Here is a 72,089-nt window from a genome sequence, read left to right as displayed (position 1 = left end):
ATGTCAGACAGTGAGGACGAGAGGGAGAGAGCTAGACTGGCAGCTCAACTCTTAGCGGGTGACACAGTTATCCAAAATGACGACCCAAATGCAATATTCATCCGGTCAATATAAGAAAAACCATAACTATAAAATTTATAGAAAATGGAGTATCATCGAGAGGTGGTACAGTTGTATTTGTGGTAGAGGCCCATGAGTGTCGGCAGACAGAGGTATTCTATTCCTGGATAACTTTTCCAGCAGCACATGCTGTGACACGTGAGTTCCATTACTATAAAATAGCAGAATCTCCAGAGGAATACTCTCCGTTCGAGGAAGTTGAAATTCCCCTAACATACCAAGAGCACCTGCTCTTATTTAATGGCGCCCTAAAACATCAAAATCACATTACCAGGCTCGGTCCACTAGGTAGACCAGGAGCCACATGGCCGGTTCTAGCCAGCTACACACCATATCCAGACATTGAAACAATGTCAGACAGAGAACTTTTGGTTCAGCTAAAACAATTAACTAAAATTCATAGACAATTGGTCCAATATGTCATGCGGACTTCAACAGTCCAACCTACAATTAAAGTTCCACAAAACACCCCTCATCAGGGGAACACAAATACAATTACACCACATAATATAAAATCGTGTCTTGGAAAAACAACCGCAAAACGCGAACAAATTCCATTCTGGTTAGCTCAAAAAATCACTCAGATAGAGGCAGTATTTCCTGATACTACCCCTCACGAAAAACACAGAATTCTGACTATCTGTCTCCCAATGGGGATCGCACCACATGTGGAGGACTGTGGCACTTGGGGCACGGTCTTTGCTTTTATCTACACAAAATCACATGGTGTTCTGTCCATGGCGGTTATACCTGATGTACTAAGACAGATTAAAAAAGAATACGGTCCAGAACCTGCTTTAACTCTGGGTATAAAATTACTAAAAGACTTTAAGCAGGTCTCGGCTATATTATTAGCCAACATAAAAGGAGAAGCAGCATGTGTGGCAATCCGCCAAAAATTGAAGGAGACAGATATAACAGACCAACCATTTGAGCTTGCTAAAATGATTGAAAAATCCTATGAAGAATTAGGAAGAGATAGTTTGGGTGGTAAACCAGTAAAACCCCAACTAATTGAAAAAAAAAACCTTTATTAAAACAATCTCAATTCTCAAAAGAAGAAGTGGGAGGGTAATAAACAATGAAGGACTAGCTTAGTTGTGTTTTGGGAGACTCAGTGTGTACGTATGTCGACAAACCAGTTGGTTTGATTGTGAAGCCCTCACCCACCAACCTAGTTGATGCAGTGGAGTGAATTATGGGCTCCCACGTCCTATGTGGTCTACATGTTTCAGCCAGGCCTTTTATGTCACTGCAGCAGGACGATAGTTTCAAGGAGCACGCAGATCGGCAATTCCGGTCTTCTCCCCCTGCCAGGTGACCCAGGAAGCTTTAACAGCAAACAGCAAGTTAAAGCAGAGGGAATCCCCCTCTATACACGTATAGCACCTTAGCGAGTGCGACACTTTTATAAACAACACCTATCACTTAATATGATTTATTTTTTCACCCATACACACTCATTGGTCCTGAGGAAAGCCAGATGTAAATAAAAGGCCTGGCTGAAACATGTAGACCACGTAGGACGTGGGAGTCCATAATTCACTCCACTGCGTCCGCTTGCCTTTTTATCTGCTAGCAGGGGCCCAGACATTAAAGTTATCCATATACCCTCGGGAACTGGCACCCACTGCATAGCTTTTAAATCACTTTCACACCCCCAACACAGCACACTCAGCAAGTATACCAGCTCCTCAGTAATCTGGAGTCGAAGCACACCCGGGACACATTCGGTGTCACTGTGGTGGGCCCGATGATGAAGCATGCCACCAACTAGGTTGGTGGGTGAGGGCTTCACAATCAAACCAACTGGTTTGTCGACATACGTACACACTGAGTCTCCCAAAACACAACTAAGCTAGTCCTTTCTTGATACTACATATAAACCAGGGGATCCGGACTGGCTTATCTAGTCCTCTCTCTCCATTTTGATTTGCTGAGGGTAATAAACAAACCACTCCCAGAGAAAAACAATTTCAGTCCAGAGAAAGGTCTCCCCAACGGAGAAATAGATCTCCAAAAGAGGGGGGCAAGTCTTCCCAAAGGGAGCCCTCTGAAAAAAGATACAACCTTAGAAATAGGGATAAATTAAGAAAACCTGACAGATATCAAGATATTGATAAACGTCCCTCTCGATCTTTTCAGACTTCGTCACAGATATCGGAAAGAAGAGGACAGTCAGAACACAAGGAAGAGCACGTCAAGTCCAAGGACAAAGAACCTGCTCATCAAAATAAAAAATCACAATTTCCCAGAAAGAAGGTAGCAAGTATTAAATTAAACATGCCGAGAATCCTGAGGACACAACTGAAAAACGGAGAGTGGGCCCAGACAATGCTAGACAGCGCAGCAGAAGTGACCATAGCTTGCAAGATCCTGATGAATCTTCTGGAGACAGTGGACACAAATGAATACATTCAAGTGGAAACTGCAGACACGCGAGTTAGCGTGCCCCATAAACTATATGAAAAAACATTACATTCCCTATTCGCTCCATACCCTTCCATCCATTTCACAAACAGATATAGAAATCCTGGCTCAAAAAATCAAGTCTGGTTCTCCAGAAGATCCGGTCAAACCAGAGCTATTTAAACTTTTCCAGGACTCCATCATGACGGAAGGACGGGAGCTGATTAACAGATCTTTCCAGTCAGCTACGGTCCCCAAAACTTGGAAACATGCCAAAGTTGTCCCCTTGTTAAAAAAAACACTCTGGACCCTTCTAAGCCAGAAAATTTCCGACCTACCTCCTTGCTCCCGTACTTGGCCAAAGTGGCGGAGAGTCATGTGAATTCCATCTTGCTAGACTTTCTGGAGACTAATGGGATCTTGGAGGAGTCTCAGAATGGATTCCGTGCTAAACATAGCACCGAATCGGCCTTATTGGCCGTTACGGAACAGCTAAGGGAGACACAGGATATGGGCAACACCGCAGCCGTTGTTCTGCTGGATTTGAGTGCGGCGTTTGACACGGTCTCTCATGGGATCCTTCTCAGGAGACTGTGGGAGATGGGTGTCGGGGACAGAGCCTTGGATTGGTTCGTGTCATTTCTATCCGACCACTCCTTCCAGGTTCATGCCCCGCCGTACTCATCCAGCAGTTTTCCCTTAGGCTGCGATGTCCCCCAGGGCTCCGCTCTCAGCCCCACGTTGTTTAACGTATACGTCCGCCCCTTGGCCGTACTGGCCAGGGAACGTAACATCAAATTAATTTCTTACGTGGACGATACGCAATTAATTTTTACTTTTTCTAATGACACCGTGGGTGACCGAGCCAAATTCCAGCAAGACATCCTGGCCATCTCTAGTTGGCTTACAGAGAATCGCCTCAAGTTGAACTCATCTAAAACGGAGGTTCTCCTTATTGGAAGTGACACTCAGAAGTGGGATGAGCAGTGGTGGCCCCCTACATTGGGCCCGCCTTCTATTCCTAAGAAAGAAGTGAAAAATCTAGGCGTTATTGTGGATGATTCACTTACTTTTGAATCCCGTGGGAAAAGAGTGGCTGGCACTTGTTATGGCCGCCTCCGATCCCTTAAACCCATCCTAGGGTTTTTTTAACCTCCCATACGTCAGACAATTGTCCAGGCTATGGTTTTGTTCCACCTGGACTATTGCAATGTTCTCATGCTTGGTTCTAATCTGACAGTCACCAACAGGCTGCAAAGGGCTCAGAATGCCACTGCTCGTACTCTGTTCGGACTGCCAAAACGTTGCCATTCTTCCCAAGTTCTACGCAGGCTGCATTAGCTGCCCGTCAAACAACGCATACATTTCAAAACCCTCTGCTTAATTCATAAAATACTTTATCGCCTTGATCCCCAAATTTTACAGGGCCTATGTTCCTTCTACATTCCAGCGCGGGCTCTTCATTCTGCGGACCTCTCTCTGGCATGTAACATCAAGATTCGGAGGTGCAGAGCAGGTGGCCGGTCCTTCAGGCATCTTGCCCTAAAACTTATGAATTCTATTCCCCTAAACATACGTACTATCTCCAACCATCTTGTCTTCCGAAAACACATCAAAACCTGGTTGTTTTCTTCTGTTTAGGATTTCCTGGTGATTTGGCACCTACACTTCCATTTGGCCGTATTATAATTAGGTAGGTCCACAAGCGCTGGGACGCCCTGTTGCTGGGGTTGCCATGCGCGATATAAATAAACATAACATAACATAACGTATAGAGGGAGATAAAACTAGGAAAATAAAAGGTCTCTTTCGGGAGAATCTTTCTAAAGGCTATGATATCCTTCTAGCAGAGAAATACTGGCCACCAGAGTTTGTCAGGGAGTGCCCACATGGCGAAGAAATTATTACGCCTGCCTTCTCAAATCATATCCCAATTCATAAAACATACACATTTGCAAGAAAATGGGCAGTGGCCCAAGCCCCTGCTTTATATAAAAATCATGTAGGATGGGATGAGGATTCTCGTCCCCACAAATTCTAGTTAAAAAATCAACCTACTGCACAAAGGCAGTACCCAGTTAAACAAGAAGCTAAAAAACAAGTAAAAGAAATTTTAGATCAACTTGAATATCAAGGGGTGATTGAAACATGCACCTCACAAATGAACAATCCTTTGTTTCCTGTCTCCAAGCTAGACGACTCATATCGTCTAGTTTTGGACTACAGACATCTAAACTCCTGCTGTAAAACGTTTGCAGTTCAAAACTCACACAGTGCAGCACTAATGAATAACATCGTGCACAAAAAAAATAAAACAACATTAGATATCTCTAATGGATTCTTCTGTCAAAACATTGCACCTGAAAGCAGGTATTTGACCGCTTTCTTAATAATGGGGTCGCTAAACAATTCTGTCGACTCCCACAGGGATTCAAGAATATCCCAGGATTATTCCCAGCAAGGGTAACAGAATTACTACAAATGTATGATGATGAGGCATTATCCTATGTCGATGCCATCTATCTTACAGACGATGACCTGGAGACGCACTTGAAAAGAGTGAACACCATAATACTTGGGTTCTCATCGGGTGGTTACAAATTCAACTTTAATAAGTCAAGAATAGCCCATCTAACTGTCCTATTTTTAGGATATGAATTATCAAGTGAAGGCAAAAGCCTAGCAGACAATTTCTTAGAGAAATGTGAAGTACTCCAAGCACCTAAAACGCTGAAGAATTTACAATCAATACTAGGTTTCCTGAATTTCGGAAGAACATACATTCTAAATTATGCAGAGATTTACGAATAAATAAAACCTGATTTCAAACCAATTAATTGGACTCAAAAACACACAGAAATTTTGAGATCATTACAGACAGATATGTCAACTAAAACAAAACTGCAAACATGCGAAACGAACGCAACCTTGTAATCCGAGTCATCCCAGGAAGATGCGGATTCACATACCTGACCTCTAATGAGGGAGAAACGGTACCAATAACTTACAAATCACATTTGTTCACGCAAGCTGAAATTAAATTCAGTTCAACTGAAAAAATTCTGACAGCGGTTCAAACTGCTGTAGCAAAAGAAAGAGCCCTCGCACATAGTAAACGTATAATAATAGTTACACCTGTACCTGCTTTAGAAGCAGTAACAAGAGCAAGCATTCCAAATGCTAAGGCACTACATCCAAGATGGATACAGTGGATTAATTCTCTTGCTGTACCAGACGAAGTATACAAATTTGATCCTAATTTAAAAACACAAGAATTTCTGCAATATGAATATGAATGTCCTCTGCCGACCGAAATCCTGCCTCTAGAACATTACGGCTGTATGATATATACAGACGGATCAGCACAACCCGCAGTTGGGGGTAAACAAGCATATAGTGCTACGTGCGCGATTGTTAAAGGTCGTTGGCACGAAGGAAAATTTAGACCACTGGTCACTAAAACTCAATCTCTAGGAGATTGTACAGCTCAGCGAGCTGAACTATTGGCTTTTAAGATGGCGCTTGAAAATACTGATCGCGAATTCCCCACACTAATATTGTGCGATTCATATTACTGCGTCCAGTCTTACAATGAATACTTGCAGAACTAGGTTCAAAATGGTTTCAAAGATGCAAAAGGTGGCACAATCAAGCATAAAACGCTTTGGGAACCAGTAGTTCTTTTACAGAAAGAACTATCAATCAATCAAAGACATTTGTAGAGCGCACTACTTACCCGGAGGGTCTCAAGGCGCTTGGGGGGGGGTGCTGCTACTGCTCGAACAGCCAGGTCTTGAGCTTCTTCCTGAAGGAGAGGTAGTCTTGGGTCAGGCGCAGGTCGGTCGGGAGGAAGTTCCAGGTCTTGGCGGCCAGGTAGGAGAAGGACCTTCCTCCTGTTGTCGCTCTTCGGATGCGGGGGACGGCGGCGAGGGCGTGGTTGGTCGATCGGAGGTGGCGTTTGGGAGTGTAGAAGTTGAGGCGGTTGTTGAGGTAGCTCGGGCCTTGGTCGTGTAGGGCTTTGTGTGCGTGGGTAAGGAGACGGAAGGTGATTCTCTTGTTGACGGGGAGCCAGTGCAGGTCTCTCAGATGTCCGGAGATGTGGCTGCATCGGGGGATGTCGAGGATGAGTCTGGCTGAGGCGTTCTGGATCCGCTGGAGTCTCTTCTGGAGCTTGGCGGTGGTTCCGGCGTAGAGGGCGTTGCCGTAGTCCAGACGGCTGGTGACGAGGGCCTGGGTGACCGTCTTCCTGGTCTCGGTGGGGATCCACCGGAAGATCTTCCGTAGCATGCGCAGGATGTTAAAACAGGACGCGGAGACAGCGTTGACTTGTCTGGTCATGGAGAGGGAGGAGTCCAGGATGAAGCCCAGGTTGCGTGCGTGGTCTGTCGGTTTGGGTGCGGTGCCCAGGGCGGGGGGCCACCAGGAGTCGTCCCAGGCGGAGGGCGAGGAGCCCAGGATGAGGACTTCTGTCTTGTCTGAGTTCAGTTTCAGGCGGCTGGTCGTCATCCACTCGGCTACGTCTTTCATCCCTTTGTGAAGGTTGGCTCTGGCGGCGGCGGGGTCGTTGGTCAGGGAGAGGATCAGCTGGGTGTCGCCAGCATAGGAGATGATGTTGAGGTTGTGTTGGCGTGCGATGGCCGCGAGGGGGCTCATGTAGACGTTGAAGAGGGTGGGGCTTAGCGAGGATCCTTGAGGGACGGCGCAGATGACTTCGGTGGCCTCTGACTTGTACGGTGGTAGGCGGACTCTCTGTGTTCTACCGTCGAGGAAGGAGATGATCCATTCCAGTGCCTTCTCCTGGATTCCGACATTGCTGAGGCGCTGCACTAGGGTGCGGTGGCAGACAGTGTCGAATGCCGCTGAGAGGTCTAGGAGGATGAGGGCCGCTGTTTCTCCGTTGTCCATCAGGGCTCGGATGTCATCGGTGGCAGCGATGAGGGCGGTCTCGGTGCTGTGGTTGGCTCGGAAGCCAGACTGTGAGGGGTCGAGGGATCCATTCGTCTCGAGGAAGGCGGCCAGCTGTTTGTTGACGGTCTTCTCGATGACTTTGGCTGGAAACGGGAGGAGCGAGATGGGGCGGTAATTCTTGAGTTCGGTGGGGTCCGCTGTAGGTTTCTTGAGTAGGGCGCTGAGTTCGGCGTGTTTCCAGCTCTCCGGGAAGGTGGCGGTGTCGAAGGATGTGTTGATGATGTTCCGCAGGTAGGGTGCGATGACAGCGTCGGCTTTGTTGAAGACGTGGTGAGGGCAGGGGTCGGTTGGAGATCCGGAGTGGATGGAGTTCATCCCGCGGACGGTGTCTTCAGTGCTGATCGGAGTCCAGGCGCGGAGGGTGGTGGTGGGGGGCGGTGGTTCGGTCGTGGCGTGCGTCGGTTGTATGCTGAAGCTGTTGTGTATGTCTGCGATCTTGTTGTGGAAGTAGGAGGCGAGGGAGTTGCAGAGGTCTTGCGATGGGGTGATGTCGTTGTTTCCGGCGTTGGGGTTGGAGAGCTCTTTCACGATGTTGAAGAGTTCCTTGCAGTTGTGTGCGTTGTTGTCCAGCCGGTCCTTGAATGCTGTTTTCTTGGTGGCGCGGATCAGTTGGTGGTGCTTCCGGGTGGCAAGCTTGAGGGTGGTCATGTTGTCCGGTGTTGGTTCCCTTCTCCAGGCTTTCTCGAGGGCTCGGCAGTTCTTCTTGGAGCTCTTGAGTTCGTCGGTGAACCATGGGGCCTTCTTGCTGCCGGGTCTGCTGGGCGGGGTCCTCAGTGGGGCGAGTTCGTCCGCGCAGTTGCTGATCCACTTCGTGAGGTTGTCAGCGGCCTGGCTGGGGTTCGCTGAGCTGGCGGGAGGGTGCTGGCTCAGGGAAGCGGCGAGCTGGTCGGCTGTGATCTTGTTCCAGCTTCTTCGAGCAACCTGTTGCTGGTGGTGGTGGATCGTCGTTCTTTTGAAGGTGAAGTGGACGCAGCTGTGGTCCGTCCAGTGGAGTCCGGTGGCGTGGCTGAAGGCGATGTCCTTGCTGGATGAGAAGACGGCGTTGAGTGTGTGTCCGGCGAGGTGGGTGGGGGTGGACACCAGCTGCTTGAGACCGAGGTTGGCGAGGTTGTCGAGCAGGGTGATGGTGTTGCGGTCGTTGTTGTTGTCCAGGTGGAAGTTGATGTCTCCCAGGAGGATGTAGTCAGCGGAGGGGAGGGCATGCGGGCTGATGAAGTCGGCGATGTCCTCGCTGAATTGAGTGCGTGGTCCCGGGGGTCGGTAGATCAGGGTGCCTCTGAGGGTGGTTTTGGGGTCCGTGTGGATCTGGAAGTGCAGGTGTTCGGCGGTTGTCAGGGTGTCGACGGTGTTGGTCGTGATGCGGATGGTGTCCCTGTAGATGATGGCGATGCCTCCTCCTGTGTTGTTGATGCGGTCAAAAGACTCACGTGATACATACACTGAGTCATCAACGTGATGGCGTTCACGTTGCAGGGAATTCATTGGCTGATGAAGCAGTGAAGGCAGCGGTGCAAACGGCTTCCGTAGCTGCTATCACACGGTCAAAAACAAAAATAGACAGCGATATAATGCAAGCTGTCAGTAAAAAATTATAGAAAAACACTCCAGAAAGGCTTTCCAGTAAAGTACTCATACATAACTGATGCAAATAATTTTCCTTTTGCTCGAATCCCTGGAGTAGGGGATAGGGAAATTCCAAACATGGAACACAGGTTAGGACTAATTTTAGCGGCACACCAAGGACTCGCTTCTGCACACGCTGGTGTTTCCGCCACAGTATCATTATTAAAACAGAGATATTGGTGGCCACGCATGAGAAAACAAACTAGGAATTATGTTCTAGAATGTGAAATATGCCAAAGAATGAAAGCATCAACAGTAATACGACCAGCACAGACACCCCTTCTAATCCCAGCTAAACCATTAGCATGTGTTTACCTGGACCACTGTGGTCCATTACAAAGGGATGGCAACTATAAATATATCATGGTCGCAGTGGATTCCTGCACGAGATTAATTTGGTTGTGGCCCCAGTGCTCGGCTGACGCCAGAACTGTTATAAAAGATTTGCAAGTCTTTATCGGCACATACGCAATTGGCAAGCTACATTCTGACCAGGGTCCTGCGTTTAGCTCTCGAGCTTACAAAGAGGCCATGACAAGAATGGGCATTGCATTGCGGTACTCTTCTCCCTTCCATCCTGAGGGAAATGCGGTTGTGGAAAGAAAAAAACGTGACATAAAGCAATCTATAACAGCGAAGGTATTAGGTTCGGGTGATGGGTGGGTCAAACATCTAACAAGTGTCCAACGTAGTCTTAACAATCTGCCAAGAAATTCTCTAAAGGGTTTCACTCCATACAAACTATTGTTCGGCACTAGAATGAAAATGCAGGATTTAGATTGTCAAACTTCAGTGGTGGAAGAAAAAACCTTTGATATCAAAGATCGTTTGGCTGTTTTACAAGAAAAAGTCTAAGTAATATAAAGTCTAAGCCAACAACCACTGAAGAACCACCTGTCCCAGCAAGACCTGTCTGGATTCCAAAGATTGGGGATCTGGTCAGAGAAAAGATCGCGGTGAAGAAGGAATTTGGGTCTTCTTACAGAAAAGCAGTACCTGTCTTAGCTGTCAGCGGAACAAGATCAGTGGTACTACCGTCACTTGCTGGTAAAACGGAGAACAGAGTTGTATCCATCGACCTGGTGAAACCACAATCATGTGGACAATAATAAGCAGTAGGCCCAGTGGACTAGTAGTAGAAGTAGCAGAAGACCAAATCTTGCTACAATCCAAGAGGTTCAAACTGAGAGACTAATCACTTTCGATAAACCTTCAGTGAATAAAAAAGGACTTTGCAACAAATCCATTGAACTTGTGCCTCTTGAAACCCAAATTGCAACAGTTCATGAAGAAACACCAGTCTACAACGATGTAGCCTCGGACTATACAAATGTAACAAAAGAAAATGCAAAGATCAATGGAAATCCGGAAGCAATCCCACCAATTGACAGAACTGCATCTGGCTACTTTATCAATTTTGATGACTTTTCCGATGATCCGAGTGAACATGGAGACAAGCCAGCAGCAAAAACTTTGAAAAAGAAAATAACAGAGCTCTTTCATCAACTCAAAGAAACATATCTGATTTCCCCTTGGATTGAACTATGGATTGTGTTAGGTGTACTTTTCCTACTACTTTGGCTCATCTTAGTTTTAGTTTTAGGTAAATTTATTACAGTACAATGGACACAGCAAGTCAGAACATCAACTTCGTCCTGAAACCACACAGATCCTCTCACATAGAGAAAAGAGAACTATCATCAGTGAACATCACAGCAAAGCCTATACCTGGTGGTATAGCATGGGACAGAACTGACTATGAACTCTATGGCCCGGTAGAGCTCTTGAAATATCCACACCAATTCAAGATTTCATTAAGTGACTTTTGACATCAAGTTCTTTCTCTGATGATTGGGACTTTGAAAATATTAATAATATGATGTCAGATTTAGAAATGTCAGCAAAATTTACAGAACATGATTATTTACAGGGTTCATCGAATTATGAAGAAATGTATTGTTACAACCACTATGGTCATCATTATCTGCATACGTCTGCAAATCCTAGAAATGTTTTTACTTATAACCAATGGGAACATTGTCCAACTCCACCAATAGGCAGTTCAAAAACATTTTATGAAAAATTCCCATACTTTTCAGGGTTTAATTACACTGATCCAGAAACGTTTTATTTCAAAATGTTAAATAAGACAGGAATGAAAAACATGTTGACAAATACTAAATTGATTTATTCTGAAAAATGTTATGATAAAATGTCTACATTTGGTTTTGAGTTTTGGAAAAACAACATTGAAACAAAAACCATCTGGGGTACAAAAGAATGGCAGGTACAAGGTCTAGAAGCATTATTCAGAGCCTGCATGATCCCAGAACAAATACTATTCCTGAATGATACCATTCAACAAACAACCTGTCTTGGTTTAGCCAAGATAAAAGATTTAAACAACCCGTCTATACCAAAGCCAATGCCTGATAGAAACACCACTACAGAAGAGGGGTTAGACGTGGCCTATATTTTAAAACAAAACAGAACACTTCCTGATTGGAACAAATGGTTGATCTGGCCCACAGACACTAATAACTGTCATGATAGATTCCTGAACAAAATACAGGGGTTCAAACAGAACAGGCCAGACCCAAAATATTCCCAGAGACAACATCCAGGGATATTTAAAACATATAGTGTAGGAAAACAATGCCTTGACTGGCTACAGAAATCCACACTTCCAGAAATTAAGCAACACTTAACTTTACTTAAAGAAGGTGCTGACTTGCGAGATTTCATAATGGGACCTCGCAAACAGCGTCAAAACGTTTCATATACGCCGGTATATACGCAGCTTACAATGAAGCTTGGAAATTAAAACATATTGAAATTACAGAAAAAATACGAGAAATTGATCGTATTAATTTTAGAGAAATCACTTTCTGTAGTGGACAATGGGTTAACGACTCTGTCCTCCAGAATCTATTCATTAGACAGCATTGTATCATCTGCTATTGATATAATAGAGCAGGACATGCTAATGTTACAACATGGCCAGTCCCAATTACGTTCTATTGTACAACGAGGCTGGACGTTGCAAAACCTGCGTTCAGGCTATGTGCCATGGCGCTTAATCAACACAACGTCATTATTTTCTATCTTTAACCTTACTGATAAACAAATCAGTTTGGCACAAAAATGAGCAGACTATACGATACTGAGCATTGAAAAACTTGAGAGATTACCATTGACAATGTCAGAAAGACCTGTCATTGAATGGATAATACATGGCACCATTACAATCCAGATATTAACTTTTCAGTTTCAATACTGCCAAAAATATATACCAGCAGGACTGTATGAAAGGTTGGGTAAAGGATATATCAAATCGACCTGGAATTTACCTTATACACACAAATGTTACAGTGAAGGGAAAAAATAGGTATTTCTTAGTGGTAATAATTGTAAAAAATCACTGAGCAGTACTCTCCTGTGTCAAGGTATTAACTTGCATGGGGCCTGCGAAGGTTCATCAAACAACCTTTCATGTCATCTGCAGGGCACCCCTACTACACAGATAGAGCCATTTTTCAGACAACTATCCAACGGTAGCTACGTTCTAATAAGTGACCACAACTGCTGTGGAATGGTGCCAGGAAAACCCTATCTCGTAACTGTAACGCCTAGGGTCATTTGCTGTATGCAAGTATTGTATCCAAACAGCAATACAGAAATGGAGGCGGCAATATGGCCTTATGTGAATATCTCTTCTATTCGAATTGATATTTTAAGCAGAATGAAGTCTATTCTTTTACAGACAACTGTGCCTTTAACCTCGTCCAAAGAGACGTATGACCTGCAAGTTGCAAGGACAGCGGCAGAGATACATACCCTATTATCGACAAATTGCCCCGTGCATTTCGTAGAAATGTTAAGTCAAATCTTAAACATGTCAGATACCAGTGGCATCGCACATGTATTTAAGACAATTTTTTCGGGACTGCTAACACCCTTCGAAGCAGCTCTTGGCATCTTCCCGAATTTTGTGCATTCGCTCTTCGGTGGCCTGCCTCTTATTTTGGGACTCGTAGCAGGAATTTTATTTTTGTTCCTTCTTCTCCGATATGGCAAGCCAAGCCACAGACAAACCTCTGGCTACGATGGAAGAAACGATCCTAGCAATACGATAATGAGAACGTATCACTAAAGTCCTCGGATTGGCCCGGCTAAGAGATCTGAATTCTACCTGGTTTCTTTCATTCAGACCAATTTGGCAAAATTGCATCTTACCTGTGCTTCGATGTCTGCTAGGTGGAGATGAATGCGTGTTGGACGTTTGTCTTACACTACTATCACCAGTACCAATGGATATCAATGCTTTGCTTTGTCCTGTAACGACTCATGCAACGTGTTGTCCCCAGCGGCTACCTATTCTGATGATGGCATTAGTTGAGACTTCACCATTACGATTAGGTGGCGGTGAGGTACGAGATGAAATAGGCACCACACAGGTACAACCTTCCGTGAACATTGCTGATCCTAACATAGATGATGGCAATGCATCGCACATATGCACTATTTCCACCTTTTCGGAGTTAGCCCAACTTTCACCTACTGTTGTAGACACATTTTTTGCCGGCCTATCATAAGTAATGTTCTCCCCTAACAACGAGAATAATATTTGAAAAAGCAAGCTCACAGCGTTCCCTGAACTCTGAATTCGGCCTTCAGTTTTTGATAAACAGAACTCCAAAAATAAAAACAGTGGAACTACTTTTTTTCTCCCTTCCCGAGAGCGAAATAATTTTTCCCAAATTTCCAAAATATTTACCATTTTTTTGGCACATGGTACTCTGCTTAAAGTAGAACTATTCTTAGAGAACAGAACTTCTATTTTTAGAGACTCTAGAGACAATGTTTTGAATCAGCCTCTAGCATATGTAGAATCTTGTATAACTATGTGATGAAATGGTCTCGACCTTATTTCTGTATTCAGAGCCATTTCATAAATGTAATTTTTGCAATTCATTCAGCCAATATTTATATTTGCATTTCCTGAATGATATCTCTGCTTGAAAGCGTACAGTATAATACTCATTTTCGTGTGTCTATACCATTTCAAATGCAATCATTGTATTTTGGGGTGGGTTGGAAAACACATGCTATATGTTTCTATATTGCTTAGTATTTAGTAATGATGGACATTATACGTGGAGTGGGTGTTGTGAATGTATCTAGGACCCTAATGAAATACTTCAGATTTATGTCCTTATATGGTTATAATAAATCATGTCCTTTTAAAGGCATAAGAGTCATACCCATATTTAGTCATAGCCCATGCAGCCCAAATACAGCAAGGCTACTTCCTTAGACTCCTAGAGAGCACAACGAGTTCTTTCAACAAACCAAATCTCCAGCAACCTGGGAATTCCCCATGCCTTTGTTTTGATTTGTCAGTCAGTCAATAAGCTTTATTCGGTTGAAACAAAGCAACCATAGAAGCACAATACAGTTATTAAAATACATTCATATCAATACATAATAAAAAGGAGATACCATGCCAAAGAGCAAATAAGTTCATACGTACAATAAGTTTACCACAATATTACAAACGATTTTTGAGTGGTACGAAAAAAGTGCAGAGTGCATTAACAAGGGAATTCATTCCTTTTAAGAAGGGGGAGACAACCCTCGCTCAGTCGACATGTAACATGTAACCAGTCTAATCATAGTAACTTTCCCACACATAATGCCACCTCCCCTGCAATTATCCTGGAGTAGCAATGACAATGGTAATAAGCAACCCCAGGCATTAGAATTTTATTGTCAGACTATTCAAGAATCGGGTTGTCAGGTCAATATAGCCAATCTGTATCTGAGTGTACAGAAAAGTAATTGCGAGTGAGTAGCTTGTAGTTGCTGAGTGTATGGCCATTATTGCCCCTACAGTGATTCCTCCCAGACTTAAATCTTACTGGGGGCATGTATACGGCTCCGGGGTAAAAATCTCTCAGTTCCCTTAAAACTATTGGGCCGTCACCCCTTTGGGGCTGCCAGCCCAGAAGATAAGGGACAACACGAGGATCCCTAAAGTTTACAAGAATCAGATCACCCGCTATGTCTTTAGTTAGAGGACCCAACCATTTCACCCTTCTGACATTTAACATTTTTCCGTCGATGTTTGGTGGAAGGGGCCTGTTCTTTGTTAGCCAAAAAGTTACCTTGTTTGCCAACTCGGTTTGTCCCTCAATCTTTTCAGTACTTAATTCGGGCACGCCTGATAAAATGCATACAAATGGAGCTGCCTCCGGCGGAAGATCAATTTGATTAATTTTTCTTTGCTTATTTCCATTTTTGGAGAAAGACCCCTCTAAGGGCGTTGGATCTTTAGATGACCCTTCTCTTTTATCAACGCTCTGTGATGTTACCATTTTTGGTGTTGTCTGCCGAGTATTAGTTGGCAGTGGCTTTTTAGATTTTTTAGGTGCAGATGACTGGGTTGGGGGAGTACTGCTATGTGTCAGAAATATTGGGAGATCGGCAGTGACTGCGGGTTCTACTTTGTTAGCTCTTACCAGGCTTTCTAAAAGGATAGCGTTAGCCTTCATTGTCTCCTCTATATAGGTAACTTTTTCCCCTATTACCATAATTTTTTTTAACCAATGGGGATATTAAAGATTTAACTATATGTTCAATCAAGGCCAATGGGTCAGTTGGTGTGCAAGATAGGGGAGAATCAGAGGTTGAGCATGCCCTAAATGATTGCGCAGAATTGCTAGAGGCCAAGGGGGAACTTGCATGCCGCTTTCTTTTAGTAGGGGTAATCTGGGGGTAAGTTGTTGTAAGAATGCTATCTTTAACTGTAGTTAGAGAGAGGCTTCCCAAGTAGGTTACTTTGGGGTTGGGTGGTGTATTATGCTTAGGACTTATATTTATTGGGGCACCTGTTTGTTCATTTCCCTCTTGGATCCAGGTGTGATTGGTTTTACAAAGCGCATTAAGTTCTTCCAATAAGGATAGTGGTTGGCAGTAGTTAGTTATCGCCAAGGGGGATTCACACCTGAAAAGTAAATTATCCAAACTACCGTTCCCATGCCCCCCACGGGAGTTATTATTTATGGCCCCTTTACCGGCCATAATGTAGATAGCTTTTGTATATTAAAATAATGTGATAACAACAGCAAACACCAGTGCTGGGCCAGTGTACAATGTCAGTAATCCTTTTCTATTGGCCAAGTGTGGATCAAGGCAGTCACAGCTATGAGTCAATATAGTTGACCTCATTTGTCCAGTGGAATGTAGAAAAGAAGTAAATGGGATGGCCCTGCCCTGCTTCCTCGTGCCTCTGAGGGCCACAGAGGGCCCGCCCTTTGCCCGGGCTTCGCCCCGCGCGCGATCCCGTGACGCGGGGACTGGTGTCCTTAAATTAAGCCTCCTTGGGCGGAAATCCGCTGTTGCGCCGCTAGGGCGCCTGGGGGATGTAGTCTTTTGGCCCCTCACGGCCGGTGGTGCTGGTTTGCTGGTTTGCGGCGTCCGTGGGCAGGTGAGAGGGTAGTTTGACCCCCTGTGCAGCAAGACGCTGTCCGCAGAGTATGCCCCCGAGTGTTTGGTGAGCCCCCATTTGTCATAGAACTCCTGCGAGCACTAAAAGAACGGCCCGTTCTTAGTGACATCTTTTATTGACGTCTTATGTCCAACCTTACGTCAAACACGGCATCTTCCAGGTATAAATATACCAACACTTGCCTTAAGCAACACACGGAGGTGTGGAGCAGAGCGGCTATCTACTTATCCGAAGACCTGCTGATGCGAGAGTCGAAGGAAGCCGTCCCTCCCTTTGACACACCGGGAAAGAAGCTGCCTTTTCTCACGCCGAGAAATCCAGCTCCGGTATTTCCAGTCACTCTTGCGGGTTACTGGGAGATCGAGTCCTGAGAAACGAGATACAAGACCTCCTTCATTCTATAACCAAGGTCTGGAGCTGATTCAAACCTTAAAGAGAATTCTTGATTCAGATTCTTGGCAAAAACCCAACTTAACTTAAAACTGCAACTTACTTACTCCTTCCCACGTTTTAGGCTTAGGTCAGGTACACCGGGGTAGGCGTATCTTAGAGGCACCAGTTGAGTTTGTTAGTCAATGTTTTTATGTATGTAAATATTTTATCCGTTTTAAAGTATCATATGGCTAAGAAACCATATCAATGCTTTTGAAGTATTATTTCATAATACTCCTTTTACTGTACGCACTTTACTCAATAAAATAACACCTTTTATTGAAAACGCCAGTCCCTCTATTTCTCTGCACCCTGGTGAAATTAAGCTTGCACGATTGACTGAGTGAAATAGCTGTCTATTGTTTTCACACGACTCTGGAGATCTACTTCTTATTCTCGGGGAGCAAAGTTGTCATGTTATATGGTTGTCAGAAGCTAATCCCTTCTTGTCCAAATCAGGGAAGTTAACCCCTCCCTATTTATTCGAGAAAGTTTCTAGTGACCTCTGAGCTAGCTGGCAAAACTAATTAAGTCTAACATAGTCAGTGGAGACCTAGATGTGCTCAGTCCTACGTCTACACTGCTGTTTATGTTATTCCAATGCGCATTGGGAATATGGGAACTACACTACAGTACATTTCATAGAAACCATTGTTGACAAACCCCCTGTTAAGCACCCTGCACCCACTTTGATTGCCTTGTTCGAAAACTGCATAAAGCCACATTGATTCAACTTTTTACCCGCTCACCAGGTCTCCTGGAAGCAAATGATTACATAACCTCCCAGATCTTTGCATGATCGACTGCCGTTTGCAGATGTTCAAACCCATGTACGTTCTAAGAGAATAAACCTAAGTTAGCTGCTGAGCCCTTTACCTAGTACACTTGCCCTGCCCAAAATAAGTCACTCCACCAAGATGCACTTAAACAGGAGTATCTTAACGGGAGGGGGATCCCTGCTCTTAAAAAGTTTTGTTTTTTAACGTCCAAATTCTTTATTTCCACTTGCGGTACTAACCCCAAGCCAATTTCCTTAAGCTCAAGTTCGGCATTCAACATTCAATTAACAACACGGGAGAGCAAAACGTCCCTTTCGTGACATTCCTGACGCTTACTGTTTTCCACTAGGCAACTTGCTCAATATCTCTGGAATCTATCTCACCCAATGTGTTGCTATTTCCAAATACCCTCAGCATTGCCCTATTCAGGGGGTTTCATGTATTCCCTTTTTTCGCCATCCTATTCACATCCCAAAAAATATATGTTATTTTAGGAGCCCCTCTTTGGAAGTTTAGTAATTTCTTTTTGAGATCTTCTTCCACATAATTACAATTTGTGGCAAGGCTAGGGTGCCAATGGTGTAATCTATCTGACTGTGGCAGAGATTCGGCCTGTTTTTTCTACGAAGTAAAATACCATCCCTCGTAACCTCCTTTTTCACCTTTTTACTTTGAGAATTGAGACATCTTAGACTCACCACTCTTACCTTTGATACTAAGCTTATTAGCCACCAAATCCTGCCCACCCCGTGGTTTATTCTCATTGCGCATTTCCTTTACTCCTTTATTTCCCCACCACCTTTTCAGTCATACTGTCTGCCATGTACGTTGAACCAAAGAAGTTCATCTTCCTAGGCCCATGTGCCAGGATTTTCAGAACCTCTTTTCAATGTTGCATGCTTCAACCCCTACAAGGTAGTAAGTGCTACTTCCCCACACGTCCTTGAGACCAGCTATTTACTAACATTGGTAGTCTGGACACATATACCGGTCCATTTCCCCCAGCCTCCCTAGATTTGTCTAACCCCTACCCCAGGGGCTCGGGATCTGGGTGGGACACCGATTTTAATAGCAAGGGCATACACACATTTATTGACTTTAGCTCGAGTAAAATCTCCTTTAAAAGACCCGCATCTGATTTCAAGTTCTCATTTGTCATAATTGTAGATTCTAGGAGCTCATATAGGGTCTTTTGAATTAGAAGGAGAACATCCAACACCGGGGAGGGTCCAGTGACTAAAGAATACACATTTGATGCAGACATATTTGGGTATTGTTGAGACCCCATATGGGGATTCTATCCTCTTGAAAAAAAAAATGAACTTTATACTCACTTTGAAGAAATGACAGTATTATTTAAGGGTGTTTCCCACTCAGCTTCACTCAGCTTCACTCTCCACTTTCCCCCAGTCACTGATCTGATCTCATCCTCAAGGGACAAAGCTTAGTAGAGAAGGGCAAGAAAAACATGGTGATGAGGATAAACGTGGATCCATCATGACAATATCTTCTAACAATTCAAACTCCTCCATCTTCTGCATGACCTGCTCCTTCACTTGTCAATTTAAAGGCAAAGCCGCAAAATCCTGCAACAGTGGACTCCTGTGTCTTTATAGTCCTTAAATGCTTCCTCATGAAATCCTTTATAGAAGAGGCTAGAGCCATTGCAGGACTACGTGCCGCAGTGGGTAAATTAACAGAAGTAGGCTCAAACGGTGGAGAGATCAGAGGGTTATCACTCAGGGAAAGTAGGTACTCCATCCCATTAGAATCCTTATTAGCAACTTCAGTCCCATTTACTCTGGCTGCTCCTTTGACTCCCTTACAGTGTACATGTGGCTTAGCTGCTTTTTTCCATTGGGTAGGCATCACTCTGTGCTTACCCATCGAGGACATTGGCCAACACCACCTCTGCCCTGACATCGCCACCACCATCCCCAATGGATATAAGATCCAAAGAAAGGACCGCCTCCACCGCCCAGGAGGAGGACTCGCCATCGCACACAAGAGTCCCCTCCGACTCTCCGCCTCCAGCACGATCGAACCCCTCTCCAACACAGCACCTCCACTTCCACATCCAAACCAGCCCCAGAACCATGCTGCGCAGGACCCTCGTCTACAGACCCCCTGGACCACGCGCCACCATCATTGCCGACCTCGCCGCACCCCACGCCATCCCCTCCACGGACTACATTCTCATCCGAGACCTGAATTTCCACCTGGACAACCACAGCGGCCCGACTCTACCATCCTCCTTGACAACCTCAACAACCTCGGACTTATCACCACCCCCACCCACAGTGCCTGACACACCCTGGACCTCATCTCCGCAGGAGGGACAAACATCCATTTCAGTCACACCACGCAGCCCCTCTGGACATACTACCACTGTGTACACTTCACCTTCAACACTGCCACCGTACCCAAACCCACTTGCGCCCGTCATGAAGGAACTGGAACAAGACCACAGAGGAACACCTCAACACCACCCTCCTCCATGACCCCCGTCCGCCACAACCGATGCCAACTCCGCAGCCAAAGAACGACACCACTGGATCGCCGGCTGCACTGACAAGCTCACACCCCTCCGCCATCCCGTCAAACAACAACCCCTGAAGGCCGCCTGGTTCACCACCGACCTCCAAGGAGCCAGGCTCTGCTGCAGGCGCCGCGAGAAACTCTGGCAAAACAGGAAAACCACAGAAGACCAGAACAACTACAGGAACGTCATGAATGAATACCACCAGCGCATTATAGCCACCAAACGGACCTTTATCAAGAACAAAATCCACTCCAACACAAGCAACGCATAAGAACTCTTCAACATCATACAGCAGTTCACCAAACCCCCCAGTGAAGCCACAGACGTCACACCTTCTCAGGACCTCTACAACAAGGTCAGCTTCTACTTCCACCTGAAAATCAAGACCCTCTAAGTCAACTTCAGCGAACAGACCCCGGACACCACGCCCCTCTCCACCACCGACAACCAGCCTTCAATCATCACCTGGAAGCCTGCACCACTGAAGACACCACCATGAAGAACACTCACTCAGGAGCCCCCACGGACCCCAGTCCACCGCACATCTACCACAGAGCTGCCACCGCCATAGCACCCGAACTAAGCCAGACCATCAACGCCTCCCTCGATTCCAGCATCTTCCCTGAAGATTGGAAGCAGGCATAGGTCAAGCTCCTCCTCAAGAAACCCTTGGCCGACCGGGCGGACCTCGAAAAACTACTGGCCCATCTCTCTCCTTCCCTCCGCAGCCAAAGTTGCAGAGAGATTCATTAATGCCCAACTGACCACCTTCATAGAAGAGAATGCCATCCTTAACCCATCCCAGTCTGGAATTCGGAACAACCACAGAACTGAGACTGCCCTCCTTGCTGCCACTGCATGCTACTCGACCAGGGCCACACTGCGGCCCTCATCCTACTAGACCTTTCCGTAGCCTTTAACACCGTCTCCCATCGCACTCTTGCAGCCAGACTCCATGACGCTGGTATACAGGCAACCACCCTCGACTGGATCCGCTACTTTCTCTCTGGCAGAACCCAAAGGATCAGACTCCCTCCCTTTCTCTCCGAACCTACTGTGATCAATTGCGGAGTAACCCAAGGATCCTCGCTCAGCCCCACGCTCTTCAACATCTACATGGCCCCCCTCGCCACCATCGTCAGACAGCATGGGCTCAGCATAGTATCATCCTCTCTCTCATGAAGAACCTCAAAGACACCAGACTCAGCTTCCAAGAAGGAATGAAAGATGTTGCAGCCAGGATGAGCGACAGCTGCATAAAACTGAACTTGGAGAAGACAGAGGTCCTAGTCCTTGGACCCTCCCCCACTGCATGTGACAGCTCCTGGTGGCCCCCTGCCCTCGGAAACACACCTACTCCGACGGACTATGCCCGGAACCTTGGCATAATTTTAGACTCTTCCCTCACCTTGATCCGCCAGATCAACACCGTCGCCTCCACCTGCTTCAACTCCCTCTGCATACTCTGCACAACCTTCAAGTGGATGACCCCCGAATGCAGAAAGACCGTCACCCACGCACTCATAATCAGCAGATTGGAATATGTCAACGCCCTCTATGCTGGAAATTAACAAAACCCTGCTACACAAGCTCCATGCCATCCAGAACACCGCAGCCAGTCTCGTCCTCGGAACCCCATGACACAAACACAAGACCCAGCACCTACAAGACCTCCGCTGGCTGCCCATCGAGAAGAGAGTAACCGTCAAGCTACTCACCGTCGCCCACAAATCCCTCCACAATATCTCACCCACATACCTTAATGAAAGAGTCTCCTTCCACGTACCCAAAAGGAAACTCTGCTCCGCCGACCTTGCCCTGGCAGAGGCATGTATGATGTTACAACGCATGCTTTTACCACGCATGCTGTTACAACGCAGGTTTTACTACGCATACCATTACAACGCATTACACTTTGTGGTGCTGGATAGTGAATAGTTTAATTTACTATTCCAACTCCAATCCCCGTGGACACTAGGGAAGGTGTTGGATAGTAAATTAAACGTATTCCTTATCCTAGAGCGCCCCCTAGTGTAATGCATTGTAATGGTATGCGTAGTAAAACCTGCGTTGTAACAGCACTGCGTGGTAAAAGTTGCATTGTAAAGGATGTTCCCCCTGGCAGAGACCTCAACCATCTAAAGAACCAGAGCAGGTGGAAGAGCCTTCTCCTACGTTGCAGCAAAGACCTGGAACGAGCTCCCAGTCAGCATCCGACGTTCCACGACCCTGCACACCTCCCGAAAGAGCCTCAAAACCTGGCTCTTTGACTGATCCGGAGCAACCACTCCCCCAGCACCTTGAGACCCTCATGGGTGAGTAGGGTGCTTTATAAATACCTTGAGTGATTGATTGATTGATTGATTGAGGACGGCAGCTTCTCCTACCCACCGGCCACAGTGAACCCCGTTGATGAACTTCTAAGAGTGAGATACAACCCTCGGCTCTTACTTGAGCTGACTGAGCAAGTTGTGGGGGAACACACAGGAGTGCACCACAAACATTCAACAGCACTTAGCTCCTCCTTCTGGCTCTCTATGTAACCACAACCGTTAACTGTAGCCTCAGTCTTATCCACAAGTAACATCCACATCTTAATTTTCTCTGTGGGTCAACATCTAATTTGCCCTAGCAAGAGGTAGGTGTGTAAGGTGCTCACTTACACTGCCTAATCATGCTGCTGCGGTTTCCTGGTGAATCCTGGTGGAAGATCCTGCCGGCGTTCTGAGCCTGCCGGCTTTCTGCTGCGGTCAGCAGTGGGGTGGGTGGGCACGAGCACGGAGCACAGAGCTTATGTGCGTCAAGCATTTGATTAAGCGCAGGAGGAGGAGCAGGGCATATTTATCATATCGCAGCCCAGTCCTAAATCTGCATAACTGGAAACAGATTTTGCTAATTTCAGTATTCAAAACAAATCCATGACTTTTTCTAAATGTGGATCCATATTAGAAAAAAAAGCATTTCCTTACAAAACTGCTTATTTCGGAAATTCATGAGATTTATACATTATAAGTTAAAATAAGAGTAAATACTGACTCATTAACTTATTTAAAATGATCAAAAATCCGGTATAGTATATACTGCAATTTTAAAGTACTCCTTGCTTATCTTTCATCTGCAAACGTTTCCCAAACTCTCGAAAATGTAATTACTGCAATATTCCCTAAGGCTAGCAAGTGCATGACAACTTTAAACTTAATCTACAATTGATCTAGAGATTAAGCAGAGGAATATACATTTGTCTTATTTCTATGTTTTTCCTTATATTCAATTAATTTTTATCAATAGGAATTACATACTCAGTGTTCTATGATTCTCAAGATACATGGGTTGAATTTTGCTAATTCTGTAACTTGAAAGCCATTTAAAAAAGTTAAGTAAATAATTCAATGCTATAGATACACAATTATAACTAAATGAATCACAAACAATCCTAAAGCCTGTTATAGACTGTTCCAGCAATATTTTTAGTTTTTTCCAATAAATAAACTATTTATGTTTATGAGCTCCAGTCGTTGAGTAGGTTAAATCAACACATTGCAACTGAAGATAATAATCTGATTATTATATATCATATATACATGGTGTTCTGAAGAGCAGCCAGCAATAAAAGCCCTGAGGGTGAGAGAGATAGTAAAATATCATCTGTTAAAGCTGCCACTGTAGATATAAATGCAGATACCTTTAATGGAGTGTGCAACTCTTTGAGGGCAATACAAATAATCGGGGTAGGGGACATAACTGTCTCCTTATCGACTTAGATTTTCAATATAAATCTGGCGGAGTGCTATCCTCAGTAGGAGCACTGCTCTGCCAGATCACAGGTGACAGGGTGATCCTGTACTAAGGAATAATGGATTTGGTATGATTGGACACAGTTTTACCAGATTCAAGCCTACACTCAGCAAACCCTGAGAACAGTGGACAGGGGCTGGGAGCAGAGTCATAGCCAGACCTCTGCCCGACTTCCTGACGCTACATGGGAGAACGGACAATGCTCCCGCCGCCAGCCCTCAGCCAGCCCTCAGCCTCCCCAGTGGCCTCCCCACTACCACCACCCACATGCTGACCTGGACTTGGATCTACAGCTAACATTTACTACCTGCCCAGGGCTGGTGGTAAATGTCAGTAGAACATGCTCTGGGACTGCTGAGCACATCTTTATTCTACCCACTATTCACTGCTCAGGATAATAGTTCTCTATTCCATGGCTATAACTCGTAGTGGATTCATTTATTAGCAGGGTTGCTGTCTGGAATTTGAGATTCCGCCCCCTCCTCCCAGTCCCTGTACACATAATCCAGTCAACTGTTAATGAGGGCCTTTTAAATAGAATAAACCTTCGCCATCAGCAGCTACTAGTATTTTGCATTGAAAATGCAATCTTTGATATAAACCACCTCCTCACATATTCACAAAATTGCATTTTGATGTCAAGGGGAGTAACTAGAAATGATGTATTTTTCTGAAATCCGCATAATATCATATATTCTGTTAGATGATGCACTTCCCATCTACAAATAGGGTCTCATAATGATTAATCTTGATAACCAACCACCCAATTTAACTGCCAGGACATGTTCAATTATTTTACAACCTTCTATAATTATAAGGGACTTTAAATTTAGGGTAGCATATAGTCTTCTCTGCTATTCTTCTCACTCCAAGTAACTGACTAATATCCACCACTGAAATTACTTCATATTTCACCATATTAATTCACCACTAATCCTTTATAGGCTACCTGAATAGCGTGTGTCAACAAGCGCTATATAAATACAAACTTGGTCCTCCTCTATCCTTCTGCTATAATTCCAAATCAAAATAACTAACTAACCTATCCACCACTTAAAATCTACTTGCATGTTTCACTATACTAATTCAACACTAGTCCTCTATGGGTCCCGAAGTAGCGTGCTACTTGCCGAAAAAGCGCTTCGACGCCTCGTCAGGGGTAGTAAGCGCTATATAAATGCAATTACAATACAATACCTAAGTATCGGTGAGATTTATACATTTTGGAAATTCCCATACAATCCTAGTACTACACTTGGAAAGCTGCAACAATCTCAGCTTTCCAGCAACAGTCACCGTTTTCAGGCATAAAACTGAGAATGTTATATGTCATTTGCTATTTTACTAATGTACACCTAGTAAAATTCTGCATCGTGGAAAGACATCCATTTCTGCAGATGTAATTGTTTGGTACTTTTTCTGTTTTTTTCTCCATGGAGAAAACATTTTTCCCCCGAAAAGAAATCCCTCACTCTCCCTCCACAAAGTATGGGGTGTTATGTTATCTTTCCCACTCTGGAAGGAAACATACTTCAGCCATTTGCTGGAGTAAATAGCAAATCATTGCCATGGTGGTGGGAAAGGGTTGTACAGGAGTTTGTGAATTCGGACAAATTCGTTTGTGGGCTTTCACACACTCTTAAGGGAAGCCGCGTCTTGTTCCACCCACTACCCACCCATTGAATAAGTTTTACCAGTATGTAATTGTATGCAGTTGAAGTGCACAATCATGCAATAGTAAACACATTTATGCCACTAGGGCCCGATGTAGGTATCGAAATACCGGTCGGAAACGGCCGAAAATACCGATTTTCGGCCGTTTCCGACCGGTATTTGGATATTGATATGTAGGGGCATTTCAAAATACAGAATCGGTAATTTTACCGATTCTGTAAAATACCGAATCGGTAAAAATACCGAATCTGTATTTTGAAATGTAGGTAGCACTGAAATCAGTGCTACAGGGGTGTAAGAATTCATAATTTACCACCAACTAGAAGTTGGTGGTAAATAATGAAAACCCTCTAAAAAGCATTTTTTTTGCTTTTTAAACGGTGCCATGTTGCAGACATACATGCCCTTAGGGCATGTATGTCTGCAACATGTGCACCTATACATAATTGAGGGTAGCAACAGGGTGTCAAAGTGACACCCTGTCACCCTTCAATTCTTCCTTAAATTACCCGATCGGTAAATACCGATTCGGTAATTGGCATTCATTCCTATGGGCCTGCAGGCCCATAGGAATGAATGGCAATTACCGAATCGGTATTTACCGATTCGGTAATTACCGAATCATTCCGATTCGGTAAATAATTCGGTAAATATACCTACATCCCGATTGCCAGTTCTTAAATACCGAATCGGTATGATTCGGTATTTAAGAATCGGTAATCTGGGATTACCTACATCGGGCCCTAGGTATCCTTTTGTGGGTACCTGATAGGGAGTGTTTGAAGCCTTTTTCAGCTGTACATTTTCGGCTTTTGGGATCGGGCCCTTAATCTCAAATATGCTCCTGCAGGTTTATTACCATGCATTTGTACAAATTAGTGCATATTTTAAATTCTCATATTTTTTCTCGATTATACCTAGAAACATGTGCCAGTCACAGCTGTCCAGACATAAACCTAAACAAGCATCTGCAATGCAATAGGTCCTGCATTTATGATAGTTTGAGCTATTTGCATTGTAAATGACAATACCTTTTATTTATGTGTTGTTTTTAAAACATATGAATGAAAGGAATTGTCATTTACAATGCCAATAGCTTACACTCTCGCAAATGCAAAACCTATTGCATTGCAAATGCATGCTGTAATTTTTTTTAAAGTGTTAGGAGAGAGCGTGTCCTGCCTGCAACAGCAGGCGGGACAACGCCATTTGAGAAAATAGTGATTGGAGGCTGTTATTAAAGCCTACTGATCAACAACGCAAGTAACAGGGGGTGTTGCCATGGGAGGTTACAAATTGAGACAGGGGGTACTAAGCAGAGGCCACTAAGCTTTTTGTCCAATGAGCAGCCACAATTTACAGTGGACAATGACACAAGCCAGTGAAAAATGTGGACGGAGAGTGAGCGGGGCTTCAAGTCCCTACCTCAATACGGCATGCCTTGTAGAGCAGCTCATGTGCTGCCAGATTCGACCTAAAAAGCTTTGAGAATTCCATTTTCTCAAGCGAAAATTTACACATACATTTTTGCACGAGGAAAAGATCACGTGAAAATGCACTTGTTGACAGTTCCTTTGTCTTCTCCACAGGGAAATATTTTTCAGTGTTGGGTAGATAGTTTCTCCAGTGGTGAGGTCCCTTTTGCTAACACCCGCCTACCCCAATTCTTGGGGTGTTCCCTCTCCCTTCTTGCCCCGTAAAGGAATTTGATCTTGCCCTTGTGAGAAGAAAGTCTCTGTCTATCACCAGACAGGGAGGCTCCTGAATGCCTTTATGGATACTAAAAAATGAGTGTGTTTGTGGGTGCTCACAAATGTCCAGGGCATTCACACCCTGGAGTGCCCAGTACCATCCTACAGAAAGGGATGTACATACTTTACCAGTGCAGTGTTCAAGAGATTGAAGGTGATATGGGTCTGTCTTTCACTAAGATGTCAGCGTGTTGTAATCCAATAGTCTAATTTTGGCAATTGGAGAAATACATTAAAAAAAAGTTGATTGTTAGATATGTTTACAATTGTTCCAGTGCAGTAACTGCACTGTGATAAAGTTGGGTACTATGAAAATATATTTTTCCAATGAGAAAACCTGACAACGTTCTGAGTTACTGGGTTAAAATAAATTGGAGATCATCTGACTTTTCTGCAGGATAAAGTGAGATTAAATACATTACACTTTGAATGTCTTTGCAAATGATAACACAATTATTAACCTCATTAAGGCATTGCAATCTGGGGATTATTCAAGGGTTTTAGTGAATTTGTTTATCTCAGACCTGTTTTCTCAAGGTAGAATTACATAGCAGGGATTTTCGCATTTACCCTTCTTTTTCAATTTGTCTATTAAACAAAATACTAGTGACATAACGTGTATTTGTAAAGCGGACGCTCACCCAGAAGGGCATCTTGGTACTGAATGAGAGATGCTTATTGTTACCCAATTCAATGGTACTTATTTTTTTCGACCTCAGAAGGATGAAAAGGCTGAGTGGACCCGCCAGGATTTAAACCTGTGACCATGAGGTCGAGCACAGGCCCCCCCTTTGGATGCATTAATCCACTGAGCCACCAGACACGTAGCACCCTTTTTGCGGATGCCGTTCAAATAAGTGTCTCTATTCTTAGCAATTAACATGAAATAACGCCCTGAGACTGGACGCTCATGATTAAAGTCATCAGATACATTATAGAACATGATATTGTTCAAATCTATCACTAAGTATGAATGAAGGTGGTCTGCACTCCTTATTCTCCATTTATATTCTTTTACTTGTATTCCATAAATTTAAACCTGTTGCGTGCCACCCGGATTGTGTAAGTCCAATACACCTTTCTGAACCTCAACATGTGGGGAGTGCGCAGATACACACTCCACTCCAAGGTGCACAGCGTTGTGCGGATTTCAAATCCATCCCAATTTTAAACCGTTTAATTTTTATCTGTAAGTTTCTTCAATCTTTTTCAAGTCATTTATCATTGTTCTTCCTTATGCGCCAAGTACACACGTTTTCCATACTGTATTTAGGTAACTTCTCATATTTTTATGTGTCCATCCGGACTTCTTTAAAAATAAGATCCCAATACACCAAGTCGTTCAGAGCAGCATTCATTTATTTCAGGCCCAATGCATTTCAAATCTATCACTAAGCAATTGATACATTAATTTAATGATACAGAAGGTTCACTCTCCTTGATCACATCTGGGCAACATGGAGTCAGACTCAAGTAGGCATCATATTTTAAGGTCCCGGATCATATGTTTCCAGGACTGGTTGGTAAATTGCCTCTTGAAGGCCAACACAGCTTCCAGAATCAGTCAAGCTTTCGGGTATGCAGAGGTTCCTAAACGACTCTCTGGCAGCAACATGATATTTTAGAGTGTGAGTTCATCTAAGGACAAGGCCCATCATTTTCCTCCACCTTGCAGGATCTCAGTCAGTACAGCATAGCTATGCGAATTAAATGGACTGCCTGGGAAACTAATACAGTTTTGAATACGTGAACATTATAAGGTGAACTAAAATAGGAAACTTGTTAGCTGAACACTACTCGCAATATTCATTAGTCGTGAGGGCTTCTTAATTTTTTGAATTGTTGATGGTTAGACTGAGTACTAATATAGCCACTTTAGGTTATAATGTAGCATGATTGTACATAAACCATCTGCTACTAAATTTAATTCCACATTTTGCACCTCCACTTATAACTGAGGCTTGTATAGCTGCTTCGCATTTATAATGTTTCTTTTACACTTTATTCATGTCTGGAGGTGCAAAAAGCAAATGCTTCAGTGCACACAAATGTATTGCCTTTTGTGTACACTTACGCAGGAAGGATGTGTGTCGGGGCATTTAAATAGAATCATGTTGTCTCAAACATATTTGAATATTTACTCAAGTGTAAATTTATTCTTGCATCAAAGTGCAAATATACACATTTCTGCTTTCGCCATTTCCAAGTGTAGATTTACACTCAAGTATAGACTTACATGCCACCACCTACTGCAACTAGGGGGTGAAGAAAACATTTACTGCTAGCAACTTTTCACTTACAGTTGGAGATCTCCACGACCATGGAGGCAATCTATTTATGGCAAAGTTAAGGAAAAATAAACTGTATCAATACTTACAAATATTCAAAATATGCTATTGCAAAATATAAATGTAAATTCAACAAAAATAATTACAATTGAACAAGAACTAATAAAAAAAGTGACAGCACATTAACTCAACGAATTAAATGATCATTAAATAAATTAATAATTAAAATATAATAATTTAACTTATAGGTTTTTAAACAGAATGTATAAAAATCCCACTTTTGATAGCATTTTAATATTTAAGTAATATTTAGTAATCATAAATATAGGTTACGTTTCTAATTCACTTAAAATTATTTAAATGGTGTATTAAAAGTTGATTTTTAAAAAAAAGTTAATTTGTTTTACTATTATAAAATATTTTAATTTAAAAGTAGTATATAACTTTTTTAACAAGAAAAATAATAACATATATATGCATTTTGAAAGTCGAAATAATTAAATTATTTCAACATTTCTTATTGGGTACTTCTTTAAGCCCCTACCTCCATTACATTCTACAGGGGTGTGTTGTATTACCAGCAGTGGCATTGTCTGATACTAGACTTACTCCAAGGCTGGGCTGGACCCCTATGCGTCGTATTGGGCTGAATTAACTTTAGAAGTGTAGTTTGTGGATGACAATAGTCTATAGTACAGCAATAGTTTACAGCTGTAGTCTTTCCCTAACCCCTTTCCCTTAGCCCCCATTAAAACCTACCTATTTTGTAATACATATTCCCCATTTTCCTGACACTCCACCCTGGTTCACCCACATTTACTACTCAGTAGTAAACTTACATGTCAGGATATCTCCTTATGAAAAGATGAGAGAGGTGGATATTTCCACCTGTTTGTAGGAGAATTGCATTTTCCAATAAATAGGTAATACTACTGTAGTACTGGTTTGCGTATTACAAAATGCAGCTTATGAATCGGGCTCTACCTCCGTAACCAGACAACAGGGCCGGCTCTAGGCTCATGGTGGCCCTGGGCAAGGAGCATAGGTAGGGGCCCGGAAGAGGTGGTCCGGGCGGGGCGGCGCACGCAGGCCAGTAAAGAGGGGAGGGGGTCTGGGTGTTTAGTAGTGGAACAGAGCCGCAGGCCGCCAAATCCCTGCCAGGGGCCACCACGCAAATATGTATCCATCCTCAGAGGATTAATATATTAAGGACATATATTGGCGTGGTGGCCCCTGGGGTTTGGTGGGCCTGTGCAGGTGCACAGCTTGCACATGCCTAGAGCCGGCCCTGCAGACAAAGTAACACAGTGATAGGAAGCAGCATCAATCTGAAGGTGAATAAGTGCACATAATGAGTTTGTCTGCACAACCAGGTGCCCCTTTCTGTTTCACACATACCTATAAATAAAATCTGTGAATCATTAGTCATGTGTATATGTGATCAAAGATGAGGTCGAATCATCCTTTAAGTAAGTTGGCCAGTTGAGGAGGAGACTAAATAGTCATGTCCAGCTACTGTTAATTTACTACTTTCAAAAGCGCATGAAGGAAAAATGTTCCTTACTTTTTTGTACGTTGTGTTTATCTGCGAATTGAAACTGGCAACATGTGCTTCCAGCTTGCTAGCCCATGTGGATTCAGCAGAACCAATGTATCGCTGGACCACGTAGTGTGAATTACGAGGGGATAAGCAGATAAAACCACTACGTGTGTCAATTGCCCGATCTTGTTTTATGCCTCAAGTGTCTATTTTCTTTTAAACATCATTTTTAAAATTGTCTATTTGCTGGTTTGAAAAAACAACTTTGTTTTTAAAATTCTGTATGTGCTGAAAAGTCTGTTATTAGAACACGCTTTGCCACACCACTAAGCTCCATCTGCAAGAGCGGGGGTGCAGTGTGTTTCAAGGTCAGCAGCGTTATAGTTGCTCCAGCCGGGGCGCGCTGGGGCGTCTGCACAACGGGGGTGCCGAAGAGGCAAGCCTGTCTGCGCCCATCGGCGCCCAGCGCCAGAACCCCTGGTCGTTTTGGGCCCCACATCCGTAATAGAGCACAGATAATGGCACTCATGAGAGGTGAGCAATGCTCGCTGAAAGTATGTCTCATAGATGAGGATTTTGATACGTTTAAGCGTATTGGCTGTGGCCTCAAGACAGAAGGGAAAGGGGAGCAAGTGCTGCATCTCCTTTTTCAGATCGGATTGATGCAACTGACAGCACTAATTATCTAGCCTGTAAAGGGGGGATGAGGCATGAACCACAGCTCAAATGTATACTGCTTAACACAAGATCCATGGGCAAACATCAGTATCATCTAGAATGCTTGCTCCAGGTCTCTGCACCGGATTTAGTATTCTCGACAGAGAAATGGACCATCCAGGCCTTGGACCCCGACAGGAATAGTGCCCCTCCGACTAGATACTCTGGGGCAAATTTACATGCTCTGGCGCATCTCTGCAAATCAGCAGCGATGCGCCAGAACAGATGGGTCATGCAATCCCCTCCATACGCCACCACAGATGTGCCGCATTTACAATGCGGCGCACCATGGTGCAAGGAAGGGAAGATGCGTGACGCATCTTGTGGCGTATGGGCGGTGCATTGCTCACAAGCGTGACGCAACTACTGCAATGCACAGGGGCCACCCATACTCAACGTGGTGCGTCACTCCTTACGCCTGCTTCAAGCAGGCGTAAGGATTTGACGCAGCAGCATCGTAAAACTGACTCAGTGAAATCTTGTAGATTTCACTGCATCAGTTTTACGGGGCTTACCTGCGAGGGAACATCCAACCTGCAACAGAACGCCCACATGAAACCTGACGCAGGTTTCATGTGGCGCAGGGCTTTACAACGTGATGCATCTGCCTAGATGCGTCACGTTGTAAATAAGTCGCAACGTGGCGCACTGTTTATGGCCGCTGCTGCATCACAAAAGTGACGCAACCGAGGCATAAAAGTATTGCAAGGGGCTTGTAAATTTGCCCCTCTGTGGTTAGCCAAGATAGGGTAGGAAGTAAAGTAGGGGGATAGCGATAATCTCTCGTGACCACCTGAAGGTGCATGTAGAGTCTATAATGCAGTTACCTGAGGAGGCAATGCGCTTTGTGTTGAAAATTAACAATACCTCCACTTTACACGGAATACCTTTCTATAGGCCGCCTGATCCTAGAGCCCCCTTTACACAAGCCTCACAGACTCTGCTTGAATCCTGTACAGATTCCAATTCACTCATTATTATGAGGGATTTTAACTATCAGTTGGAACTCAATAACAACTCCAACACCAGCCCGCTACTTGATAATTTAGCAGGTTATGGCCTTCTTCAAAAAGTGGTGGGACCTACACATTCTGCTGGCAACACACTTGATGGCATTTTTGCCAATATTACTGATGTCATGCTGATTAACACGGCCCATCTTCCTTGGACTGACCATATGGCGATGAAATAAAATCCAAAGATTTGAGTTAGAGCAGGCCCTAAACAGCTGTCCTCCACTATCGGTACCTGACAACAATGAGGCGGCCAGCCGGTTTAATAACTGGATAGCTATGGCAGTAAATAAGGTGGCACACGAGAAAGCCATCAAAGTAAGAAGATTGCAGGCGACATCGCCATGGTAATGCCCTTAGCTGAAAAGACTGAAAGCTAAATGTAGGAAATCTGAACGTGTATGGAGAAAGGAGTATAGTAGAGAGCTCAAGACATCCTATAAAATAGCGCTACAACAATATAAAGAAGCAATCATACAAGCAAAAACTACGTACTAGACCGCAAAAATAGAGGAGGCCAACAACTCCGCAAAGGAGCTTTTTAAAATATCCAAGTGCTATCAAAACCACAACAGAATACTCTAATCAGCCCAGATTCTGCATTTTGTAATAAAATGGCAATTTCTTTTTAGACTAAGGTCCAAACGATCTATGACTACCTATGGAACAATAAGAAGGTAAATGAAAATGGTCTGAGTATGACAAGAGAGGACAATACGCTGCACTGTTATTTTAACACTTTCAGCACGCTTATTCCTAATGAAGTCAACAAAATCCTGCTATTCACTAAGTCAGGGTCCCCAAAGAATCCGTGCCCACCGACTGTTATGCATCTGGTTTCCGGGACATTTAACTCCCATTCTAAATTAAGTAATTAAATCGGGGAGCTATCAGTAGGTCTGGAAAAAGCATACATCAGACCAATCTTGAAAAAGCCAGGTCAAGAACTATCCACCTATCTCGTGTCTGCCGGTTGCTGCCAAAGTTCTTGAAAGGTCGATAAACCAGGAGCTGATGTCATATCTGGACATTAAAAACCTGTTGGATTCAAGTCAGCATGGCTTTTAGTTGTGTAATTCGACAGAGACTGTGCTGGTCATGGCAACAGAGGAGATTCGGAGACAGGAGGATGTAGGGAAGGGCTATCCTCATCCTCTTGGACCTATCAGCAGCATTTGTCACCGTGAATCACACGGTGTTAGTGCGGCGGCTGAAGGCGGTGGAGATTGGGGATGCACCTCTGTCCCTCCTCTCCTCATTTTTATAGGAAAGGGAACAGGCCATACATTGGGCAAATCTACAATCTAAACCCTTCCTACTCCCATGTGGAATGCCACAGGGATCAGCACTTTCACCAACTCTGTTTAACTTTTATGTCACCCCACTCGCCAGTCTCATCAGACAGCATGGTTTCTTGTTTGTGCCATACGCGGACGACTCACAGATTATCATCTCTGTATCTAAACAGTCTGAGCCTCTGGCCGCGAGTTTCCATGCCTGTCTGACTTACATCATGAGCCGGATGAGCAATAACTATCTGAAAATTTAGATGGATAAGACGGAGGAGATGGAGTTTGGTAACGGACCGTCCCTGTGGAATCACACCTGGTGACCAACAGAGGCAGGCGTTTGTCCAGTTCCATCTACTAAAGTTAAGAATTTGATTTTGATGACCAACTCAGCTTCTCGGCCCAGATAAACTGTGTAACCTCCACTTGTTTTTTCATACTGTAGCTTCTTCCGAAGGAGGGTCCTTTAATTCTGCAGGAGCTCAGAAAAACAGTGGTAGTGGCCCTAGTCTTATCAGGCCTAGATTACTGCAATGCACTAGTCATAGGCATTGGCAAGGCGCAGAAGGCCAAATTGCAGTCTATACAAAATGTCGCTACGCTGATATTATTGAATATCCCAAAAGGTCACCCTTCATCCACCGCCATTAAATCATTGCATCGGCTTCCAATACAGCAGCGTTTGGAATTCAAGGCTTTATTCTTGTTTCACAAGACACTATATGGTGGAGGGGCAGCTGACCTCTGTAAATTTTTCCACTGGTACATTCCTACAAGAAGCCTCAGATCCTCAAACACGGGCCGCATCTGCACCATCAAAGTCTGTAGAGACAGATGGGGAGGGAACAGTCTTTCGCACAGTGCAGTTAGGCTATGGAATCAACTGCCTACCACTGTGAGACTCCAATCAAACAGGCTAATGTTCAGGAAGTTGATAAATATGTGGATGTTCCTCAGGGCATAAAATGGCTGGTATAGCTGTTTGCTTTCCCTCTTTTTTTCTCACTTAGCACCAAGACGCCTCGGCATTCGAGCACTCTATAAACTTTAATCCTAATCCTTTAATCCTAATCCTTAATCCTATCTTCTTTGCTGAGCGGCACATCACCGAGCACAACCAGAACATCTTCTGTGTTGAGTGGCACTCCCTGGGCAGAACCGATGCACCGCTACTGCTGTGTGGGTTGGATCCATTGCTAAGAATTACATTGCTGCAGCAGCCTGCATCACCTTTGGAACCTCCGCTCCACATCACATCCTTGCCGTGGGCCCTCGTATCTCTTGTTGATGGCAGCATCAATGATGATGCCAGACTCCATATTGCAGCCTAACAGTTCTTAGGAACCAACGTATCCCCCCGACTGCGCACCGCATCCCGGATGCTGGACTTTACTTCACAAGCCTTGTCGACAGGATCATCGATGAAGAAGTAACAGGATCTTGCACCACAGTCTTGCCAAATCTCGGAAATGCTGATTTCTTCGGCTGAGTGATGCATCTTCGACGCAGGTCCATGCAATGTTCCGCAACCAGGATTTAAGGTACTTTGTTCAGCCGGCCTAACTGGGTCGATATAGGTGACCCGGGTTCCATCACTGTCGGCCTGAACTAGTAATATTGTCCCGGTCCGGCGTGACCACATATCCACAGTTGGCACTCTGTGATCTTAGGTGTTATTTTAACTAAAATCTTTAAAACTGGATATCTCCAGTTCTGCTAATTGGATTTATGTTGTTTTCATCTTGTTGTGTTTATTAAACATTACTCTAGTTTTGTAACTCTGTTGTGGACTCCCTACCATCATGTGTTCTCACTGTTTTACTGTTTGAAGTGTTGTACAAATACTTTACACAATGTATTCAAAATATGACAATTTCAAAAATATAAGTAGGTTTTTATACATAATAATTTTTTATATATATACAAAAATGCAAACAACATAAAGAACAGCATAACATAAATATATAGTAATCAAAGAGTCTGTATAGGACCAATTGAAAGTAAAGTTCCCACAACACAATGAATAACGGCAAAGATAATTAAAAAATAATCATACCAGTTGTATCCTGACACAATCTATGCAATCATTCATACCTGTCCTGTGAAAAATGTCTATGTGTAGAAAATGTGGGAAAAAAACACTACGCCAGAGTTTGCAGGAATAAGACGATCAAAGTGTTAAATGTAGTGCTGAGGAGGAAACGAAAATGGTTTTATATGTAAAAGACAATAGAAAGATGCATAGTAGACCTGTACTCATGTTAGAATATGAAATTATACCTGATGGAAAAGGCATTATTAGATTCAGGTTCGCCAAACAATTGCCAGAGGAAAAGAAAATAGGAAGAACAGTTGGGAAGGAGAACACAGTACCATTATCCCCTGATATTAGTCTGGTGAGATACTGAGCTTTGAAAATAGATGTTCTTGGATATACTCTCATGAGATTCCAATTCCTAGATAGAGAGACAGTGGGGATACTTTATGTAACCAAGGTTCAAGACAACCTGTTAGCTTGGTGTTTCAAGCAGACATGAGATTTGTGTTCAATCGAGCAATCAGAAAAAAGAAAGGTTATATTAGTAGCCAATGTAAATTATGACACCAATAGCTATGAGGAATTTTCAGAGGAGTTAGGTTTGCTAGATAATTTTGAACACACAAACATCCTTAAGAATAATAAAATGCTGTTCCTCGTGTTCATATGGTGAGGAAAGTTCTCTGTATGATGCCTGTGTCACTCAAGGAAGAGCTATAGAGGGTACTTGAGTTGGGGGAGATTGAAAAAATTGAGCCTTCATAGTGGCTCACACCTTTTGCTTTGGCACCCAGGAAGAAGGAAAACAGACTAGAATGTGTGTTGTCATCAGAGATCTGAACCAACATATACCCATTGTACCCATTGTATCCGAGACGCTGACCATGCTCTGAGATACAAAGATGTTCAGAGTTATGGATTTATTGTCTGCCTTTGTTACACAAAGAATTAAGGCATTCAACTTCTTTTATAAATCCTTTAGGGGCATTAAGGTTACTCATAAGGCCTTTTGGTTTGGCATCTGCTGTGGTGCTTGAGGGGATACCAACAGGTTTATTCTCCACATTGCTTTTATGGTATTTGGAAAGATTGGACATATAATTACAAGGTCTTGAAATCAGTGCTGGAGTTATTATTAAAATCTGGACTTACAATGAAGAAGGAGAAGGGAACATTTCAGGTAAACTCAGTGAGGAACTTGGATTGTAGCATATCTGGAGAAGGCATCAGACCCATATCTGAATTAGTTCAGAACATTTTAAAGACCCTCATACCTTTCAACAAGGAACTTTTGAGGTCATTCATGGGACAGACAGAATTTTTATTTAAAATGTATTGCTAATTTTCCTAGTTGGTACCACCGCTAAGATTATTGTTCAGGAAGGGTGTGAAGTTTGAGTGGTTCGATAAGTGCAATGAGGCATTTGAATCTGTTAAAGCATGATTTAGCATTATGCCTGCTTTGATGTTCACAGGCAAACATTATTAACATCGGATGGCAATTCAAAACATTTGTGTGCAGTTTTGTCACAGTGGGTTGATGATGATGAGCGGGTTTTCTATATCTTACTCTTTAGGTGTATTTGTTAAATAACCCCTACCACTGGTCGTGTGAAGTTTGCTCCTTGGCAAGGAACAGTAAAAAGGAGCTATTATCTACATTAAAACATGTAAGCAATAAAATACCTAAAGACTTTTAGTACAGTCAATAAAAAGAGTTGTGTGAGTTAAAGTTTATTTTTAATTTCTTAAAATGTTATCAATGTATCCAATAAGAATTAATCCTTTAAGCGTCAGCATTCTAAATTAATATAATCCAATAGTTAATATTTCAATATAAGGAAGAATGCAATACAGCAAGCGTGTTGCATAAAGGAAGTTCCCTAATCTAAAATAAATTTGAATGGAAATAGAATGAAGTGTCAATTCAGATACCCAATAAAGAGTTCTGATGAAAGATTTAAATGCCATGGCTTAAAGCCTTTGCATATCAATTAAGAACAAATATCAAGCTGGAAGGTATTCTCAGCTATAAATCAGTAGATATTAGAAAATAGAGAAAAAACAAAGGAAATGATGGACGGAGCGTCGACAATACAAGCACTCACCCCCAGTCAACTGATCTGGGTTCAATCCATCACCGTTCTTTAGCCCACTCTGCCACCCCAGTTCAGTCATGGCCATATGCAAATCAGTCTGACCCTGTGCCTCATGGGAACAGTCCAGCCCGAACTGCCAAGCCATGCCTTCCCTGGACCGGAAACAAGCTACCGAAGACTGGTTTCTGGCATGTCAGCCGTCTTCAGCCCGGCTTGCTTGAATCCAGTGGCAAAGTGAGCAAGGGACTCACGTCTGAGCATACCCTGCCAACTTATGGCGAACAAAGAAAAACCAAAGGAAATGATGGACGGAGCGTTGACAATACAAGCACTCACCCCCAGTCAACTGATCTGGGTTTAATCCATCACTGTTCTTTAGCCCACTCTGCCACCCCAGTTCAGACATGGCCATATGCAAATCAGTCTGACCCTGTGCCTCATGGGAACAGTCCAGCCCTAACTGCCAAGCCAGGCCTTCCCTGGACCGGAAACAAGCTACTGAGGACCGGTTTCTGGCATTTCAGCCGTCTTCAGCCCTGCTTGCTTGAATCCAGTGGCAAAGTGAGCAAGGGACTCACGTCTGAGCATACCCTGCCAACTTATGGCGAACATAGGCTAAGCAACCTCACAAGTATAGAGGTATAGTCTCAAAAAACTCAGAGATGAGTATCCAGCAAATGCGACTCAGAGAAGCTTCCCTCTACTCTAGGAACATGCATTAATATAAACACACAATATTGTAGATGGCAACAAGTTTCTTTTCTCCATCCACAACGTCCAATAGGATTTTAACAAATTCTTGGGAATAAGAAAATTCCCCAGTTTTTCACATCTGTACAATGAGCCATACACACGTTCTTGAAAAGATACTTCATCCACATTTTGTGGTTCAGACCGTTTTTCACGTGAATTATCCATCCTGTTGTCACCTCACTTCCCAGTGATAAACTTCACTATCAGTTGTCAAATACACAACACATTCCTAGTCACTAACTAAAAGGAGGCTACTGGGAAATTACAGCATCTGCAGCCAAAGAGAAAAAACATCTCATGCAAAACAACAGCCCAATGTGAACAGCAGGCCTTGCAATGCTAATGTTTTTTTATTAGAAATAATATGTCATTGTCAGTTAAGCTAACTTAAATAAGTAAATTATTATTTCTTTTATGTGCCTATAATGTCTAAGTATGATTACCTACTACAAAATTTGCATTCAAATATAGGTTTTATATTTTTTTGCACTTTTCAATTCAGTGTGTTTCTATTTATGAAAGACACATTTGTGGCAGCAATGGTGAAGAAAGGGTGGTGGCATTTGTTTCATGTTCTCTTAGAGAGGCTGAAGAATGTTATTCAGTGAGAGAAAGGGATGCCTTGGCTTGTTTGTGCATTTTAAATAATTTTTTTGGGGGTTGCCTTTCATAGTAATAACTGACCATCCTCCTCCCATTCATATTTTCACAATCAGAAAATGACAATGTTTGACACCAAGGACTACAAGATGGGTTGAAGGCCCAAGTGAGTTTAACTTCACAGTGGAATATCATCCAGAGATCAGCAACTAGACAGCAGATTATCTACCTAGGCTCCCCATTGAGGATGATAGTGAAGTACAAGATCCTTGTCCAGTGTGGCTATTGGTGAACTCTTGAGAGGAGTTGGACTTGTGCCCTGAGCGAGTTTGGGAGAGAAGTTGATCAATCTGGTCCCTACGAAGGAACCTACCCAAGGTCAGAACAAGAAAGATTTATTCGATCAATAGGTAGGGGGAATACTTTAGGATAGGGATAGGTGGAACCCGCAGAGTTTGCCCTCCACAGAATTCTGAGGAGTTACATGAAATCCATGAAAGATTCCATAAAGTTCAGTGAATGGGCATAAAACCTGTGCTGCTCGTGCTGATTTCTAGCACCGGGAGCTAGCTCTGCGCTAAAAAATCAGCACGAATGGCACCACGTGGCGTGCCAGAGGGCTTTGGTTCTAGAGTTGGTTCTTCTGCAGCCCAAGTAGATTTTCTACTCATCCAGCAGCTTACCCAATGAGAACGGGCGGGCCCACCCTCTTTGGGAAATATTGCCAGGTGCACTCCTAGTGCCCGGAAATTGCACTAGGGATGCCAATTCTTGCTCATGCTCGCCAACTTACCATTGGCAAGCTGAAAGTGAGAAAACACTCCACCATGTTGCGGTTGGCGGATTATGGCCAGAACTCAGCATTACATGCTTAGAGTGGCCAACACTCTGCCACCTCCGCTGGTGGAGTGGAATTTATCACCCACCCCTAGTTAAGGATTGGATTCAGTGTGCAGTTAATAACCAGCCTAGAGTAACACACAAAACTACACTGCCTCTGGTTTAAGTGGCAAAAGAACCATGTATGAAGCTAGGGTTTGACCTGGAAGATCCCATTTAACTGTTGCCTGAATATGAACGGTACTTGTCGATGATGGTGGATTACACTTCTAAATGGGTTCTGACAAAATGTGTGAGATTGGTGAACACCAACGTGGTGATTGATATTTTGAAAGATGAATTTGCTTGTGAAGCAATACCAAAATATTTAGTAACTGGCAGTAGAGTAAAACTTGTTTCTTTAGAAGTACATGACATTTTGAGAAGATTATGTGTGATACATCTGGGAACTCCCATGTATTCACCACAGGCTAATGTTCTGGCCCAGGCACGAACAGGGTTGGTGAATCTTGTGTACAAAGGGCACTCTCCAAAGTGTTCCTCTTAACAATATACTTCATGGGACCTGGCGAGCTCATCATATTACGCCAAAAGAGGTGACTATGAAATTACCTTTTGCTTACTTGAGGGAATGAATTGCCTAAACAAAATGGAGTCAAGTGTGGTTAGTTGCAGAGAACTCATGAAGGGAAGAATTCAATTAGACGATAGTGAGATTGCTCTGAAGAGAAAACAATCTCAAAGGAGGTGCAAACAACATTATGATGGTAAATATTGTGTCACAAATATGGGGTGGAAAGCTGGTGATGTGCTGACAAAAAAAATCCAAAATGGTGAAGAAAGACAGATCAGAATTCACGGGTCTGCACATTGTTTCTAAAGGAAAGTAAAATCGGATGATCCTGGATGCTGAAGATGTGTGGACCATGTCCCAAATTGTGACATGGCGGAATCCCAGGATCATCACTGTGTTTTCAGGTCCACCGAGGTCTTCCAATTCCATCTGAATTGAGTTTCTTCTAAATAAAACAAGAATGCCTGATTGGTGGAAAGAATTTGTTATGAATTGAACAGTTGGCATGTAAACTCTCAGCTGTTCTGTATTACTCCATGTATCTTTCTGCTTCATTGCATTTTTCCCATTTATTTAACTTTTAATCATTCTTTTCTTTCCCCATAGAAGGGGGGGTGAGTTCTGGTATGCACTACTCAAGAGAATGTTGAACTTGAATGTTGAACTTGAACCACCGCGGGAGGGCGGGTTGGCTCGGAAGTGGAACGCCCTTGATTCCTCTGCCTTTCTTTCCTACCTCGCGGAGACTCAGCCCCCACCCAGTAACAATTCAGGCGTCAACACACTGGACGCCAACACTGCCCATTGGCTTACTACCGCTAGTGATAAGTTCGCTCCCCTGTCCTGCTTCCCCGGCTCTCGCCACAGCAAATCTCATAAATGGTTTAACCCAACGCTGAAGTCACAACACCTTGAACTGCGCCAATTGGAGCGCAGATGGAGGCGTAATTATCTCAGCACAGACAGGGAGGTGTATGTGCTCGCACGCAGGGCATATAAAAAAGCCATTATTACAACCAAGGCTGCCTATTTCTCAGATAGAATATCTACAGCTCCCAACCAATCCAAAGAGATATTCAAGGTCCTCGGCGAACTAACATCGGACACCAGGACACTCCTGAACCTGCCCCCTTCCGCAGAGTCTTGTAACGCCTTAAACACCTTTTTTATTGACAAAATTCTGGCAATTAAAAACTCCATTCCTCACTCCTCTCCTTCAGTAACAGCTGCAGCTCCGTCCACCAACACCTTCATTCTGGCCTGTTTTCCTACTCTCGACTCCAATTCCTTAGCCAAGTTGGCCACTCGGGTGAAATCCGGCTCCCCCCAGGACTGCCGCCCCCCCTCTGTGTCCCGTGACATCTGTCACACCTTCCCGCACTGCATCTTACCCCTTCTTAACACTTCCCTTAACTCCGGCACAGTTCCTAAATCTTTCAAGGAGGCTGTACTGGTGCCCCTGCTAAAAAAAACTGGCGCGGACCCAGCTCTCCTCGCTAACTACCAGCCCATCTCTCTCCTGCCCTACCTGTCAAAAATCTTGGAGGCACATGTGACCACCTGCCTCTCGCAATTCATCAAGGAGTCCAACTTCCTAGAAACGAACAAGGCCGGCTTCAGACCAGCCCATTCCACCGAGGCTGTGCTCCTTGCCGTGTTGGACAACCTCATATGTAATGCTGGCAGAGGCCGCCCCCAGGCACTGGTCCTATTGGATTTGTCGGCGGCATTCGACACGGTGGACCATAACATCTTACTCCACCGTGTTGAGTCCGCCGGAGTCCGTGGGCCTGCCTTGTCCTGGGTTAAATCCTTCCTGGAGAGCAGATCTCAAGCAGTCAGTCTGGGCCCCTTTAGCGCCACCAGCGTACCTTCATCTTGCGGGGTCCCTCAGGGTTCTTCCCTTTCCCCCCTCCTTTTTAATTTGTACCTTCAGCCTCTTATCCACTTCCTAGGCAGTTGTGACGTCACCGTATTTAATTACGCGGACGATTTACAAATTATTTTTCCCCTCTCCTCTCCTGACGTCATCACCAACTTCAAGGCGGTCATGATACACATCCAGCAGTGGATGAACCAAAATCAACTAAAGCTCAACCCTGGGAAAACTGAGCTCCTCCTTTCTGGGAGAAGCGCTTCCCATTGGGGCCCGCAATTTTGGCCATCTGAGCTCGGTCCATCTCCTCCCCCTGCTGGCTGTGTCAAGAGTCTCGGCGTCATAATTGACTCTGAGCTCACTCTTAAGGCCCAGGTGAGCGCCCTAACATCTTCCTGTATGTTCCAACTACACAGGATTCGGAAAGCCGCTCACCTACTGACCCCTGAAGCTCTGCTACAAGTTTTAATAGCATTGGTGCTGTCCCGCCTGGATTTTTCTAACTCTTTGTATCTTGGCCTCTCTAAATCCTTGTTGTCTAGGCTACAGATTATTCAAAACCAGGCTGCCAGACTGGCGTTTAAAATCCCCAGATGGCAGTCGGACAAACCTTTATTACATCAATTACACTGGCTACCAGTTAACAAAAGAATTGCCTTTAAGGTCGGCTGCCTGGTTTTCAAAGCCTTGACTGGTCCCTCTCCTGCTTTCTTGAAGTCCCTGGTTACTCCCTACTGCCCCTCCCGAACTCTGAGGTCTACTCACCTCCAGCTCTTAGTCACTCCCCGGTTCAAATTCACTAAATTAGGTGGCCGTAGTTTTTCCCACCTGGCCCCCAAATTATGGAATTCTTTTCCGCTCTCCCTCAAATCCTCACACTCTCTTGTATCATTTAGGAAGCCCCTAAAAACTCTGTTGTTTTCACATCCCCACTAAAATCCCTTCTGTTCAGCTTCAGTGTTCCTATCAGCGCCAGGAAACTCATGGTGACAGCGCGCTCAACAAATGCCCATTAACATAACATAACATAACATAACATGCATCATCTGGTCTCATTAAGAACACTGTGGGTGTCACATATAGGGGATTCACATGAGAAGGTTATATGAGAGGATTCTAGCAGACTCGGTAGAAGACAGCCGCCCTGTGAGATGGGTGGTGAAGTATAGCTTTGGAACAAAATCTCTTGAAATCCTTTCTGGACTTGCATTTCTTCACTGGAAAGAGGCATACAACCGCCACCCAAACACTGCAGAGGCCTAATCAAACTGGTATGTGGAGAAGAAATGAAACAAAGAAAACGATTTCAACTTCACTAGAGTGCACCGTGCCTAATACAAATTACCAGTAGATAACAGCATGTAAAAATGTTCCTATTAAGGTTTTGTACATCTCTCAAGATTGTAAGTTATCCATAAGGATACTCTTAGTGATACTGTGAGGGTGTGGTGGAATGTTTAATTAGAGGATGAGAGGGGAATTATTGGGTATTATGACATGTATTCTCGAATACCCTCTGAAATTAGGAATTACTGGGGGAATTGGAGATGGCAAACTCAATTCCACTGGTATGCTCTCATTTCACCTGCAGAAAGATCTGAGTGAAACTTAACGTACGAGCAGTAAATACACCGATCTCGTCACTGGTGGACCCGATAAATCCCTCTGACGGACCCATCAGAATTCTAGAGGCATTCACGGAGAGGCCTTCAGCTCACCCTGCAGTCTTCAATGTGGGTGTATTTGTGTCACAGGCACAGATGATGGTTGCAAAACAGGCACATGGACTCCATTCGCAAGCTGCCTCCAGTTCACCAGAGCTTCATTGTGTCAGTACAAACATTGATGCTTTTGAACCACAGGCCTCTTGTTTGCCATGAGGGAAGAGCAAAGACTTCCAACAAACACAGCACCACTGTGTGTGTGTGTATGCGCGTGGGTCTGCATCCGGATCTCTTTCATCCTGTTTACCAATGACGACGCAGGAAGCCGCAATAGTTCTAAGACTAATCCTGGCATTGTCTTGCCTCACCTGAAATCTGTGTGACGTCAATATTCTACCCTTTTAATTCACATAATTGTCATTAAATATTATATTGCGTTATTGAAGGAAGCGCTTCCGTTTTCCTAAATATTTTCATGCTCAATTTCCTCATTGAGTCACTGTATTTGTGAGCACGAGGACCGGGGGAGAGTTTATTTTTAAAAGTCTATTATTGGTCGAATTTCCCTATTGGCAGAATATTCTTTTAGATAACTGATTTGACACAGGCAGCTGAAGCAAAATAATAATGGCTGTGACCTGCCTTCAAGTTTAAAAATGCTCCTCTAGTGGTGAATAGTGGAGGTCAAGAGAATAAGGCGAGTTAGCTACTTGTCTCAACTATGTATTAAAGGAGAACCAGTCCTATCTGAAAATATTAAACGATAATATTGCTTGGTTAGAGACATTACCAAGGTTTATCGCAAATGCGATAAAAATCGGCCGCAATGCATGAATATTGCTGAAAAGTCAGCGATATTCATGCATTACCGAGCTAATGCTCTTAGCCATGTTATCCACCTCCCATTGGATAACATGGCTAAGAACTGCTCAGGGCAGGTGTTAGCTTTTGGAGATATTCGCGCTTAGCGCGAATATCTCCAAAAGTTGGTAATAGGAGATAGCAATGTTAGCGACTGTTTCCAGTCGCTAACATCTTGGCACGCCCACTTTGCATGTCATTAGTGATAAATATCACTGACATGCAAAGTGGGGCCCAAGATTGTCGCTATCTCCTACTAGCTGTCGCTAACTGGTGTTAGCGACCGCTAGGTAATAGGGAGATAATTTTATCTCCTCTTTCTTGGCTTTTAAAGCCAAAAAAGCAGAGATAAACCCCCTTGATAATATGCCCCCAGATTCGGTCTGAAACAGGAAGCGGCATCCACTGCTGCATGCATCTGCATCCGGCATTCCGTGCATCAGTGGCGACTGGAGACATATGAAAGTGATTAGGATTAAACATTGGGCATGACTTTTATACAGCGAGCGACGTGAACAGGTTTAATGGACAAACCTGGGATCCAGGGTGGGTCCCTCTCCCGAGAAAGAAATTAAAAGAAAAAGTTGCCAAATGGTACATCTCAAAGCAAATGAATGTAGCGATAAAGCAAGGCATATAAAGCAGTGGGAAAGTATAGTTTTGAAATATTAAACACATTAAAAACTGACACATATCTTGCTGCATTAATATGTTGAGCAGTTAATGCAATGTGTAAATTTTCCAGTGTGACAACTTTTGCACTTTAAAATGTATGCTAGCCCACTGTTTTGCACTGCATGCAGCATTAACTTTGGAAAAAAATGATCTAACCACCAGGCTTCAGGAAGCACCCACAGATGCTGGATGCAACCAGTCATATAGAAATTTGTGCAGACAGGTCTTTAAGTGGGATGAACAAAGTAGGGGCACTCTATATAGGAACATGTCACTTACATTTCTGTGATTCCCATAGTGTGCCAACTGACCAATATTTTGGTTTACTGATTTCTCTCTGAGAAGTAATTGTATCCAGATAAATGACATAACAACTGATCTACACCTAAACCCTTTCACTATGATTGGCTTTGTCAATGGGTGTTAGCTGAGCTGTTTAATACAAATGAGTAACAACAATGATTTGTTGTGAATAATTAACATTAGAAATGTTTCAATTCTGAAAAAGTGAGTCTGTGAATTAAATAGAATTGAGGCCTATGGAAGGAGTTTTGGCTTTCAGTTATGTGTGCTTTATGTTAGATATGTATCCTCTTTTTCTCTGCATATCTTGTCCATTTGCATATCTTCAGCCACCTCTCTTTCCTTTTCAACATCCTCTTTTTACTCTTCTCTGAATGCACTTCTTTGCATCTCTGTCACTTCACTACCCCCAAGCATATACCACACTCCTCCAAATGTAAGCAATTTTCTCTTACCTTTGCCTTGCAGATATGTTGAAATCTGTGTATCCCCATTACACACACACCCACAGAACTTTAGTTGCAAAGGGAATAAATAAACATTGTTCCATGTGCTCTGCAGAGCGGCTAACCCACTGACACACACTTTTGCTTCAGCTTTTGCGCCTGCACGCTCAATCAAAGCCTCTCATAAACACCTGGCATGGCTCAAGTCTCATAGTATGCACAGAAACAAATACAGATAAACAACAACATTGTAATATAGCTAACTCTTGGGTAATGCAATATTAAGTAAAGAATGAGAAATAAGAGATGAATTAAATCAATGAAATGTTTTGCCTCAGCGTTTTTAACATTCATTGTTTGCAAGTCAATCCATGTGTTTGGCATCTGTGTTAACTTAGAGGCATGAAGCCACTGGTAGTTTTAATGTCACACATTGGAGGGGTGCTTGATGTTGTCCTATTCATGGATCAATTCCAGCTCAACTCCCAGGTGCTGATCCGAGGTCCCAGAAACAAAGCCAACAGCTTCCCAGGAGATCCGGGGTTAACACCTGGGAGCTGTGGTGGCACTAATCCAAGAATAGCACAGCAGCAAGACCTGCCCCTCAAGAATGATCAAGCACTGACCTGCGCTTGACCATGCAAGCAACAGCATTCTACAGGAAGTAAAAGATAGTTCGTGACTACAGCTACCAGCATGCATTGGGGAATGAAGGGTTGTCTTGCCAGACCAACGTAAAACCCCTTTTGTTAAAAAATGTCAACAGTAATGGAATACATTGAATTTGCATAAATCTGTCCTGTTTTTATGTGAGCATTATTGATAGAAAAATGCTATATTTAATGTTTCATTTTGTTCTCTGCGGTTTAGAGACTGCAAAACAAATGTATCAAGGTTCAAGGAAATCCACAGGTTACACATTTGACCAGTGAGGGTCGGCAGAATACAAACACATGGTGCATTTGTTAATGAACAGATATGGCACATTGGGCACACCACAGCTGAACAGTACATATTTCCTGGGTAGACTTCCCCCCATTAATTATGTACAGGCCGTGCTTGGCGCACAAGGACCGTGAAGGGACCGGTAGGTTTGAAAGAAACAGGAGTCAAAAACTCCTTCCAAGGGCAGAATAATGATGATGAGTCTTAAAGGGAGAACCTCCATGACGCCCAAAACTAAGACCTATGAAAGCATACTGAATCACTTGAAAACTCTTAGGCACTGGCTGTATTTGAACGCGTGCAACTGTCACTACAACATCAATTTAGTTATAGATACTGCAAAGTGCCAAAGTGTATGTTTGACAAGCAGATGTCTCGATTTCAGTTCCTAACTGTCCACTATAAGCACATATTTCTTACCTTGCTTGAATCGGATATTTGGATCAACTTTGCAAGAGAACAAGAACAAACCCTGCTCGTTATTTGGATCCTTTTGCAGTGGAACAAATGCTGAAACTCCACTTCTAATGGGGTCAGCGAATAGCAGTCAGACCTGGGGTGTCACAGTGGGGGAGGTTAGCGTGATGAGGGATCTCAGCACAATATAAATAACACTACTTTAGCTTGCAAACACTTACCATTACTGAGAACATGGCACCAGATCAGACGTGCTTGCATCCATTCTCACGTATGACGAAAGGTTGGGATCTATGCCTTTGAATGACGGATGTCCGAAGTCACACAAGGATGAATTCTTCCTCGCCGAAACCTTGACACTAATTGCGTCACTGGCCTATAGTGTGCATGCAACCATAGAACCAATGGCAACGAAGGGCTTTAAAACAGAAAGCCCTGTGTCCTGCATCACCATACCGAAAGTTGATTTACTGCCTGGCTTCTGTCTCCTGCTTCAGAGAGAGGTGGAGCAGGCAACCTGAAACACACAGCCCAGCCCTGACGTACATACATCGATTTACTTAGAGATACGATCATATCTCTAAATATACAATCTATTTAATGTGCTGTTATGTAAATGTGTAGGAATTTCAGCGGGAGCAGCCCCACAGCCCTAATGGAGAAACTGCCCCTGCGGTGCATCTAGTGTTCCATGCATCCACTGCGCCATACATCCGCCGCTCCGTGCATCACCTGCTCCATGCATCAAGAGCGCCCTACATCCGCTGCTTCATGTATCAACTTCTGCATGTGTCACCATGTTTATCCACTGCTCTGCATTTCTGAGCAGTGCTGTCTCCAGTTTATAGTCAATTTTACACTTTTACTGAGTTATAACCATGACCTCTGGAATATTTGTAGCGGGGAGCACCAAATTATGCGGCAGGATTGACTAACTTATGTAGCAAGAAAGGGCAAATCATGCATTATAATGAGGCAAATTCTTTTCATAGTATTATTTCATTATTTTGACATTTTTACACAGGGTAATGCTGTCTGGGCAAATATTTTACCTCATTACTACCAGTTTAACTACCAAATACAGAGATAAGCAACTGAAAGATGACCAGATAACCTTTGCGAAGGGACTTCCACTGCGCACAGTCACAAATTGCCACTTTTCTATTAACTTCTGATCCGTTTGCGCTAGAAGCAAGTTTAAAAAACAAATCTGCAGATTATGGATTATGCGGCAAATGCGAAAAATTCATAATTAAGCGAAACAAGTCACGACCGCAGAATCATATAATTCCAATTGACCTGGTTATAACATGAGTACAGAACAGCAACATTTCCTTAAAAAACGTGCACACAGTTTGGTCCTGTGCCTGCCAGGATGTGACCCCTGTTGCGAAAATGACTTATTTATCATACATCCCCAGCCATGCAAATGACTCACTCCTTCTGGGGCCGCATATAAGAAAACGACGTACGCGCAGCCTTTTTAGAAATATGACCCCTAAAAGGCCCATGGGCCTCATTTATGAGGCCGTGCGTCACATTTACGCCGCCGGTGCGTCACTTTTTGTGACGCATCGGCGGCGTAAAACATGCCTCCTGTTGCGCACTATTTACAAAGTGACGCATCTAAGCAGATGCGTTACTTTCTAAACCCCTGCGCTACATTATACCTGCGTCAGGTATAATGTATGCAGAGGGGGCGTTCCCCCGCAAAAAGCCTCGTAATAGTGACGCAGTGAAATCTATGAGATTTCACTGCGTCACTTTTAGGACGCTGTGGCGTCAAAATCTTGCGCCTGCCTCACAGCAGGCGTAAGACTGACGCAAGCCCTTTCACATGGGGCCTTCCCCATGTGAAAGGACGCATTGCTGGAGTTGCGTCACTTTTGTGACACACTCCAGCAATGCGTCACTTTTGCGCTTACAGATATGTCAGAAATATTGATGTATCAGTAATTCCTTGCGCAATGATGCGTCATATTGCAAATATGACGCATCATTGGGGTCGCAATGAAAAGTGACGCATCGCTGTTTTCACGCAGCGATGCGTCACTTTTCATAAATGAGGCCCCATGTACTTTGCACTGTTACTCCTATTTACTTTCATTTGATCTTGGTGCAAAAAAGGGTCCCTGGGATTTGGCATCACTGAAATGGAGTACATTTGCACTGTTGTTGGTATGCAATGTTTAATTTGTAAAATAATATGTGATGATGCCCAAAGTTTTGCTAACAACCCCTTAAGGTGCAGAATACCAAGACTGTACAGTCTTGATTCCACATCATATCTCTTTGATGCACCACCAGGTGCTCCTGCCTCTTTATCTCACTCTTTGAGGTTCCTTTTCATCCCCCCATATCACTTTTTTACCCTCTTTCTCTACCTCATTCTTCCCCCTTGTGTGTTTTATTCTCTCTCTTGCTCTGTATGAAAGTCTGATGAGGAAAAATTTGTGCTGGCCCCCAAAATGAGTGCAGCTGGGCCTCACCTGCAAACACCGGCTTAAATGAAACCCTCTTGGTATGGGAGAGCATGTGATGAGTTCCACATAGACTCTGCCCTACTATGCATGTTTCAGTTGTCTTTCAATGTTCCCTCACCAAAAGTATTTTGGTATTTTTCTTTCATTCACTACAAAAAAAATGTCTGCCTTTATGATGTAGAAGGGGACATTTGCTTTAAGTATTACTGTCTTTGCGGATGTGCAATTTTACTGCAATAAGCACAATGTGTTAATAACAGGGCGAAACAACCCAACATTACCCAACTCTCCACTTGCCTTCTGGTTTTGGGTAGCAACACAATAACATATTTAATAATCCTACTCGCAATGCAGTTGTTGTCCAGGTCTCGCACTAAAGGTGTCAATAATTATATATCTTAACCACAATTTAAGAAGATAGATCCAAATCTCTATCTACATGTAACACTACATTTTCTATACGCAGATCAATAATTATCCTTAAGATAAATTCAATTAATTCACTTTAAAAGTTCAAACATATTTCTTTTATGCTGAAGATGATGTGCCAAGTGCTGGATTCATCTGCATTAAGATCAGCCTTGACCGGGGAGTGGTGCTGTGTGGGCCGTGGACCTGGTTGCCATCGGCCTGCCTGAGTTACAGCGGAGACCAGAAATTGTGCACCTGTGGGGTCCGGTGGCCCATACGAGTGACCAGCCGGTAGATTCTGCTCGGCTGGTGAGTGGATTGGTAGACTGCCATGTCTGGTGTGACCTGGGACTGTGGGCTTGGGGCCTGGTGCAACCCTCCAGACTGCGATGGGGTGCCCCCTGGTGCCTCCCCCTGCACATCAAAGCCTGCACCCTGGGTCTGGTGCAGGCAAGACATGCCGTGTGCATTCCCTGGGCCTGGACACTTTTAGACCCTTCATTAGCAGTAGCTGGGGTGTGGTGTCCTGGGTAAACAGCATTGTGGAGGCCTCCCGGGGATTGGTGGCGATGGCCCCCCACCTTCACACAAGTAAGCGCCGGACCAGCAGGATACCGCTAATTGATGAAAAATAGTTGAGTCTGGTACGCTCGTCGATGTTGGGGGCCTGCCTCAAGATTGAAGACCTAGTCTGTGGCAGCAAGGGCGCGCATGGGAATGCTGTTGGCCATACATGGGTGTTGAGAAGGAGAAGGTGATACCCCAGCAGTCCTTTCATTTCATTGCTGTGGCCAGACATGGTGCCCTGATTCAGGGGAGAGAGGCCTGATCTGCATCCCACATGGTATTGCCCAGAAATGAAGAGGGACTTCGAGTGTGGTGCATTGGGGGGCCTGGCGGGACACCAACGACTCGAATAACCAGATATGAAAACATCATCTGCCCTGAGATGGACCCATTCTATCAGCTCATCATACCGCAGTCCTAGCGTGAGGCCTAGTGCCAGCTACATCCGGCGTGGGACTCCACTAAGGGGCCTTGCTGAGTGTGGACACCTCTGCTTCATAGACGCTCAAGCTAAGTCCTAGTGCTGCTCGCAGTTTAGGTAGCGTGCCGACTGAGGTCTGTGAGCGAAACCTTTTACACCTCTCCCACACTGCAGACTCTTTATTTCCCCCTTTCGAAGCCTATTGCAGAACAAGGTCATTTGCCACCAACTGTCCATGTTGCACCTTGTGTTCACCTATAGGGGGCATGAAGTGTCGGGTGCACCACTGGCGCTGAGTGAGAACCCCAGTAGTGCGGCAGGAATTGCCAGCCAACATGGCAGATGATAAAATGCCCCCTACTACTGCCAAACAAAGTACCATGGATAAATATGCCCAGATTGAGACCATGACTCCGGGGAGTCATGGGCAAATAGGGGACATCCCAAATAATGCAGCGCGGTTGGCTACCATCATACAGTTCTGTGACATGCTCGATTCTAAGATTGGAGAAGCGAATTCTGATGTCACTTTACTCCTGCAGCATCTTAGGAAAGTAGTGGAAAGGATCACAGAAGCGGAAACCAGAGTATCTAGTGTTAAAGACTCAGTTGTGGCCCTGCAACAAAAAGTAAATAACCTGACGGTTGTGATGAAAGAGCTAGAGCAAAGAGTGGAAGATGCTAAATACTGTGCCTGCCGAATTGATCTATGGTTCATCAGCTTCCTGGAAGCGTGTGAGAGTACACCCATGGGCAAGTTCTTGACACAATGGCTCCAATCAGTTATACCCACAGAGTCTCTCTCATCGTGCTTTGTGGTAGAGAGAACTCACAGGGCAATGGTAAAGAAATCCCCTCCTAGGCCTCGACCAATGATTACCAAGATCCTAAACTATATGGACAATGATGCAATGCTTAACCATGCATAGAGTCAGGACAAGGTCACTTACTAATCCTACCACATCCTGATATTCCCTGACTATACAAAAATGGTGCAGCAGAAGCATTAATCCATCATGGCGGCTAGGCAACACTCCAGAGACTTAAAGATTCAGTACATGCTATTATACACTGCATGCCCGAGAGTCATCTTTAACTAAAGCAAAAACAACAGTTGCTGGACAGAATGCAGAACAATGTCACATATTCCCCCCAGTACAGAGATATGGGCCAAAATCCATCGTTGTTTTGCTATATGGTTGGCAGTTCGGGCTGGACTGTTCCCATGAGGCACAGGGTCAAGGCTGATTTGCATATGGCCATGTCTGAACTGGGGTGGTGTGGAGTGCAAAAAAACGATGGATTTAGGCCCAGATCTCTGTACTGGGGTGAATGTATGACATTATTCTGCTTGGTGAACAGAACAGAGGTAAGTAAATAAATAAAACAATTTACATTGCGCGCGCTGCAACTCGGCGATGCAGTGCGCGCAATGTAAATTGTTTTATTTATGAATTTACTTAACTCCATTCTGCCGTATGTCGGAGTTTATTACCTCCCCCTCCCCTCCCCCACCGCCCCGCAGCACTCCCTCTTGGAGCTACCACTGGCTTTCAAAGCATGCCCTTCTGGGGTCTCGAACTGTTCAAAGGTGCCAAATGGACATCACAATCAAGTCTTAAATATATTTGGGTTATACTCTGTTAAAATATAAAATAATTCTATTATTTGTAAAAACAAATCAAGAATAGTAATAGTGACATGGGCGAATTTTGCGAATTGGCAATTCGCGAATTTGCGGATTTGCGAATTGGCAATCCACAAAATTCGCAAATTTGCGCGAATTTGTGGATTTTTTAATTTTTGCGTGTTCGCGGGTGTTCGCGAGGCGCTTTGCGTGTTCGCGGGTGTTCGCGAGGCGCTTTGCAATTTCGCGGGTTTTTTTTTGCCTGCTTAATCACTGCCACCCTCTTGTTTTTTATGCCCATCTGCCCTCTGTACCACTTGTTTCTGTGCCCTTCTGCCCTCTGCCTCACTCATTTTTTGTCCCCTTCTGCCCTCTGTCCCACTTTTGTACCCTTCTGCCCTCAGCCCCACTTAGAATGGCGCTGGCAAGCTGCCAGAGCCATTCTAAAATAGCTAGAAATAGCTTCAACAGGAAGCACAAATAGATAAAGTAAAGCAGGTGCTCCAGTTGAAGGTCAAATTAAGTTACACAATCATTAATCACCCCAAGTTTGGGGGTGATTAATGATTGTGTAACTGAATTTGAGAAGCACCTGCTTTACTTTATCTATTAGAGCTTCCTGTTGAAGCTGACTTTTGTAACTATTTTAGAATGGCTCTGGCAGCTTGCAGGCACCATTCTAAAAGAGTTACAAAAGGCAACTTGAACTTTTGACCCAATCTCCGTTCGCGGATTTCAGTTTGAAGATTTTGTGGTAAATTCGCGAATCTCGTGGATTGCGAATTTACCGAAAATCCGCGAAATTTGCGAGCGGAACGAATTTTCCGCCCATGCTTAATAATAATGATAATGACAATTATACTGGTGAGTATTTATTTGTTTTTGTCTTCACTAGCATCCTTATCATTATTATTAAAAATATGCCTCTATCTGTGGGTGTGTTTCTCCAAGTCAAGTCCTGTCACACCAACACAAATTCATGATAGTGGTTTTAACATAAAAGTTATTTATATATCAATTTTCAACGCTGTATTTCAGGCAGAATGTTTACAGCCTTTCCATCATTTGCTCCTTTTTGAGGAACAAAGTAGGACAGGCCTCTTTTACTCTCTTTCTCTTGCTCTTTTTCTGCTTCCTTGACTCTATGTATCACTCTCACTTCCTGTACATTACATAAAAGAGTAACTTTCATCTGCCCAACAACATCAAGGTTGACGAACATTGTCGCAAACATAGTCCAATACATGTTTACCCTAAATGACACTAGATTCTTGCCCATAAGGATTCCATCCTCAAGTTATTTCAGTATCTCTGTAAAGTGCTGTAGCAAAAGAAATGTCCATTCATCTATCAAGTGACTATTCCATATAGTTCATATGGGTGTTTCTGCCATTTTTGGTTGCCATCTTCCTCATAAGCGCTTACTCTCTTACAAGCAAGACTATCATTCCCTGATTCTATAACCCATGGTCAATAGTATAGATAACTCAATGTGAAGGCAATGATTTTTCTGCTTGAGAACATGATTGTCTGCTTAGCCAGGATGACGTTTAGTAGAGGTATGATTTTCCTAATTAGCTTACACCGAGGAGACATTAACCAGGTTGCTCATTACTGTTTTCACCCTCTCTTTATATCAGATTCCAAAAATGCCTCTGCTTTTCAATTCAATTCAATTCAAAGATGCTTTATTCGGTATGTAAAAATACAACCATATAGCAACAGACATAGGAACAAACAACATACATATATATCAGGTTTTTAAGAATACGTTTCCGCTAAAATATGTACAAAATTTTATCAAAGGTAAAGCACAAATAATTATAGAATTATTTCTACGTACAATACGATATAGCGGCATTCATCTGATATTGATATATGTGCAAAGCAGCCAAATAAAGTGCGAGTGTTAATTCCGTCGTTCCTAAAGTGCAATGTACATTTAGCAGCACAGAATCAAATGCTTAAAAGGTCTAAGCTACGTCATAATAAAGTGCAAGTGCTATGGCCTACTTTCAGTGCTCAGAGAAACGATAGCAGCAATTATACAATATTCATATATGTGCAAATTAGCATGATAAAGTGTAAGGTGTCAATAGCATCATACCAAAAATACACAATACGTTTAACAGCACAAATTTCAAATACTTAAAAATGATAAAGCATTATTGAATGAGTTCATATAATAATTGACTTTCTTACAGAAATACATTTTAAAATATAAGTGGCCACATGGAAACATACATCTGGGGTCTCTAGATTGAACATCAGTTGCATTGCTTTTTGTATATCACGTGTATTATATTTTAAAAAGATGGGTTTCAAATAAAATTTTCTATAAAAAGTGTAAAAGTTACAGGATAACATAAAGTGACAAGTGTTCTGTTTGGATTTACTGTCACAAGGACACAAACAGGTGGCGGGTTTCTTAACCACGGGAAAGGCCACAAGGTGGTGCACAATTCCCAAACGGAGACGGGTCAATACAAAACGGTGTGAGTTAGTACTAACAATGCTAAGATAATTTTGGAAGCCTTCATTAATATTATATTCCGGATAGAGATTGAACGTACTTTCTTTTGCATATTTTTCCGCTCTAATCCCAGCCGTATGTTTAAGGAATAAGATTTTAAGCTCCCGCTTTGATGGTACAAAATTAGTTACAGGGTCTTTAAAGATGTTTAGGCCATAAAGTGACTTATACCAATGTTGTATATGACTTAACCAGGGAATAGTTGATCGACGATCAAGTTTAATACAGTAATTAATTACATCCTGTGTGAACTTTGTCTCCTCCTTTGCCCAAATTGAGCGCCAAAGGGACAGAGGACGTAAAACAATTAAATCATTAACATGATTCATATTAAGTTCCCTGTGTGTTAATTCAGTTGAAGCCGTAGCCGGTACACTAATTAAATGTTTTAAAAACACATTTTCCTCACGTTGAATCAGTTTGGCACTCTGTGCATCATATCCCCATACTCCGGCTCCGTATATGGCTGAAGATATACATCTTGCGTTAAATATAGATATCATTTCATGAATTCTACGACCCCCTAATTTTGCAGCAAATCTAAAAATACAACTTGTATTCCTAACCATTTTAAAAAGGATACTTTTTTGTTCATTAACCCATCTTCCATCTCCTGAAAAGGTGATACCTAAATAACAGAAACTACTGACAGATTCTAGTCTCTCCCCTTCTAAAAAGAAGGGCTTGCATTTTCTCTATTTCTTACCACATACCATTGTAACCGTCTTCCCCTTATTAACTTTCAACTTCCTATTTTCAATAAAAAGATGGAATTGATTAATTAGGTGTTGCAGTCCATTATGTGTCCTAGAAAGGAGGACTGCGTCATCCGCATATAGAAGAATTGGGATTGGGTTACCATTAATGGTGGGTGCATCTGCATTAGTCTGTCTTAAAATTTGATCTACCTGGTTAATAAAAAGCGAAAACAGTAGAGGGGCAAGTACGCATCCTTGCCGAATACCTCTTCTGATTTTAAAAAATGGGGTACATTCACCATCTCTTCCGAATCTCACTTTGCTGGACAGGTTGTTATACAGCCGGGCAAGCAGATGGATAATTTCAGTGGGGGCGCCCATCTCCAGCAAGGTAGGCCAGAGCAGTGCGTGTTCCACCAGGTCAAATGCTGAACTCAAGTCGGCAAAGCACAGGTAAAGATTACCAGCTTTGGCTTTAGTGTACTTGCCGACTATGAGTTCCAGGTTCACACACTGCTCCATTGTACCCAACCCCCTACGAAACCCATACTGGACTGGGGATAGGATGTTCTTTCCCTCAGCTGAGGCTTCCAATCTCACTAATAGGACTCGACTAAGGATTTTAACTGTTGAGTCCAAGAGTGAGATGGGTCGATAGTTTCGGGCCTCGGACCGAGATCCTTTTTTGTGGAGGGGAACAATAATTGACTGACCCCATGTCAGTGGCAAAGTATCTTCCACTGCAGCATTAAAATAACATGTTAAAATTGGGGCCCATAGGATTATTTCGTGTTTGTAAAAATCCACGAACATTGTCCCAAACACAGTCCAATACATGTTTACCCTAAATGACACTAGATTCTTGCCCATAAGGATTCCATCCTCAAGTTATTTCAGTATCTCTGTAAAATGCTGTAGCAAAAGAAATGTCCATTCATCTATCAAGTGACTATTCCATATAGTTCATATGGGTGTTTCTGCCATTTTTGGTTGCCATCTTCCTCATAAGCGCTTACTCTCTTACAAGCAAGACTATCATTCCCTGATTCTATAACCCATGGTCAATATTATAGATAACTCAATGTGAAGGCAATGATTTTTCTGCTTGAGAACATGATTGTCCGCTTAGCCAGGATGACGTTTAGTAGAGGTATGATTTTCCTAATTAGCTTACACCAAGGAGACATTAACCAGGTTGCTCATTACTGTTTTCACCCTCTCTTTATATCAGATTCCAAAAATGCCTCTGCTTTTAAAAATGGCCCTAGAATGTACATGCTAAAAAGTAATTGTGAATGCAGCGGAAAGGTGACACGCCCATCAGGTGTAGCTCAGGGAGTTAACCTATAAACCTTTTTCAGAGTGTTGCAATTGTCCTGCTATGCTGGTCAAAACAATTAACCATATCTCAGGAGTAACATACTCCCTAGTTCAATAGATATCTTGAGATCCTCAACCTAAAGAGCTGACTGTATTTGTTTCCCCGCAAAATTATCTAAAGCATTGTAAACGGTGTAATCTTAAGGAAGGGATCTTCCATTTTCTAACAACTACTTCAACATGTGGATGTTCCATGACTTCTGTGGAATCAACAAGTTTTAAAGGGGTTATTCATTAAAGGATGTCGCAATAGGTCTCAAGCCCCAAGCAGATTCACAAAATACAGGTACATTCTGGAATATCTGTTTTCAGTAATTGTTAGCGATGCAGGTCTGGTTTTATTTTTCTACCCTGTATGGTTGCAATGTATATGGATTCAGCAGATGCTGGTATACACACAGTATTCACTGGATATGAGCCACATGGGGTTACACAAATTGCCAATTAAACCTTAGTACTTGATTACTTACCGGTAATTATGTTACTTTGATTGGACCCTTTGCCTGGACTAATTACTTCTTGAGGGTCAGTCAGCCTCAGACACACCAACCAACTGATGTTGAAGTTCTAAAAACTACTCCCGCCCTACTTAAGTCCTGTTGTTTATTTGACACAAGCTACCAGTAAACCAAGTTGGCCTGGCCAGGTTGACCTGGGAGGGTGATTATAATTAACCTAGACAAAGGACTCAATCAGAGTAATGCAATTTTTTGGTACATTATTGAGCATTTCCCCCTCAGGGGTCCTTTGCCTTGATTAATTACTTCTAATTACATGAGATATAAAAAGCAATATATACAAGAACAGGACAAAATAGTGTTATCACATTCCATATACCCACTTTAATGAGGTTTTCATCTATTCATGTGATAGGAGAAAGAAGTTTAGTGCCAAACACATTCTGAATCTCCAATTCTCTGAAACTCTGTAATGTCTAACAACAGTGGAGGGTACTGCCCAAGTATCTGCCCTACAAATTTCAACTAAAGAGGCTCCCTGCAATTCTGCACAGCAAGTACCCATGCTTTATGTTGACTTGCCCTCAAGGCCCACACGAGGGAACTTACCTTCTTCCCTATATGTTAAAAAAATAGTAGACTTGATCAAACTGTTTGAACTGAAGGGTGGTGACCCATTCTACCGGAAGCTAAATTAACAAAAAGACAAAAAGATTGTAGAATCTGATCTTCACAACTCTCTCAAGATTCTCAAGTGGAGTTCTTTGGATATCAGACATTGGAGTGTTGTTTCTTCTTGTGATAGGGGATTAGGATAGAAAACTGGCAAAATGAATTATTGCTCTGTTTGAAACAACATTTTAACCTAAGGAACAGAGGATGGACCTAAAAGCAAAACCACTCTGTCATCAAAAATTCCTAGAAAAGGAAATCTAAATGAAAGATAAGCCAGCTCTCCCAAACACCTGGCGGTTGTAATCGCCACTAGAAAGATTTTGCTGGTTAACAATTCCAGAGATATTGACTATACGTTCAAACAGTGGTGGCTCCTCCACTAAGGGGAAGGAGTGTCGACCCACTGCCTTGAGGCAGTAAAAAAGGAAAAAATAAGATGATAATTACGTTATGTTATTATCATCTCATTTTGTCCTCCTGCTGCGGCAGCTATGCATGACGGGGAAGGGCTGCAGAGCAGGGGAGAAGTGGTAGAACCCTCCTAAGTGCATAGTTACTGTTTGGCCGGCCCTCTCGGCTGCCCAAAACAGTCATGCACACTTTCCATGTTCTCCAAACAGGCTGCATTACATCCTGCATGGAGAACATGCTCAGGACCCCAGTCCCTGGCTGAGAATTGAACCACAGCGCTCAGACCAATCACAACGCTGCATCGCAGCGTTGTGATTGGTCAGGTGTGCCTGGCAGTGTTTCCAGGAGTCTGAGACAGAGGAGAGCAGGAGTGGAGTCGCGGGAACCAGTGGCAAGGTAAGTGTATTTTATTTTAAATTTTACATTGTGCCTCATGCCCCCCCTGCTGCACCCCACTCTCCATGTGCCCTGCCACCAGAGAGCCTTGCCGGCTGCCACTGGGTTTAAAGAGGTGTTGGCACCAATGATAGATCCCAGAGTGGATATTTGCTTCTAAATAAGGGCCACTTATTAGTGAAACCTTTAAATGTTACACTGGCAAAATCTAAACCTTTCCTGGAGTCTATTAAAAGGATCTTTGAAGGCCTTTATCAATGCCCATTGGATTTTGAGTTTTGCTACTTTAACACCTAGCTTAAAACTATCTTGTAAATACTCCTCCAGTATCTGAAAAAAGATGAAGTGAGGAAATCTGTTTTTTTCACACCAAGAGAAAACAAGTTTTCCAATGTCTTCTATAAGATGTCAAAGTAGAATTTCTTCTTGAGGCCTCTACCAAACAAGCCACTCTGTTTGAATGACCCCTGTTATGTTATGTTATATAAACTTTTATATCACGCATCTACCTATAGGTGTCTTAGAGCTTGCAGAGACATGAGCTACTGAGCTGGAGTATTACTGATTCCTAAACAGCCAGGTCTTAAGTTCCCTTCTGAAAGCAAGAAGGGTGGGTATGTTCCTGAGATACAGTGGGATAGAGTTCCACAGCCTAGCTGTGCTGTTAATGAAACTCCTTCCTCCCCAGTTCACTTTCCTGATTCTTATGGTGGTAATCAATCTCACATTGGTTGATCGTAGGTATCTACTTGGCGAATGCCAGTTGAAAGCCTTCCAAAGAAAATTCCGTCCTTCTCTGTGCAGGGCTTTATGGGCCACACGGAGTGCCTTAAATGTAATCCGTTGTCACACCGGGAGACAGGGAAGCTCCTGAATGCCTGCAGATAGCAACTGGTGTTTGAGGATATCCAAAATCAATCTGTCTGCTGCATTCTACACCACCTGGAGCTTACCAAGTAGTTTAACCTGGAGAGTCATATATAAGCCATTACAATAGCCCAGCTTTGATAAAATTCTTGAGGAAACAACAGTCTTTCTGATGTTTCTACTGATAAAAGGAAACATTTTGCCCAAGGTTCTGATGGTGTAGAATGAGGAGGACAACACTTTTGACACATGGGCCACATATCTGAGCTTATCATCCATGATAAATCCAAGAATTTTGGCTTTAGTCACTGGAATGGGAGTTGAGCCCAAACTGTCCAGCCACCAGTCAGGAGACCATGCTGGAGAGAGATAGCCAAACAGAATAACCTCTGTTTTACTCAGATTTAGTTTTGAGAGGTGCCTACTCATCCAGTTGCTTATCGTGTAATCTTAGTGGGTAGGTGATATCATTGGCTACAGCTGATACAACCAGTTGGGTGTCATCGACATAAGATGTTGGATTTAAATTGAAATGTTCAATTACTCTGTCCATTGCCCTGCCCTTTCAAGCTGGAGGCCGTAAGCCTTGGCCTTCTCAGACTGCTGGCCTAAAATGAAGGATACGATAGGAGAGGTGGAAAAAACAAATGAACACATTCCATGTCCACCTTCATCATCCATAGTAGAGAGTACCAAGGTGAATGAGGAGGGCAGGCTGGTGCAATCAATATCACTTCTGCTTTTTCCCTCCTCAAGCAAAAGGAATGGGGGAAAGGAGTACAGTAGATGTCTTGGACACTAGCAAGAAAAGCATCTAAGTCTCTTAAGTCCTTTTCTGTCCATCTTGAAGAGTACATTGGAACAAAAGTATTCTGACATGTGACAAAAAGTTCTGCAACTAGTACATCCCACCTGATGCAGATCGGTTGAAAAATTTTAAGAATGAGGAAAAAGTCTGTTGATGGATGGATTTCTTGACAGAGTTTATCTGCTAACACATTTGTATTACACTTGATGTAAATTTCCCTCAGGGAAGTGCCATTCTGTTGGTCCCAGAGAAAGATGTGATTCATGATCAATGAAAATGAAGACTCCCTTGTTCCCTCCTGCTTGTTGATGTAAATTTTCGTTGTAATGTTGTCTGTTCCAATTGAACTGCTTTGCTTTGACATTCCTGCGAAAAAGTCATTTGTGCTGGATAAACTGCTTGACATTCCTTCCAATTGGATGATTTTGATGTTTGATTCTGTGACCACCTTCCTTGATCTTGTTAGGTTTCCATTCAAGCTCCCCATCTTGAAAAACTGGCATCCATTGTTACAGTTATTTGTGATTTCACAGTCAAAAGGATTCCTTTTCGCATGTTGTCTTCATGTAACCACCATGACATGCTCTTTCTTTATTGAGGAAATCATTGGCATTGGACAGATAAGATTGTGAGCCACTGGGGCCAATGAGCTAGAATGCAACTCACCAATCTGTTAAGGCAAAACCTTACCTTAGGGTAGGAGGACAATAGTTGCCACCGTGTCTCCCTGGATTTGAAACCATTCTCCTGCTGTTGGACTAGACTGAGACATCAAGGAAGTTATGTGAATCTGAATTTTCTTAACCCTCTTTTCTGGAAGTGTAACCAAATCCCTGCTGGTCTCAAATTGTGACCCAATGAAAGTTTTCTCTTGGGCCGGCGACTAGGAGAGACTTTCCAAAATTGATCGGAAAATCGTGCCTTTGTAATGTTGTTAAAGCTCTTAGTGTTTGCTGTTCTGTCATCTCAAATGATGGAGCCACGATTTGTTGCGGTAAGGTAGGATTGTAATCCCCTGCTGATGTATCAACACTATCAGGAAAGCTAACACTTTCGTAAAAACTTGTGGGGATGTCTTGAAACCAAATGGCAGTACTTGTAACTGATAATGGAGAGGTCCGACTACAGACCACAAATATTCTGATGCATTGGATGTATAGGAATATGTCACAAGAAAGTACTCCTTCATCACCAAAGGGATTTTTTGTTTCAAGGTAGTCATCCTGAAGGGAGTTATCTTTACCAATCTGTTGACAGATTTGAGGTTCATTACAGGGCTGTAGTCCCCACAACCAAGAACAACATTGAGTAAGCTCCTCTTTCAATTTCTTCCAATAGATCTGGAATGTTTGCCTTTATGGCTGGAGGTTTTCTGATCCCTGATAATAAAGAACCTTTTTTGACTGGATTGTTTTGGAATCTTTGTCACTATTGTTACTTTCTCTGGAGGAAGTGTCATGAAGTCTATTAAATAGTCTTCTTGAATGATACTCAGTACCTATTGATCTGAGACATGTGCTATCCGAATTCTGGCATACTGTAACAATCACTGTACTACAGGATCCGTATTAGGAAGGGTCCGGTAATCGTCAGGAATGCTGCCTTTCAGTACCCGAGGACCTGAAGACGCTTTTCCTTTCAATATAGATTTGGGTTCAACCTGATTTCTATAATCTGTTTAGGAAATACTGTACTTTTGAGATAAGTAATTCTGTTCCTTCTTTCAAGCTTTGGCTGATTTAGATGACGTGGCCTTATAAGGAAGCATGGGCCATATGTATCATCAACCTGATTTGTGATTCTGAAATAGTGATTTTTTTAGGAAAAGGGATGTATGTACAAATTCACAATTTTTTTGCAAATTCTTAGTATTCCATAATTGCGATTAGCAAATTTAGAATCGCAATTAAGGAATACTTTCCCATTCATTTCAATGGGCCAGAAGGCCCATAGGAATGAATGGGAAGTTATTCTCAATTTGCGATTCGCAATTTGAGAATCACAAATTGAGAATAATTTCAAGGGTGCAGGGGTGTCCAAAGGACACCCTGTTGCACCCCTGAAATAAGCATTGGTGCACATGTGGCGCACATACATGCCCTAAGGGCATGTATGTGCGTCACATGGCACTTTGAAAAATGCAAAAATTTGCATTTTTCAAGGAATTCGCAAATTACCACCAACTTGAATTTGGTGGTAATTTGCGATTCCTTAAGGACAATTTGCATTATTTTTTGCTTCATACATTGCATTTAAGGAATCGCTAAATTTGTGATTCCTTAAATGCAATTGTAAAATAAGGAATCGCAAATTTTGCGATTTCTTGTTTTGCACCAGATTTTCCTTAATACATACCATTTGGCAAATTCGCATTCGCAAACGCTGAAATTCTGCGAATTTCAGCGTTTGCGAATGCGAATTTGCTTTATACATATGGCCCCATGTGTTTTCTGTGTTTATGGTTTTGGTTATCAATTCATTTAGTTTTTCCTAAAACAGCTTTACGCCGTAGAAGGGAATTCTAAGAAAAGCTGCCTTCTCTGAATCATCAACCTTCCAGTCTTTGAGCCAAAGGTTATGACGTGCCAAAATCAATGCCCCAGAAGCTATTGCTTTAGGTTTGATCATGTCACAACAAACATCAGGCCAATATATTGAGCTTGATGTCAGCACAATCTGTTCCGTCTTGAATATCTTGTGATAAATATTCATTTCAATTCAATTCAATTAAAATTCTTTATTTAGCATAAAAATGTATGTCATAAGTTTGCACTGCAATACAATGATTTTCCTGAGGGCACTCCAAATATATATATTGCAGGATTAAAACATGCAAAAGGATACCCAAGTGCGAATATATGGCGTGCAGCGGTTTCAAAATCCCTGATATTTTATGTAATAAAAATTGGTTTTAAGTAACGTCTCTTCAAACCAGCATAAAACTACAAAATAAGATAAAGTGCTGCATGCTTTGGGTCGATACACCATCATAGGGACAGGGGGTATTACTTGTAGGACATTTATTCATATCAGGAAAGGCAGCCAAGTGATGAACGTTGCCTAGCCACAGTCTGGTTAGGACAAAACAATGCTGGCTATTGGTCACTCAGATCAGGTATGATTAGCAGCCGTCGGGAAAATCATTTAATAAATATATTATAACTGTTTGCTTTTTGGATTCTTCACACATTCTTCACTCCAGGCTATAATTCATTAAAGAGACCTCAATAACATTATTCTCAATAGAAAGGATACTTTGGGGGTCTCTCAAAACAGGTACATCAAGCTATAAACTAAAAGAATCATTGTATTAGGACAACCAATGAATCTTAAGAGCATGGTCTAATGAGAGGATATTAGACTTTGTAAAACTAGTTTCAGTTTTTGCCCAATTAGCTGCCATGATAATTAAAGGTTTTAAAGCCAAAATGTCCTCTTGATTGTGCAGACCAGTTTCCTTATGAGCAATAAAAGATGATGCAGATCTAAGTATACACTCCAAACATTTGAGAAAACATGTCTCCTCTGTCTGAAGGGATTTACTGGGTGTATAACCCCGTAGCCGTCCAAAATAGATAGCAGCTGATACATCTCTCGCTTTGTATATTTTGACCATCTCCTTAACTTTCCGACTACCGATTGTATGGGAGAACATAAATACTCCCTCACATATTCGACTCAATTTCAACTAAGCTGCTCCGCCCACCCGCGCACTTCGCCTTAAATGGCGACCGTGCGAACGCGCAGCGGTCACGCGCAGCGGGCGCGCTGATTGTGCGCCGAAGGCGCGCCAAAGGTAAGCCCGTCTGCGCCCGTCCGCGACCGGATCGCGACCAGCGCCAGGACCCCTGGCCCCCGAAGACCCCGGCCGACCTGCCTGACGTACACCGCCGCCACCCTCATCGCACTCAACACCGGCCGACTCCCAGAATGCCATCAAGCCACTCCTCGGCGCACCCACGGACCCTTCAGCTGCCACGCCTGCAAGTTCACCTGCATCCGGACCTGCCTCGCACCAGCACCCACCAAGTCGAACGCCAGCAGCACCCACCTCAAGTGCATCCTGCTCAACACCCGCTCCGTCCACAGACACGCCATCGAACTCTGGAACCTTCTAGACGCCACAGCCCCTGACGTCGCCTTCCTCACGGAGACCTGGATGAACGCCTCTTCAGCTCCCGACATCGCCATCGCTATCCCAGAGGGCTACAAGATCGTCCGGAGGGACCGCAACGCCAACCAGATGGGAGGAGGCATCGCCATCATCCACAGGAACACCATCCGTCTCACGACCAGCACCGACAACACCCTGAACACCACCGAACACCTGCATTTCCAGATCCACACCAGCCCGAACACCACCCTCAGAGGCACCCTGATCTACCGACCCCCGGGACCACGCACACAATTCAGCGAGGACATCGCCGACTTCGTCAGCCCGCATGCCCTCCCCTCCGCTGACTACATCCTCCTAGGCGACCTCAACTTCCATCTGGAGAACAACAACGACCGCAACACCAGCACTCTGCTCGACAACCTCGCCAATCTTGGACTCAAGCAACTGGTGTCCACCCCCACCCACCTCGCCGGACACACACTGGACGCAGTCTTCTCCTCCAGCCCAGACATCGACTTCAGCCACGCCACAGAGCTTCAATGGACGGACCACAGCTGCGTCCACTTCACCTTCAAGAGAACGACGACCCACCGCCACCAGCAACAGGCCGCCCGCAGAAGCTGGAACAAGATCACAGCAGACCAGCTCGCCACCTCCCTGAGCCAGCACCCTCCTGCCAGCTCAGCGAACCCCAGCCAGGCCGCCGACAACCTCACGAAGTGGATCAGCAACTGCGCGGACGAGCTCGCCCCGCTGAGGACCCCGCCCAGCAGACCCGGCAGCAAGAAAGCCCCGTGGTTCACCGACGAACTCAAGAGCTCCAAGAAGAACTGCCGAGCCCTCGAGAAAGTCTGGAGAAGGGAACCTACACCGGACAACAGGACCTCCCTCAAGCTTGCCACCCGGAAGCACCACCAGCTGATCCGCGCCGCCAAGAAAACAGCATTCAAGGACCGGTTGGACAACAACGCACACAACTGCAAGGAGCTCTTCAACATCGTGAAAGAGCTCTCCAACCCCAGCGCAGGAAACAACGACATCACCCCATCGCAAGACCTCTGCAACTCCCTCGCTTCATACTTCCACAACAAGATCGCGGACATACACAACAGCTTCAACAACCAACCAACGCACACCATGACCGAACAACCACCCCCCACCACCACCCTCCACGCCTGGACCCCGATCAGCACCGAAGACACCATACGCACTATGAACTCCATCCACTCCGGATCACCGACCGACCCCTGCCCTCACCACGTCTTCAACAAGGCCGACGCTGTCATCGCACCCCACCTGCGGGACATCATCAACACCTCCTTCGACACCGCCACCTTCCCTGAGAGCTGGAAACACGCCGAACTCAGCGCTCTCCTCAAGAAACCAACAGTGGACCCCACTGAACTCAAGAACTACCGCCCCATCTCGCTCCTCCCGTTTCCAGCCGAAGTCATCGAGAAGACCGTCAACAAGCAGATGGCCGCCTTCCTCGAGACGAACGGATCCCTCGACCCCTCACAGTCAGGCTTCCGAGCCAATCACAGCACCGAGACCGCCCTCATCGCCGCCACCGATGACATCCGAGCCCTGATGGACAATGGAGAAACAGCGGCCCTCATCCTCCTAGACCTCTCCGCGGCATTCGACACTGTCTGCCACCGCACCCTAGTACAGCGCCTCAGCAACGTCGGAATCCAGGACAAGGCGCTGGAATGGATCATCTCCTTCCTCGACGGAAGAACACAGAGAGTCCGCCTACCACCGTACAAGTCAGAGGCCTCCGAAGTCATCTGCGGCGTCCCTCAAGGGTCATCTCTGAGCCCCACCCTCTTCAACGTCTACATGAGCCCCCTCGCGGCCATCGTACGCAAACACAACCTCAGCATAATCTCCTACGCCGACGACACCCAGCTGATCCTCTCCCTGACCAACGACCCCGCCTCCGCCAGAGCCAACCTGCACGAAGGGATGAAAGAGGTAGCCGAGTGGATGACGACCAGCCGCCTGAAACTGAACTCTGACAAGACGGAGGTCCTCATCCTGGGCTCTTCACCCTCCGCCTGGGACGACTCCTGGTGGCCTCCCGCCCTGGGCACCGCACCCAAACCGACAGACCATGCACGCAACCTGGGCTTCATCCTGGACTCCTCCCTCTCCATGACCAGGCAAGTCAACAACGTCTCCTCGGCGTGCTTCAACATCCTACGCATGCTACGAAAGATCTTCTGGTGGATCCCCTCCGAGACCAGGAAGACCGTCACCCAGGCCCTCGTCACCAGCCGACTGGACTACGGCAACGCCCTCTACGCCGGTACCACCGCCAAGCTCCAGAAGAGACTCCAGCGGATCCAGAACGCCTCAGCCAGACTCATCCTCGACATCCCACGAACCAGCCACATCACCGGACATCTGAGAGACCTCCACTGGCTCCCCGTCAACAAAAGAATCACCTTCCGCCTCCTCACCCACGCACACAAAGCCCTACACAACCAGGGTCCGAGCTACCTCAACAGCCGAATCAACTTCTACGCTCCCAATCGCCACCTCCGATCAGCCAACCACGCCCTCGCCGCCGTCCCCCGCATCCGAAGAGCGACTACGGGAGGAAGGTCCTTCTCCTACCTGGCCGCCAAGACCTGGAACTCCCTCCCTCCCAACCTGCGCCTGACCCAAGACCACCTCGCCTTCAGGAAGAAGCTGAAGACCTGGCTGTTCGAGCAGTAGCGGCCCCCCTCCCCCCCCCCCCCCAGCGCCTTGAGACCCTACGGGTAGTTAGCGCGCTATATAAGTATCACTGATTGATTGATTGAAGTATTTTAAACTTGTTGCGCCCATGAACCACTGTTAGAAAATAAAATCCCTAGATAACAAAAGGAATGTACACTAGCAATCTGGGAACCCTCAATATAAAAGGTCTTGCACTTGTACACCTTTCTTCAGAAAACCATTATGTATGTTTTGTATTTGTTTATTTTCATTCTTCTAGATGACATGAAATACCCAAAAGAGTCCATTAATCTTTGTAGGCCGGCCGCTATTCTGGATAACAGGACGTCGTCGTAGGCATACAATAGTATTGGCACCGAGTGTCCATCGACAATAGGTGAATTGGCCTGCAAAGTCTATAGGTGCCATCCACCCCATTAATAAAGAGTGAAAACAAGAATGGCGTCAGTACGCATCCCTGTCTGATACCCCCCTAGATCTTAAAAAGAGGGGAACATTCCCTATTGGGGCCATACCACACCATAACCAGTAGGTTTTCAAATAAGATTGCAAAGAAGCTAATAATATTTCTCAGGGCACCCAGGGAGATCAAAGCAGACCAGAGTACTGAGTGGCCCATAGGATTAAAGGCACTGCTTAGGTATGCAAAGCATAAATAGAGATGCCCAGTTTTAGCTTTAATGTATTTCCCTATAAGTAATTTAAGATTTACATATTGCGCTACAGTCCCTCGCCCTCTTCTAAACCCGTATTGTGTCTCAGTTATGATGAAATTACTTTTAGCCCAGTTCTCCAGTCTTTGTAGGAGGACCTTTCCCATCAGTTTAGCTGAAGAATCTATGAGCGAAACAGGCTGATAACATTTCAGGTTAGATATGTTCCCTTTCTTAAAAAGGGGATTATAGTTAAAATAGCCCAGGAAGGGGGAATCGAGCCCTCAACAGTTGCATTGAGTACCCTAGTCAAAATGGGTCCCCGTAATTCCCTCTCAGATTTAAACGCATCTCTGGGACCACATATGACCCTGGCGCTTTCCCTCCAGCACTCGTCCTTTTGGCAAGAAGTACCTCCTCTAAAGTGATGTGTGATGTGAACTGAGACTTAGTTGATGCTCCTTTGTCCTCTTCAAGTGAATTGTCTATCATATGGGAATAAAAAATACCCATAAAGTGGGTTACTATGCATCACAGGAAACCAGTGAGGTAGGTTTAGGTAGAGTGTCAGCTTTTAAAAAAGGATATTTATTGTGATCCAAAATAAAGCAGAATCCTTTGTCTCAGAGGCCTGAGCTAGATTAATCCAAGCCTCCTCTTGCAGTGCTCTCTTCCTGGCCACAAGTACATGCTAATAATTCTTGCATAGGTATCTAATAGCTGAGCTATCTCTCGGAGCGCCATGGAGCACCTCCCCTAGAAGTTTTGATGCCTTGGTACATAACAAATATTCAACATCACTGACCATTGACTAAGCCAAAAAAGCTGCAAATTGTCCACTTTCTAAGTCAAATCCTGCAATGCAAAAGATTTGTATAGCGCACTATCTGTCTCCCGGTCGACCATGTCTGAAGGAGTACAGTCACCAACATTTATAGTGGTTCTCCCTATTGAAGTGGTGATTATGGAATCCATTGTCACATTCGGTGCAGCAACAAGAGCATAGGTTTACACCAGGAAATTGGGTGCTGCACATAGATATAAATCTTTCCACTGGTGAAAGATTTTAGATCTCATTTATGTATTGGTAGATGGCCTGTTGTTGCAACAGTGGGATGGAGTAAATTACTCCGTCGCCCTAGTGAAGGGACCACCCTTCACATTTATAAATGAACACCAAGCTGGTAGTCATTCATGAAGCATTGGCAGGAACCTCCATCAAAGTGGTTCCTGTTAATGCTTTTCTGTTTGGTTCAGGGCTCCGTCAGGTGGACGGAACCCTGTACCAAACAGAAAGGCATTCACAAGAACCATTGCGATGGAGTATCCTTAGTGCCAAGAATTAAATCGGCCTCTAAATCTTAAAGTTTCTCATGCAGAGTTAATTCAAGAACAGAAGTTTTAACATCCAATGGAAATAAAATGTCCTCCTGCTCTTGCACTTTCTGAAATTCCATATTATCCATAACATGATCCAAAATGTGTGACAGATACTCCTTGGAAATACATTTTCTAGAAGTGGTAGCACTGGGCCCTCCCTCTGCAAAGTCAGAATCAACAAGCACAACTGATTTTGACGTTGACTGACTTTTAGTCTTATGTAGGGCTTTAGCCATATATCCTGAATCATATTCAGCAGGTCAGCTGCCGTTAATAGTGCAGGATTATCAGGCGATCTAGCCCTCCTGCGACCGTTCTGACAATGTTGCTCATCCTTGCTTACTGAAGAAGAATTCATATGTCTCCGTTTCCTGGCTCTCTTTCCCTCCATAGTCTCGTTCTGTTCACCACCAATATTTAAAAGTACACTGGCTCCAAACACTGCAGCATATTCAATACCCTTGAAAATGCAAAGCAATGGTTCAAACGCACCAACGAGAAACAAGCCTAGTTTTTAAAGCATGCCCCCTCACTTACTGTGGAAAGCTCCTTGTACATGTTTTTGGGGCATTTTGCTGCCTCTGTTACAGCCGGCATCCTCACAAGCTCTCCTCTCCCTGAGAAGCCAGAAAGCACACCACGCACATGTGCGGCTGTCGGGGATCCATCTGGGAAGCCGCACTTTACAAAAGAGGAGACTACCCAGCCACGTTTCAGTCTACTCCTGGTTACAAAAAAGAAATCTAAAGCTGCACCGCCACTAAATGTGTCTAGGTGAATGTATAAGACACAACCAAAAATAAAGGACTTGGCTACGTTGTGTGGAGATTTTATAACGTCACTGTCAGTTAGTGGGTGTGTCTGAGGCTGACCCCCTCTCAAAAAGTAATTAAGTCAAAACACCCTTGAGGAGATAGTCAAATTCAGATTACCCCT

This window comes from Lissotriton vulgaris, chromosome 9 (assembly GCF_964263255.1).
Source record: "Lissotriton vulgaris chromosome 9, aLisVul1.2, whole genome shotgun sequence".
NCBI classification, from domain to species: domain Eukaryota; kingdom Metazoa; phylum Chordata; class Amphibia; order Caudata; family Salamandridae; genus Lissotriton; species Lissotriton vulgaris.
The sequence above is the reverse complement of the archived record's forward strand: the minus strand, read 5'-3'. Positions refer to the sequence as shown.